The 72,089-nt window shown below is 45.9% G+C and overlaps 1 protein-coding gene across 1 annotated transcript; it reads right to left on the reverse strand.

The window, feature by feature from the left end:
- Positions 1–24,614: 24,614 nt before the first annotated feature.
- LOC142396294 (uncharacterized) lies at positions 24,615–32,434 on the reverse strand. Its single transcript, XM_075478853.1, has 4 exons — positions 32,263–32,434; positions 30,816–31,011; positions 30,058–30,462; positions 24,615–27,531 (listed from the first exon to the last, which is right to left on the reverse strand). Exons 1-4 carry the CDS (start codon positions 32,432–32,434, stop codon positions 24,615–24,617), a joined length of 3,690 nt encoding a protein of 1,229 aa, XP_075334968.1.
- Positions 32,435–72,089: the final 39,655 nt, after the last annotated feature.

A 72,089-nucleotide genomic window follows, 5' to 3' on the forward strand; every position in this document is an offset into this window, starting at 1 on the left:
GATGTGATTGTTCCCGGTTTTACGAACGCGCAGTGGATGTCCCAAGAAACATTCAACCATCTGTGCAACAAACTTCGTCCAGCTATGGAACTGAAAAACACAAACTTCCGTAGATGTGTGCCCTTCAAGAAGAGAGTGGCTATTGCACTCTGGAAGCTTGCTACTGGCTCTGAGTATAGGTCTATTGGACATCTTTTTGGAGTTAGCATCACATCTGTGTGTCGATGCGTGCAGGACTTTTGTACTGCGGCAGAGGCGTTGTTGGTGCCAGAACAAATCCAGTTTCCAAACCAGGAGAAGTTCGCTGAAATGTCTGCATATTATGAGAACAGGTGGGGCATCCCACACTGTGTTGGAGCAATTGATGGATCTCACATACCCATCATAGACCCACAAGAGTACCACTGCGATTATTTTAATTGTAAAGGATGGCACTCAATCATCCTGCAAGGTGTTGTTGATGGAAGGGGCCTGTTCTGGAATGTATTTGCTGGAATGCCAGGGAGCTTGCATGATGCCAGAGGTCTAAGATTGTCCACACTGTGGGAGCTTGCCACCCGGGGAAACCACTTTCCAGCTCAAACCAGGAACATTGGAGGCGTTAGTATGGGCTACTACATCTTAGGAGACTCAGCATACCCCTTGCAGAACTGGCTCCTGAACCCATTCCAGGACACAGGACGACTCACTGCAGAACAGCAGACATTCAACAGAAAGTTCAGCAGAGGACGCGTGGTTGTCGAAAATGCTTTTGGCAGACTGAAGGGAAGATGGCGTTGCCTCCTGTAAAGGAATGACAGTGATCTCCCACTGGTGAAGTCAATGGTGGTGACGTGTTGTGCTCTTCATAACCTTTGTGAAAGTCATGGTGAGATATATGAGAGAATGGGATGCAGCTGCAGCAACAGCAGTTGAACCAGGGGTGCCAGTGGCACAGGAGGCTGAAGAGGAGGGCAGTGATGTACGTGATGGTTTGATGCGTTACTTGTTGTCAAACGAGTAAATGTTTATGAGAGAGAGAGAAAGAGAATAAGTTGCGTCTGTGGGGCAATAAAAATCTTCAGGTGCTCATCGGTATCCAAAGTAGCATACTTGAGGTAAAAAGAGAAGGGGTCAAAAGGCACTCTGAAGTCCTTTAAAAGTCCTTTATTAAATCATGGACATCCAAACAAGCCGACGCGTTTCGGTCGCGTGCGACCTTCTTCAGGGCTAATTAAAAGTAAGGCATACAGGTGTGTTTTTTTAAAGTCACAGAGACATGTAAATCACATGACAGAAACTACACCATTTGACATACAATAACACAAAATGACACAATGAAGTACAACTAGAGAACTACACTCACTATCCATTTAAGACGATGTGTAGTTGAGACAGTAGAAATGTACAAAGCACCACCAATCAACATTAACACAGTAGAGCTTGGGACATATGCATAGTAAGACAACTCATGGGAATTCCTACGGATCTTGACTCATCACATCACATAGGACCAACAAGGAGCAAAATAAGATTACATTATAGTATACAGTAGTGTGTGTGTGTGTCATAGAAAAACAGAAAAGTCCAGTTCCTCGTTGAGTCCAGGAAATGTCACCGCCTGTAAAGTGTCAATCCAGAAGGATTCTCTCTGGGCCAATGTCCTTAGTCTATCACCCCCCCTGATGTTTTTTTGGATCACCTCAATGACCATTACTGTAAGGTGAGAGGGGTTGCAGTGTATGGAGGACTGAAAATGTTTGGCAATGGGGTAGTTTAAGTTCTTTGTTTTTATCGCATACTTATGTTCCCCAAACCTGTCCTTTAATCTCCTTTTTGTGAGGCCAATGTAAAAACAACCACACTTGCAGTCCAGACGATAGATAACATGAGTGGAGTTACAATTAGCAAAATGTTTGCACTGGAAGTATCTTGTACCTGTAGCATTCATGAACGTAGTGGACTTGTTAATGTGAGGACAGTGTCTACAGCCTCCGCACTGAAAGGTGCCTGTAGGTTTCACAAGGAAAGTTTTGGGTTTGGAAGCAGGGATGTAGTTTTTGACCAGCTTATCCTTGAGAGTGGGGGCCTTTTTCACAGCAAATTGAGGGGGTTCAGAGAAGACAGGGGCCAGAGTAGTGTCGCTCAGTAAGATGTCCCAGTTATTTTTAATGATTTGTTTGATTTTATTGGTTTGGTTGGTGTATTGTAGAGTGCAAAAAATTCTGTTACTCACAGGTCTTCTGGGTTTGGATTTGAAAAGGTTTGTTCGTTCAGTTGATCTTGTTTTTGACAGTGCACAATTTAGAGTTCTGTCCTTGTAGCCCCTTTGTTTGAAGCGCTCATACATTTCAGTTGACTGGGTCTCAAAGTCAGTGTCTGAGTCGCATATACGTCGAAGTCTCTGGAATTGGCCGTAAGGAATGTTCGAAATTAAACTGGTTGGGTGGAAACTGACTCAACGAGGAACTGGACTTTTCTGTTTTTCTATGACACACACACACACACTACTGTATACTATAATGTAATCTCATTTTGCTCCTTGTTGGTCCTATGTGATGTGATGAGTCAAGATCCGTAGGAATTCCCATGAGTTGTCTGACTATGCATATGTCCCAGGCTCTACTGTGTTAATGTTGACTTCAGTACAACTTCTATCAACTTTCTTGACCTGAAAATCTATGTGGACACAGACGGGACCCTTCACACCACCATTTACAGGAAGCCCACCGACAGGAACACCATTCTCAGAGCGGACAGTTTCCACCCAACCAGTTTAATTTCGAACATTCCTTACGGCCAATTCCAGAGACTTCGACGTATATGCGACTCAGACACTGACTTTGAGACCCAGTCAACTGAAATGTATGAGCGCTTCAGACAAAGGGGCTACAAGGACAGAACTCTAAATTGTGCACTGTCAAAAACAAGATCAACTGAACGAACAAACCTTTTCAAATCCAAACCCAGAAGACCTGTGAGTAACAGAATTTTTTGCACTCTACAATACACCAACCAAACCAATAAAATCAAACAAATCATTAAAAATAACTGGGACATCTTACTGAGCGACACTACTCTGGCCCCTGTCTTCTCTGAACCCCCTCAATTTGCTGTGAAAAAGGCCCCCACTCTCAAGGATAAGCTGGTCAAAAACTACATCCCTGCTTCCAAACCCAAAACTTTCCTTGTGAAACCTACAGGCACCTTTCAGTGCGGAGGCTGTAGACACTGTCCTCACATTAACAAGTCCACTACGTTCATGAATGCTACAGGTACAAGATACTTCCAGTGCAAACATTTTGCTAATTGTAACTCCACTCATGTTATCTATCGTCTGGACTGCAAGTGTGGTTGTTTTTACATTGGCCTCACAAAAAGGAGATTAAAGGACAGGTTTGGGGAACATAAGTATGCGATAAAAACAAAGAACTTAAACTACCCCATTGCCAAACATTTTCAGTCCTCCATACACTGCAACCCCTCTCACCTTACAGTAATGGTCATTGAGGTGATCCAAAAAAACATCAGGGGGGGTGATAGACTAAGGACATTGGCCCAGAGAGAATCCTTCTGGATTGACACTTTACAGGCGGTGACATTTCCTGGACTCAACGAGGAACTGGACTTTTCTGTTTTTCTATGACACACACACACACTACTGTATACTATAATGTAATCTTATTTTGCTCCTTGTTGGTCCTATGTGATGTGATGAGTCAAGATCCGTAGGAATTCCCATGAGTTGTCTTACTATGCATATGTCCCAAGCTCTACTGTGTTAATGTTGATTGGTGGTGCTTTGTACATTTCTACTGTCTCAACTACACATCGTCTTAAATGGATAGTGAGTGTAGTTCTCTAGTTGTACTTCATTGTGTCATTTTGTGTTATTGTATGTCAAATGGTGTAGTTTCTGTCATGTGATTTACATGTCTCTGTGACTTTAAAAAAACACACCTGTATGCCTTACTTTTAATTAGCCCTGAAGAAGGTCGCACGCGACCGAAACGCGTCGGCTTGTTTGGATGTCCATGATTTAATAAAGGACTTCAGAGTGCCTCGGACCCCTTCTCTTTTTACCTCGAGTAAATGTTTATGTTGACAATTACAATGCAGACATCCCCTTCTCCTTGTATCACTTAAGTTCTGAATAAAGCACTTGTGATGTATATTTTTCTGCATCTTTCTGACCCGGTATATTTTAAGCTTCCATTTACATCACATCTGGCTATTATGTAAACGTGGTACAGGTTAATAGCCCCCAGGACTTTGGCCACCTGGACTACATCTGGACACAATAGTTTGCATGTCAGTAGTTAATTGGTAATATTCAATTCTCCTATTGTCAAAGAAATTACACATGTAAGCACTCAGATGTTGCCCACCTGCACTTTGAATTTTGATATGGTCTACATTACAAACATTGTTTGTAGCTTACACTTAAAGGGGAAGTTCGCCATTTTGCACATTAAGCCCTGTTTTTAGGTAGTCTGGGGTGAATTATAGATGTTCTGATCACAATTTGGACATTTGGTGCTGAACGGAGCATTTAGGTATCCACTGCTGCAGCCCACCCACCTTTGCATTGAGTCAATGACCAAACAATCATAAAACGACATGAAACTCACCGTGTGGTCTGTAGTGGACAGCGATACGTTGGCTCGAAAATCACCGCGAAATACGCTTCCAGAGAAGTTATATTACCATTATTGTCCGTCTTCATTGATTTGTATTGTACACAAACAACGCACTATCGCCACCTAGTGGCTAGATGTCTTGCTGCTGCTATTCAACGGTGTCCGGAAAAATAGGTCCACCAAATGCTAAAACAACTGTTAGAAGGCACATTTCGCTGCGATTTTCGGGTCAATTTCGGGTCAATTTCGATAAATTTCAGGAATACCTTCTGAAATACCTCGCAAGTGTACTTCAGCTCTTGTGGGTAGCTTAGATTGAGGGCATAGATGAGGCCCATCAGCAAAGCACAGGCCCTAGGCACATCCAACCCTTGCAGGACTTCTGTGCCCTCTATGATGGTTGTGCTGGCTGGATCAGATGCTGTAGTACCTTTGGTGACTAGGATCTTCATCACCCAACTCTCAAGATCTCCAGTTTGGCTCTCAGAATCCTGAAAGCAAGAATATCAGAAACAAATATCAGTATTCATTGTTATTAAGCTGGCACACTCAATCCTCTACACAAAAAAAATAGTCAGAATGTCTTGGCAAACGTATAGAAGAGTATTAGGGCCACTGGAAAACAAAATTTAAGGAATAATTTCTGACTTTTTTCTGGAACTAATAAAAGAAAAAAATACTCCCAATTTTTATAATTCCAGTGGCTCTAATACTTTTCAGTATAAATGCTGTAAAGGTTCTTTGGAGAAAATAAAACAAAACAAGTTTTTACCACATTTCTGTTCAGGACATGTGCAAAAGTAAAACAAGTTAGTTTTTGTCCATTTTGATCACTAAATGCTGAGCAACAAGTACAGGGTAGGTACTGGTGAGAGATTCACAAAGATAGCATGAAAGGAAAGTTTCACTTCAACTTCAAGGTGTTGCACTTTCACCTACCACATATTCGAAAAGACTGTCCTCACTTTCCCCAAGGTAGACCACTAGGCAGCGAATGGCAACCTCTCTGCGTATTTCAACTGTGTTGATCTGATGGAGAATTCAAAGAAAAAAGGTCAAGTAGATGCTTTTTTTTAATTATTTTTTTTAACAGCAGTTAGTTTAGTTTCTCCTATTGTAAATACCATATCAGGCACCTTCAGAAGTTCCATGATTTTCTGGATCTAATATTTGGCAGCCCCTCCTCAACAATCTTGGTATGCAATGGTCCAGATTTGCCATAAAAGTTGACTCCAGATTGGCAGTGGTTATTCGTTTATATTCTTCCTTGATTTGTGTGACACAAAATAAAGCAACATGGTACAAGAGATATCAGAAGTCTTACTCCTGCCAAACTGCCAATTCCAAATACAACAAAATACAAAAACAGTAACGTGCTCGGGTAGAAATAGAGCAGGCCATCGTTCCTTCAAGTCACTGACAGGTGGAGCCAAGGTGACAATTTCTTGCCTCTGAGTGGAAAAGGTCCTTTCCATTTTCTCACTGATGATCTGGGAATTATTTTTCTTCTTTACCTCACTTAGAAGATCCAGTCTTTGTTGCTCAAGTTTTCTTTGGTTTCTCCTAGTGGATGAGTTGGCAGGTAGTTTGCCTCACCCTTCCAAGCTTTCTTCACGTTTTTTGCAGGCATCTTTTCATTGGCTAGCTTTTTTTGGAGGGAGTTAACATCAAGCTCAGGGAACCCGAGACCCCTAAGTTTCAATCTGTAATTGCCCATTTTAAATTTCAGTTTTTGTTGCCTTCCATAACATCCATTGTAGGACCCTGGTTCTTTCAGGCAAGGATGTTTTTGGATCAGTGCTTCTGCTACATCAGCAAATTGTGCACTTGTAGGATAAGCAACATATCCTTCAGAGGTTAGCTGAAAGCATCTATGAATGTCTGGTAGGATGGCAGTAAATTGATATTTTAGGAATTTACAACAGTGTTCTGTGTACATTCACAACACTTTACAACAAATTACTGACTATGAGAGAATATTCATGTTAATATGACTATCATTTTGTGAACCTCAAAGGTGCACTAACGAATTGACTAATTAAATAGTTTAAGACAAAGTAGTAGCAAGATTTTCAATAAAAGGCCCAATGTGAACAGAAAAAACTGGAAAATGACAGGAAACATAGAATATCTAATACAAATGCCATGGAATTGTGGACCATCTTTTCTTCAATGGATCACGAATTAATGAGGAAGTAAGGGTCCAGCCTTGATTGCCTTTCCTTTAAACCAGGGCCCTTCAACCTGGGGAGGTACTACAGGGGGGTCATAAGAGATCTGAATAATTAAACATTTTGATAATACTTTTATTTAAGTCTTTAAAAACATATTGACATGTATCCACCATTATTACTAATTAATACAAGAAGGAATAAACATTTAATTTCAGTCAGAAATGCGCAGTGTAGGTGAGTGTTTTATGTCGTAACTAAGACTTGTTGCTTTTAAAACATAGACACACACCCATCTCTTTCGCTCTCTGTGTGTGTGTATATATATATATATATATATATATATATAGAGAGAGAGAGAGAGTGTAGTAAACAGTAATTCTATATGAAATGATTTCAAAGAAGACATTGAAAATATAAATCCCATTAAACCACTACATTATAAAATTTTAATAATCCTAGTAAAGTTAACATTACATTTGAAAGCCGTACTTACTTTCAAGGCAAACACACCAAAGTGTCTTGTTGGATGGCATGTGGAACAGTGTTGCACGTCCACCTCGACACTCACTCCTTTCCTCCTCATAAATGCTCTTGGTGGGTGGTAACATTATTAAATTAACATTTCAGTGATCAAATAATTGTATTGGAACGTGGGTAAGTAGGACCCAAATGGAAGCAGGATACTCCTCGTTGTAAAAAAGTAGTGATGTTACCTCCAACACCGAAGCTCCGAAGCACGCTTCAAACTCGACAGGGTAGTTATGGTGAAGCAGTGGGCCGGAGCTTGCTTCATGTGACGTCACTGATGACGTTTGAACCACTTTACTGCTTCATTCAGACCGAGTCAGCTGACTGCTTCCAGTTGATGGGCGGAGCTTTGAACATTTGCGCGATTCAGTGTATTCAAGATGGCTGAAGCCCCGGTTCATGTCCCCGTTCTACACGTATTATACGTTATGAACAGCTCTCATTTTTTGATATTCGGAGTTTTGGATTATTCTCTCATGGAGAATAATCGAGGAAGCGTTCTAAAGTGTGGGAATATTTTGAGCCAAACAGTTCCTTGTCACACCAGCCTCCTCTGTTCCCTGTGACAGAGTATTTTCCAAAGCTGGAGAAATTGACAAAAAAAAAAAAAAGAAACCGTTTGAGTCCTTCTACTGTGCAAAAACTACTTTTCTTGAATTAAAACAACTGAAGTAACACAAGCACCCTCTTTATTACACCAAGCACACTCCCAAAGAAAATATGAATGACAAACCAAACATTTTCACATTGTTTTTAAATTATTATTCCATCCATCCATCCATCCATCCATCATCTTCCGCTGGTCCGGGGATCGGGTCGCGGGGGCAGCAGCTTAAGCAAAGAGACCCAGACGTCCCTGTCCCCGGCCACTTCCTCCAGCTCTTCTGGGGGGACCCCGAGGCGTTACCCCGACAGAGATCCAACGTGTCCGGGGTCTTCCCCGGGGCCTCCTCCCAGTGGGACGGGCCCGGAACACCTCACCAGGGAGGCATCCAGGAGGCATCCTAACCAGACTCCTCTCGATGCGGAGGAGCAGCGGTTCTAAAATTGAGAGCTTTGCCTTCTGGCTCAGCTCCTTCACCATGCCGGTGCATAGCCCGCAGCACTGCTGATGGCGCACCGATCCGCCCGTCAACCTCCCACTCCATTCGTCCCTCACTCGTGAACAAGACCCAGAGTTACTTAAACTCCTCCACTTGGGGAAGGATCTCATTCCCGACCCGGAGAGGGCAAATTATTATTTCATGGGTAAATTAATCAATCTTTAATGAGGTACTACAAACCTATGTACAAACCTACAAAATATATACAACACACATACATACATAAGTTTTATTATAATGTTATTATATGCATCACATTCGCAGGGCTTCATATGGTGCAACAATCGCTACGCCAGTAGATGTCACCCAAGGGAATTGAATGAAGCTTCGGGTAGTGAACCACTTTATGACACAATGGTTCAAAATGATTCAATGCTTCAAAAAGCCTCGTTTTGCCATCACTATAAAAAAGGTGAGTTTATTCTCAATAATCCAAACGCAGGTCATGAACAAACAGAGCAAACACATACAGGACTTAACACACAGGGAGACATACAAGACTCCAGCAGGGAACAAGGGACTGAACTTAATACACATGAGGGTAATCAGGGGAACTAGAAACATCTGGGGCAAATTAACAAGGGCGAAACCAAAAGCACGGGAGAGAACAGGGTAACCAAACACGGATCCTGACAATGACATTTTTTATCATTAACAAAACTGTATTTTATTGTTTTCCTCACCTTGTTGCCTCCAAGCACTTCAATTCTTTCTGGGACTCTCCTAGTTGGTCAAGGAAGAGGGTCCTTCTCTCAAGTGGATAAATGACCTAAGGATTTAAAGGTAATGCCCATACACTGTGTGCAGAATTATTAGGCAAATGAGTATTTCTTCTTCTTCTTCTTTGGTTTTTAATGGCAGCTGGCATCCTTGTAGTTGCATTTGCCGCCATCTACTGGACTCTACCTCTTACTCCTATCTAAATTCTTTTGGCTAAACCAGTCTTCACCAGGTACCTCATTAGCCGCTTTCGGGCAGACAGTTCTAAGAAAGTAGTTATCAGAACTACCCTCCTCGAATTTCGTTCTGATAACTGTCCTTCCCCAGCGGAACTGTTTCAGTCTGCATTCGCACATGAGTCGGGACCTGATAGGGACTGATGCGCCGCGCGCAGCCGTCTGCTTCAGTGACGTGTTAGCCGTTAGCCATTTAGCGCTACATTCAAACACAAAACAAAACGGTAAAAGTAAGGAGAGTAGAAAAAACACCACCAAGAAGCTAATATGGAGAGCGGGGAGCCCACTGTGTTTATGGTCTGCATGATGGTGATATTAATCATGGACGATCACATCAGGCGTCTAATATCGAGGCTGGAAGAGCTCACAGAGAGAGTCAGGAGATACTTTTTTATTTCATGAAGGAAGAAAGGAGAGCAGAGCGCTGCAGACAAATGAGACCAGTGTAAGTTAACTTATTAAACACCCGCTGGTTGTGTCTGTGTCATATGAGGAGACATTTCAGCCGTGATAGAATTACATGGGGCGTAGCTACCGACCACCAAACACCTCCGTTAGATTAGTTCTATAGAACCATGAAAAGACCCGACCTCGGAGAAGGAGCTAAATAGTTATAGGAACTAAGGGAGAAAGCCCCGAGTTCCTGTATGTCCGAACACGGGAGAAAACGGCCCCGCGGATTAAAAGGTTATTAGAACTGCCAAAGGTTCCTACAGTCCGAAAGCGGCTATTATGACCCTCCTCCCTTCCCTAGCCTTCCCATGCTCTACCAAGTTCTTTAAGCTCCCCCCTCCCTTACCTATTCCTTCCCTCAACCCTCTCCTCTCCCTCTTATACCTAGGACATTCTAATAGTACATGTTCTACTGTTTCTCTTCCCCCACAACTACACTGACCTGTTTCATGTTTGCCCATTATACTAAGAGTGCTATTTAACCCACTATTACCTATCCTAATTCTACTCATGATTACTTGTTCTGTCCTTGTTTTCCCATAACACCCTCCTTCCCCTACTGTACTCTGTAGTTTGTATAAATGTTTCTCCTTTTCCTGATTCTTCCAATACTGATTCCACTGTTTATTCATTTATTTCCTTATTAAACTTTTGCCCTCTGTTTTAGATAACTTTACTTTCATGGACACCTCTTCTCTCTTCACGGCTTCCTTAGCCAACTTATCTGCTAATTCATTCCCTCTGATTCCTACATGTGCCGGTACCCACATAAACACTACGACCCTCCCCTCTTCTATTAACCTAGATGTTTTTAACTGTATTTCATATAATATTTCCTGATGATTATCTGCTATCCCGTTTTTAATATTCAAGATCAATGAGAATGAATCACTACATATAATTATCTTTTTGTCCCTCACACTCTCCACCCATTCTACTGCTAATAGTATTGCAGCTCCACTGCATATATACTTAAATGGTCCGACATTCTTCTTGACACTGAGCTTTGGTGACTAGGGACAGCCACTGCTGCCCCCGTTGCCCCTACTTTCTGCTCTTTGGAGCCATCTGTATATATATGCACATAATCCCTGTATTTCTCATCTATGTAACTATAAATTTCCTGCACCAAATCCACAGTTTTAGTTCTTTCCTTAATATTTTGCATTTCTAAATCTACCTTGGCCTCCTGCAGCATCCACTTAGGTACCTCTGTCCACAGAACCGTCGGGCTCACCTCAAGATGATGTACGCTTAATTGTTCTGCTATTCCCCCACTGACCCATCCAAAACTTGTTTTATCCCCTTTCCCCTTTTCCCAGCACATTTCCAGAACTCTCTTTACTGGATGCTCTCTGCTGCAAATGAGTATTTTGATCACATCATCCTTTTTATACATGTTGTCCTACTCTATAGTTGTATAGGCTTGAAAGCCAACTACCAATTAAGTAAATCAGGTGATGTGCATCTCTTTAAGGGGTGTGGTCTAATGACATCAACACCCTATATAAGGTGTGCATAATTATTAGGCAACTTCCTTTCCTTTGGCAAAATGGGTCAGAAGAGGGATTTGACGGACTCTGAGAAGTCAAAAATTGTGAGATGTCTTGCAGAGGGATGCAGCAGTCTTGAAATTGCCAAACATTTGAAGCGTGATCACCAAACAATCAAGTGTTTCATGGCAAATAGGCAACAGGGTCGCAAGAAGCGTGTTGGAAAAAAAAAAGGCGCAAAATAACTGCCCATGAATTGAGGAAAATCAAGCGTGAAGATGCCATTTGCCACCAGTTTTGCCATATTTCAGAGCTGCAACGTTACTGGAGTGTCAAAAAGCACAAGGTGTGCGATAGTGATGGGATGATGATATCTCAAGGAGTGTATTGACGAACTACACAAACTGTGTCGGCACTGTATTGATACTGCGCCGGTCACCCAATAGTGCCCCCTGTAGTTGTTAGAAAATCATTGCAGGTAAAGAAATTCCTTGTTTGTGTAAGTGCTAAACTGAGTTGGTATGTAAAATATAGCAAATTTGAGTTACAATTCAGAGTTACAATTTGTGACTTATGTACACAATTTTGTTAACTTAACTGTTCAATCATATGAAATAAAATACTTGAGAAAATAAGTGATTTGTTTATGCATTTTTATTGAGGAGCAACAGTTTTTGAAGTGTCTTTGGGCGGAAGATGGCTCACAGACTGACAACCCGGTAACGAACACAGGAACGGAACAGACTATGAGAATGATGATCAGCATACCTGAGGCTCAGATAGGTACAGCAGGACGCAAACTTCAGAACTGCGTATGTGGCTGGACAAAGGTTACTACCACACGTGGCCTGCAAATACATCAGGGCAAGAGGAAGTGCCTAACTAAGGGGCAACAGGGAATCGATAACTACTTCTTGAGAAGCAGACCGAGTCAGTCGACTGAAGTACTGCAGCAGGATACACACCACAGTCAGCAGGACATCAACACCCCAGCCCCTGAGGAGGAAGAACAAGGCACAGCAGAGCAACCTGAAACCAGCACATCACGCCCCCCAACAGAGAAGAAGATCTTGGGGAGAAGGCCGTTAGTTAAGTGGCCAAAATGCTGTGGAGGGAGGTCAACACTGATCTCTGCAACATCCTACAAGCGGTCAGAGGCACCACCTTGAAGAAACTGGAAAGAATGGGCAACCTGATCTATGACTATGGATCAGAGCGATTCGGAGTGGTCGAAGGCAAACGATCTACTCCGACAATCTCCACCAAGTCCCGAAGGCAGACGGAGATAGACCGGCTAGTGAAGGAGAGGAGGCAGCTGAAGAAGCAGTGGAGGAAGGCCACAGAGGAGGAAAAGGAGGGAATAAACGTGCTGCAGGAAGAGATCAAGGGCAGGCTTGTAACTCTGAGAAGAGCAGAGAATCTCTTGAAGAAACGCAGAAGGAAAGAGCAAACAAGATCGTGCTTCTACAAAGACCCCTTCAAGTTTGTGAAGAGCCTCTTCACAAAGGAGAAGAGTAGAAGGCTGTCTGTGTCGAAGGCTGTCTTGGAAGAACACCTGAAATGAACTTGCACAGATGACCGACACCAGGAAAAGGTTACACTCCCACCTGACATGCCACCACTCAACACACCAGTGCACGAGCTGGATATCAGTCCCCCCAGGTGGAGTGAGGTAGACAAAACTGTTCGTAGAGCAAGGGGCGCGTCTGCGCCAGGCCCCAATGGAGTTCCATACAGACTCTACAAAAATGCACCAGGTGTCCTTCAATTCCTCTTGAAGCTGATTGTGTGGAAAAAGGAGACTCCAACATCCTGGCGGAGAGCTGGAGGGATCCTTATCCCCAAGGAAAAGGACTCCTCAGAAATTGGCCAGATCAGCCTTCTGAATGTCGAGGGGAAAATCTTCTTCAGCGTGGTTGCTCATCGGTTGGCAAGTTACCTGCAAAGAAACCATCTGATTGACACATCAATCCAGAAGGCAAGTATCTCAGGCTTCTCAGGATGTGTGGAGCACGCTAGCATAATCTGGCATCAAATCCAGCTCGCCAGGAAAGAGGGGACAGATCTCCACGTAGTATTCCTGGACCTTGCAAACGCTTTTGGCTCCGTCCCTCACGACCTCCTGTGGACAGCCTTTGATTACTTCAGAGTCCCATCAGCTCTTACAACCCTGGTCAAGGCCTACTTCCAAGACGTCCAGCTCTGTGTGACGACAGCAGAGTACACCACAACAAGGCAACATCTGGAAGTGGGAATCATGGCCGGTTGCACCATCTCCCCCCTGCCGTTCACCCTTGCCATGGAGATCATAATACGGGCATCTCGATGGCAAGGGTGAGGCGGACAGCAAATAAGACCTGGGCTGAGGCTGCCCCCAGTCAGGGCTTATATGGATGACCTCACCACTCTGACTGTGACCAAGGCTTGCACAGTATGGCTACTCGGAAAACTCCAAGAGAACATCGAGCGGGCTCGTATGCAGTTCAAGCCAAGCAAGTCCAGAAGCATCTCCATCGTCAAGGGGAGGCTGGCAGACCACTGCTTCCACATTGGCGATAAACCCATTCCAACGGTCTCCGAGAAGCCTGTGAAGAGCCTGGGGCGCTGGTATGATGCCTCCCTCAAAGACAAAGAGCAAGTAGAGCAGCTCAGGAAGGACATAGCCAGCGCCCTAGAGAACATCGACAGAACCTGGCTGCCTGGCAAGCTCAAGCTCTGGTGTATGCAGTATGGACTCCTGCCACGTCTCCTCTGGCCACTAAGCCTCCACTCTCAAAGGTGGAAAAACTGGAGAGGCTGGTCAACGCCTATGCCAGGAAGTGGCTTGGTCTTCTCAGGTGCTTCAGTAGCATTGGGCTTTATGGCAGAGGGATGCTGGAACTTCCCATCACTAGCCTGGCAGAGGAGTACAAGTGTGCTAAGGTCAGACTGGAGATGACACTCCAAGACTCCTGTGACCCACTTGTGTCCCAAGCAGCACCCATCTTGGCCACTGGGAGGAAATGGACCCCACTGGCTGCAACAGAGCAGGCAAAGACAGCACTAGGGCACCGGGACATCGTGGGACATGTTCAGGAGGGGAGGAGTGGTCTTGGCCTTGGGACTAGCAGACCAACTTGGAGAAAGGCCAATCCAGCTCAGAAGCACAAGCTGGTGGTCCAAGAGATATGGCGGGAAGAGGAAGCAGCAAGACGCACAAAAGCCGTGGCACAGGCGAAGCAAGGGCGGTGGATGGCATGGGAAGGAGTTGAGAAAAGAAAGCTCTCCTGGAAAGATCTATGGGAGATGGAGGCATTCAGGGCAAGCTTTACCATCAGAGCTGCTTATGATGTCTTACCTTCACCTGCAAACCTAAGCCAATGGTATGGCGACGACCCCACATGCTCCTTGTGCCCAAGCCCAGCCACACTAAAGCACATCTTAGTGGGATGCAAGACCAGCCTTACCCAAGGTCGCTACACCTGGCGACACAACCAGGTGCTCAGAAGTCTTGCAACAGTGCTGGAATGCCAGCGGCTGAGTGCAAATGCGCTCCCCCCTCCTCCATCCCACCGGCAGCCAACACTTTTTGTCCGAGAGGGTCAAGCCAGCTTCACCATCACCAGTAGGGCTGACATTGGGCAGTTGGGAAGAGCACAGGACTGGAAAATGCTGGCAGACCTGGACAAAAAGCTGTGCTTTCCACCGGAAATCGCATCCACCAACCTGCGTCCAGACCTTGTTCTGTGGTTCTCCTCACTCAAGCTGGTGTACATCATTGAGCTCACGGTACCCTGGGAGGATGCCGTAGAGGAAGCCTTTGAGCGGAAGAAGCTGAGATACACCGATTTTGCAGCAGACGCCCAACAACAAGGATGGAACATGAAGGTACGCCCGATGGAAGTAGGCTGCAGGGGATTCGTAGCCACCTAAACATCTAGGCTACTCAGGGAGATGGGGGTGCGAGGGAGGGCCCACAGACAGGCAATCAAGGACCTCTCTAAGGCCGCTGAAAAGGGGAGCCAGTGGCTGTGGACCAGGAGGAAGGACCTGGCCTGGGGCTCCAAGTGAGTGATGATTGATGGGAGTGAACCTGGGACTCTGGGATTCACTGCTGAACCCTCTGGAGGTGTCGTGGGCCTATCAGCGAAACACCCAAGAAGGAGGGCGCCCACTTGAGAACCCAAAGGATGCCATCACTCACTTGATGGCCACAGTGTCTCGTCGGTGCCTTACATATCTATCGGGATAACAACATCTTGTCCTATTCAACAGATCTGGGCCACAGAAATATACAAATAACACAGCTTCAGTTGCCTTCAGTGAGCTGACGAATCCAATTGTTTTGAACCTAGGATCCAAAAGTGTTGCCAGTGTCATCACACTGAGTGATTCCATGTTAGAGATGCATTCTGTTAGCCGCTTTCTCAGATTTTCTGCAAGCTGTTGAGCAGCTGTTTTTGTCACTGTTGAGGCTTGACGTTGAAGCTCAACATGGACCATTTTCAGCATGGGAATAACCTTTGACCCAGAGACTCTTTTTTTCCTCAGACAGTTCAGTTGTGGCTTGGTCAAAAGGAGCAAGCACCCTGGGCATCTCTTCAATGGTTTCACAGTCTTCCGTAGTCAGTGGAGTGATGGCCGTTTTTAATGAGGCCAGTGACACCCAGACTGCCTCCTTCTGCTCAGCCATTCTTTCAAACATGTGGTAGCTGCTGTTCCATCTTGTTGGCTCATTGATTAATTTATGGACCGGTGTTCCCAGCTGCTGCTGTATTTGAGTGAGCTTCTCTTTGGCAGTAATGCTCGATCGAAAGTACGTCACTATTTGTCGTGTTTTGTTGCGTATTTCTGTAAGTGTTTCGACCTGATCACATGATTTCCTCACAATTAAAATCATGACATGGGCTATACAAATGGTATGGCGTATTTGCAGCATCCGAGCACATGAAATCATGTTTGCTACTGCATCAGTGACAAGACACCTGACCTTTGCAGCTATGCCCCACTCCTCCATGAGGCTCTTTTTAACTGTGGCCATGTTTTCAGCAGTGTGTTTTTGAGGAAAATGCTGCACTCCCAAGACTGACGTATGAAGTTCATGGCTTTCTTTGTCCACATAGTGGCAAGTAACCGCTAGATATGCCTCCATATTCATGGATGTCCACATATCAGCTGTTAAACTAACAGCAATGGCGCTCTGGAGGTCCTTTTTTGTTTTCTCCTTTTCCTCCTCATAACTCTGGCTCACCAAATCCTTGATGAAAATAACCATACAAATATAGTTATATAGTACAAAAACATAATAATAACCTTTCTTAAACATACCTTCCTGCTTGGTAGAACATACGAGGGTATGATGAGCTTCAAGAGCTCCCTGAATCCCTCATTTTCAACCAAGCTGAGTGGCTGACAGTCTTTGATGATCATGTTGACCACTGCAAGCCAAAAGGAAATATTTCCTTAAAAGCTTATTTAAGGTCTGTATTTTATTTTTTTTTACAAACAATGTTACAGAGTCAAACAGAGAAGGAAGCTGGATAAATACTTTATTAATCTAGCAGAGAAATTCAATAGAGGAAATCTTCCCTGATCGGGAATTGAACCGAGGTCACTGGGGTGTGAGCTCTGAATCTTACCCACTGGACCACCAGGGCTGTAAAGTCAATAAGGAGAACATGTCAACATACCTGGGGTATTCTCACGGGTATCTACCGATTCTTCATCGCCACCATGCCGAGCTCTATAATGCCTCAGCATTGATGAAGTTCTCTTATTGATGTAAGATAGCTCTGTAGAACAGATCCGACACTTCACCTACAATGACATAAAAATTTAATTTATCTGAAAACAATTCAAACCACTTACCAGAACAGAGTAAAAACTAAGGTGGCGCACTGCATTCACTTGTCAAAGAAAAAATGACAATGACATAGGGTATCTATCAGGATCTCGTAATAACAAGATAATATGAATAAAGCAACTGTAAGGCTCTTTCACTGACTATCATATGTATTACAGGTGACATTGCATTCACTTGATAAAGTGAATGCAATGCGCCACCCAAAAAACATATGGTATATAATGGAAAAACTAACAGTAAACAGTGCTCAAAGGAGAAAAAGATTTACCTTGTTTGGCGTCAGAAGATCAAAATTATTCCACACTGGGGAAAACTTCCTTGAACGATCCATTATCCCGCAACAGCAAAACTCCATCCAACAAACCCACAACATGTTGATGCAGTTTGATTCCTTATAAACACATTTTGGCGCGACAAATTCAAACGATACACTTCCTGTATCGGTCACGTGATTAGTTCTTAAAGCAATACACGCACCAATACGGGGTTTCACTCTTGGGCTCTCGGCACAGTGCTGACGCACCAGTGTTGCTCGTCCCATCACTAGTGTGCGATACTCAGGGACATGGCCAAGGTAAGGAAGGCTGAAAAACGACCACCTTTGAACAAGAAACATAAAATAAAACGTCAAGACTGGGCCAAGAAATATTTTAAGACTGATTTTTCTAAGGTTTTATGGTCTGATGAAATGAGAGTGACTCTTGATGGGCCAGATGGATGGGCCCGAGGCTGGATCAGTAAGGGCAGAGAGCTCCACTCCGACTCAGACGCCAGCAAGGTGGAGGTGGGGTACTGGTATGGGCTGGTATCATCAAAGATGAACTTGTGGGACCTTTTCGGGTTGAGGATGGAGTGAAGCTCAACTCCCAGACCTACTGCCAGTTTCTGGAATACACCTTCTTCAAGCAGTGAAGTCAGTATCTTTCAAGAAAAATATGATTTTCATGCAGGACAATGCTCCATCACATGCATCCAAATACTCCACAGCGTGGCTGGCCAGTAAAGGTCTAAAAGAAGAAAAAATGATGACATGGCCCCCATGTTCACCTGATCTGAACCCCATAGAGAACCTGTGGTCCCTCGTAAAATGTGAGATCAAGAGGGAGGAAAAACAGTACACTTCTCTGAACAGTGTCTGGGAGGCTGTGGTGGCTGCTGCACACAATGTTGATCGTAAACAGATCAAGAAACTGACAGAATCTATGGATGGAAGGCTTTTGGTGTCATTGTAAAGAAAGGTGGCTGTAGCAGCCAATTTGCAACTGCCAAGGTGTAATGTTTGAACTTGTACACTGGGTGTCGCTATGGAGGTTCAGGTATAAAGGTAGGAGCATTGTTGTTGATATTAGGTGTTGACCCGGAAGGGCAAATGGCTTTTGACCGTTACCTGTCTGTGGTATTGCAGCCTGATTTTAATGGATAGCGTTTTAATGGAATAAACAAAACAACACTTTCGCATAGAAGATGCCTTTGTGGACTTCGTTATTAACGCGTCAGCCAGGTCATTCCTGGGTCACACAATAGCTCAAGGTGAGCTCCTATAACAGTGGCTTTATTGGTCACTGATTTGGTTTTGTTTTTGAATGTCAAATGTTTATTTCTAAATTTTGAGTTGTTATATTGGTTTACCTGGTGAAAATAAACAAGTGAGATGGGTATATATTTGTTTTTTATTAAGTTGCCTAATAATTCTGCACAGTAATAATAGTTACCTGCACAAACAGATATCCTCCTAAGATAGCCAAATGCAAAAAAAAAACACTCCAACTTCCAAAAATATTAAGCTTTGATATTTATGAGTCTTTTGGGTTGATTGAGAACATAGTTGTTGTTCAATAATAAAAAGAATCCTCTCAAATACAACTTGCCTAATAATTCTGCACACAGTGTATAAGTATTTTTCATTTATAAAACAAATTCACAAGTGCCAAAATTTATAAAAACCTTAATGAACAACAATCACTGGTTTTAATGGAAGATTTCTTTGCGTTATGCTTTTGTTGACAGCAATTCCATTGATGTCTTCATTATTATTTAGTTCATATTATTTAAGTTTTTTTTTTCTCACACAATTACATAGACAGACATGTCTTACCCTAAAACACAAAATAAAAATGTATATAAACAAAGCTTTTGCCTTCCTATCACTAGCATCCAGTGGTGACTTTCATTAACAATCCCCACAATTACCCTGTATTTCTCTGGATCAATCTGAAAAAAAAAAACCATGACAGTCAGGTTTGAAAATTAATTAAAACACAGCTGATGTAACGTCGAACATCATTTTAGTTTTACAAAGTCATCCAAACAAACCTGTAATCTAGAACTTTTTTTGGTCCAAATGCGTGACAGCTCAAAGCTGTCAATTAGGAAGACTTGGTCCTTATGCTTCTGGTTATAATTGCTGACCATCACATGAAGGTAGGCATTAGTTTCTCCAAGATGGCGGCGCGCACGGTCGCAGCGGCTTACGGCTCTCCATTTCAGTGCCCTTTCTTCTTATTTTTATTTTGTTTTTTCTTGCCTTGGTGCACTTTCTGTACTATGAATTTACAGTACACCCGCCAGTCGCTTTTGGATATCGGATTCCGGCATCAGATATCTGTTTCGAGCGACTTTCACCACAAACACAGCATTCCAGCCGACATGGCGAGACCGCCGGGCTCTCTGTGGATTGTTGTCGGGTCCTGGTGGCGGCGCAGACGGAGGAGGGAGAGGAAGCAGAAGCGGGGCGGCAGGGCCGGTGTTATGCTAAGGCTACGGAAGAAACCTCACAAGCCACCACTCCCGAGCCTCTATCTCTCCAATGCCAGATCCCTGGTGCACAAAACGGACGACTTAGATCTACAGCTCGCTGGAAACAAGTATGTTCGGGACTGCTGTGTGCTAATTATTACCGAAACCTGGCTCCACCCGGACATACCCGATGCTAGCGTGCAGCAAGCAGGCCCCACTCTGCTCCGCGGAGACAGAACAGAGGACTCCGGGAAGAGCAAAGGTGGGGGACTCTGTATTTATGTGCATGATGATTGGTGTAATAACGGGACTATCATAGACAGACACTGTTCCCCAGACGTCGAGTACATGTCTGTGAAGTGCCGGGCTTTTTTCCTCCTGAGAGAGCTAAAGGCTGATTTATGGTCGGAAACCAGGTCGTCTGCGTGTGTGTCGCAGTTAACGCAGACATGCCCCCGCCCCTTACGCAGACACTCTGGTGCACCTCCCCAAAATTGTAACTCACCGCTGACAGTGCCGCAGACATCGCCGCAGGGAGGAGAGAAAGGAGGTCAACTCTACATCCGCTCTACACCATGCGTATTTCCGGTTTGCTAACCGGCTAATGGTGACGCTAACCGTGCTAACCGTGACGATTCTTTCGCCTCTGCCAGCTGGTCCTTCGGCACATCATGGACTACCTCCCCCACCAGTTCGCATACCGGGTGAACAGATCCACAGAGGATGCCATCGCCGTAGCTCTCCCCTCTGCGCTAAACCACCTGGAGCAGCAGCAGAGCTATGTTCGGATGCTCTTTGTGGATTACAGTTCTGCCTTTAACACCATAATCCCGGACAGACTCACCACAAAACTGGAAACCCTTGGCCTCCCCCCTTTTACATGTGCCTGGATTAAGCACTTTTTGTCCGACCAACCCCAGACTGTGCGACTGGGGCCCCACCTCTCATCCACCCGCACGCTGAGCATTGGCTCCCCACAGGGCTGTGTGCTGAGCCCCCTCCTCTACTGCCTCTACACCCACGACTGCAGACCGGCCCACAAGGACAACCTTATCGTTAAGTTTGCTGACGATAATACGGTGGTCGATCTCATCTCCAGGGGTGATGAGGCTGCTTACAGGGAGGAGGTCCTGAAGCTGGCAGACTGGTGCTCAGAGAACAACCTTTCTCTGAACACCAAGAAATCCAGAGAGGTCATCATCGACTTCAGGAGGCACAGCACTGATACAGCCCCCCTTCACATCAATGGCGAGCGCGTGGAACAGGTCCACACGTTCAAATACCTCGGCGTCCTCATCTCTGACAACATTTCCTGGTCAGATAACATCACAGCCATCATCAAGAGGGCTCGGCAGCGGCTACACTTCCTGAGAGTTCTCAGGAAGCACAACCTCAACTCCAACCTGCTGCTGACCTTCTACCGCTCATCCATCGAGAGCCTGCTGACATACTGTATCACAGTATGGTTCAGCAGCTCCACCGCCGCTGACAGGGAGAGGCTGCAGAGAGTCGTCAAGGCAGCACAGAAGATCATCGGCTGCCCTCTCCCCTCCCTGATGGACATTTACACCTCCCGCTGCCTCAGCAGAGCCAAGGCAATCTCCAAAGACGGCTCCCACCCTGGCTCTGCCCTGTTTGACCTGTTGCCCTCAGGGCGGCGCTACAGGAACATCAGGACAAGGACAAGCAGATTCAAAAACAGCTTTTTCCCTAAAGCCATAACCAGTCTAAATTCTGAGACACACTGATCTTCCCTTTGGACAATCCCTATTCATGTGCAATATTCAAAAATTATGGCCAAACACTGTGTGCAATATATCCACATACTTGAATCTACTAACACCTTATTTTATCTATTACCACTAACACCATATTTTATTTATTTTATTACCGTAACAAAAAACTGTGCATCTTACACTCTTCCCTTTTTTATATTTTTTATATTTTTTATATTCGCACTCTCTTTGCACTGTTTTTGGTGGCTTTAAATTTTGTTGTACCATGTATAATGACAATAAAGGCATTCTGATTCTGATTAATCACCTAAAAAGAGTAATATTTTTAAAAAGGATATGTTTAATGACTAGCTTCTCTAAAGGATTATTTTAAGTGTTTTTTAAAAACTTGTCAGGCAGGAGAGATACAGTGACAGAACTACATTTCCATCCATCCATCCTCTTCTGCTTTATCCGGGGTCAGGTCCCAGGTCAGCTCCTCTGGGGGAATCCCAATGCATGAAAGAACCCGACTATTTCCTCTTTCAAAAAAATGTCATCCTTGCATGGTCATTGCAGGACTATTACCTATCTGGGGAGGATGAATCATGAAGTTGCCACAGAGACACACAGGACAAACAACCATTCACACACATACCCAAGAGAGAACAACTGACCTAATAGACATTTTTTTCACCACCGGAAACTTGAGTAACAATACATAAAACACAAATATACTGGAAGCACGTGAAATGCATGCAGAGAGGCTCTAACTGGGATTTGAACCCAGGACCTTCACACTTCACTGAAACACAACAGTGCAATTAACTTTACCTCTTTACAGGCTGGAAGTACAGTTCCTTGATTATTTTTTTTTTAAACTCAATTGTGACTGACTAAACAAAATCTTGCCCTCCATTTAACCATTTATCAACCCTAACATATTTTGATTAATTCTTCTGCAGCAATTGCTTACAATGATATATGTTTTGTTTGCATTTTGTCTTTATTTCAGTGTTAAATAGCTGTTTAAGCTATTGCCAACACAGCCATATTATCAAAAAAACAATACAAACAGTAATAACATAAAATAAGTTACCTCACTCTCAAGCTCTTGACCAGGACCAATTCTGGCAAAATCCCAACAGAACAATTTGTAGGGTCCAATCTTTGGCAGAATGATATGTATGTCTTTGTGTGTTCCACTCCAAACTTTGTGTAACACGAAGAAAGATTTCATAAATAAATGTTTTAGACATGAATTAAGAAATATATCTAAAATATGACGCTAATTTAGACATTTCATCAAAAAAATATAAAAGATCAAAACAAACATTCTAACACTTTGATGATGCAAGATAAAACTAAGTTCTTAACGAAATAGGACCTGTTGGGAGACTGGCAGACGAGACAATAGCAGCTGGAGGTGTGGTTGTAGGGGCTGGAGCTGAGGTAGTAGCGGCTGGAGCTGAGGAGGTTGTAGGGGCTGGAGCTAAGGTGGTTGTAGGGGCTGGAGTTGAGGTGGTTGTAGGGGCTGGAGGTGTGGTTGTAGCGGCTGGAGCTGAGGTGGTTGTAGCGGCTGGAGCTGAGGTTGTAGGGGCTGGAGCTGAGGTTGTAGGGACTGGAGCTGAGGTGGTTGGGGCTGGAGTTGAGGTGGTTGTAGGGGTTGGAGTTGAGGTGGTTGGGGCTGGAGTTGAAGTGGTTGTAGGGGCTGGAGTTGAGGTGGTGGTAGCGGCTGGAGCTGAGGTGGTTGTAGGGGCTGGAGTTGAGGTGGTTGTAGGGACTGGAGCTGAGGTGGTTGTAGGGGCTGGAGTTGAGGTGGTTGTAGGGACTGGAGCTGAGGTGGTTGGGGCTGGAGTTGAGGTGGTTGTAGGGGCTGGAGCTGAGGTGGTTGTAGGGGCTGGAGTTGAGGTGGTTGTAGGGGCTGGAGCTGAGGTGGTTGTAGGGGCTGGAGGTGTGGTTGTAGCGGCTGGAGCTGAGGTGGTTGTAGCGGCTGGAGCTGAGGTGGTTGTAGGGGCTGGAGCTGAGGTGGTTGTAGGGGCTGGAGGTGTGGTTGTAGCGGCTGGAGCTGAGGTGGTTGTAGCGGCTGGAGCTGAGGTGGTTGTAGGGGCTGGAGCTGAGGTGGTTGTAGGGGCTGGAGGTGAGGAGGTTGTAGCGGCTGGAGGTAGGGTGGTTGTTGTTTTATGTGGGACTCGTGGATTTTGTTCTTTGAAGTGTTTTAAGTGATCAGTACTGATATTTTTGTAAACTGTCCCATTCTCTTCAAGAAGGTCAGCACTCTTTCCTTGAATGGATATGATTGTAAGGGGTCCAAGAAAGTTTGGCTCCAGCTTTCCCCCTTTTCGCTGCTGACTCCTCACATTTTGTCTCAAAACTTTTTGGCCAACGCTAAATGAGATTTTTGTGCTGGCAGAACATAGCCTTTTTTCCGTCTACATTACATTACATTACATTACGGTCATTTTGCAGACGCTTTTAACCAAAGCGACTTACAATAAGTGCGTTCAACATCGGTAGGCAAAAGAACTTCAGGTCACAAGAAATCATAAGTACATTTCCTTCTAATACCAAACAGCTAAGAGCAAAACTAGTGCTAGAGTAAGTGCGATAACCAACCAGCCTCTCACCAACTGCACACCAGTCACAGCGGGGTGGGGATGCAAACCCTGGTTCAGGTAGGGGGAGAAATAAAAGAGGTAAGATAAGCGGGAATGGGATGCAAACCCTGGTTCGGGTAGGGGAAGAAATAAAAGAGGTAAGAAAAGCAGGAATGGGATGCAAACCCTGGTTCAGGTAGGGGAAGACATAAAAGAGGTAAGAAAAGCAGGAATGGGATGCAAACCCTGGTTCGGGTAGGGGAAGAAATAAAAGAGGTAAGAAAAGCAGGACTGGGATTCAAACCCTGGTTCGGGTAGGGGGTAATGAAAATATAGAGGGTGCCAGTGGTGGAGGAAACAATAAGTGCGTAAGGAACTAGGACGGCGCAGGTGCTGTCCTAAGAGGGCGGATCAGGGTAGTTTTTCTTGAAGAGGTGGGTTTTCAGCCTACGGCAAAAGATGGGCAGCGACTCAGCTGTCCTGATATCAGTCGGGAGATCGTTCCACCATCGGGGTGCCAGAACAGAGAAAAGCCGTGACCGTGTCGATCGTGCGCAGGGACCCCTGAGTGACGGGGCAGCCAGGCGCCTGGTGGCCGCAGAGCGAAGTGGTCGGGCCGGGGTGTAGGGCTTGACCATGGCCTGGAGGTATGAAGGAGCTGTTCCTTCCACTGCCCTGTAGGCCAGCACCAGAGTCTTAAACTGGATGCGAGCAGCTACAGGGAGCCAGTGTAGAGAGCGGAGAAGGGGAGTGGTGTGGGAGAACTTGGGGAGGTTGAACACCAGACGAGCAGCAGCTTTCTGAACCAGCTCCAGAGGTCTGATGGCAGAAGCCGGGGCGCCAGCAAGGAGGGAGTTGCAGTAGTCCAGGCGGGAGATGACCAGAGCCTGGATGAGCACCTGTGCTGCCTTGTCGGTGAGGAAGGGGCGAATCCTCCGGATGTTGTAGAGGAGGAATCGGCAGGAACGGGTCACTGATGCGATGTTTGGCGAGAACGACAGTTCGTCGTCCAGTGTCACACCCAGATTCCTCGCGGTCCGGGTTGATGTCACCACAGAGTCATCCATGGTGATGGCCAGGTCTCTGAACGGGCATCCCTTCCCCGGGAGAAACACCAGCTCAGTCTGGTCCAGGTTGAGCTTAAGGTGGTGCATCGACATCCACCCCGAGATGTCTGCCAGGCACGCAGCAATGCGTGCTTCCACTTGGGTGTCAGAAGGGGGAAAAGACAGAATCAGCTGGGTGTCGTCTGCATAGCAGTGGTAGGAAAAGTTATGGGAGTGGATGACAGAACCAAGAGATGATGTGTAGAGGGAGAAAAGAAGAGGACCCAGGACCGAACCTTGGGGAACCCCGGTGGTGAGCCTACGTGGCTTCGACACAGACCCTCGCAGTGTGACCTGGTAGAAGCGATCTGTCAGGTAGGATGAGAACATGGAGAGTGAAGAGCCAGAAACCCCCATTCCCTCCAGGGTAGAGAGAAGGATGTCGTGGTTCACTGTGTCAAATGCTGCAGACACGTCCAGGAGAATCAGGACAGAGGAGAGAGAGTTAGCTCGAGCAGTTTGGAGTGACTCAGTTACTGCTAGGAGGGCCGTCTCAGTTGAGTGGCCCACCTTGAACCCGGACTGGTAGGGATCCAAGAGGTTGTTCTGGTGGAGGTAAGAGGACAGTTGTTTGAAGACAGCACGTTCAAGAGTTTTGGACAGAAAGGGTAGAAGGGATACCGGTCTGTAGTTCTTGATCTCTGAAGGGTCTAGAGCTGGTTTCTTTAGAAGAGGAGTGACTCTGGCAGTCTTGAAAGCAGAAGGAAAAGAGCCTGATGTCAAAGATGTGTTAATGAGGTGGGTCAGGTAAGGAAGAAGATCAGGTGCAGCAGAATGAAGGAGAGGGGAAGGGACTGGGTCAAGGGAACATGTGGTGGGGCGGCTGGATGTTACAAGGTGGAGGACCTCATTTGCAGAGAGGGGAGAGAAGTGGGACAGAGAGGGAGGTGAGGGAGAAGGTGGTAGGGAGGGAGGAGTGGAAGGGCGACAGGTGTGGGTGGTGTGGACAGCTGGGAGGTGAGGGAAGGAAGATCGGATATCGTTAACCTTCTTGTCAAAGAAGTCGGCGAAATCGTCAGGGAGGAGGGAGGAGGAGGGGAGAGGGGATGGGGGTTGGAGGAGGGATGAGAAAGTTTGGAAGAGTTCTTTGGGGTTGGAAGCAGAAGTTTGAATTTTGTTACAGAAGAAGGCAGTTTTTGCAGCAGAGAGAGAGGAGGAAAAAGTGGAAAGCAATGACTGGAAGGCAAGAAGGTCTTCAGGAAGTTTACTTTTCCTCCATTTGCACTCGGCCGCCCTCACGCTCCGCCTCTCAGTACGCACTGAGTCCGACAGCCATGGGGCAGGTGGAGCTGAGTGTGCAGGCCTGGAGGTGAGGGGACAGAGTTTGTCCAGAGAGGAGGACAGGGTGGAGAGAAGAAGATCAGTAGAAGTGTCAGGGGAAAGAAGAGAAAAAGATTCAGGGGCAGGCAGAGCAGAGAGAACAGAAGAGAAGTCAGTGGGGGAGAGAGAGCGGAGATTGGGACGAGAAGATACCAAGTGGGTGGGGGAAGGTCGGGAGGGAGGAGAAGAGAGGGAGAGGGTGTAGGACATGAAGTAATGGTCAGAGAGATAAAGGGGAGTGACAGAGAGGTTGGCGCTAGAACAGTGCCTGGTGAAGATAAGGTCCAGTATGTTGCCAGCCTTGTGGGTAGGAGGAGATGGGGAGAGAGCTAGGTCGAAGGAGGAGAGAAGAGAAACAAGAGGGTGAAGCTTCTCTGTCTGGATGTTGAAATCACCGAGAAGGGTGAGGCCGGAGCCATCATCAGGGAAGTGAGAGACAAGAGTGTCCAGCTCTTCCAGGAAGTCCCCAATAGGGCCTGGTGGGCGATAAACTACAGCGATGGTGAGCTTGACTGGGTGAGAGACAGTGACAGCATGAAATTCAAAGGAGGAGGGAGAGAATTGCAAGATGGAACAAAGAGAGTATTTCCAGTCCTTGGAAATCAGCAGGCCAGTACCACCGCCCCGCCTCGCAGCTCTGGGAGTGTGAGAGAAAGAGTACACATCAGACAGAGCTGTGGGTGTGGCAGTGTTTTCTGGGGTGATCCAGGTCTCTGTAAGAGCAAGAAAGTTAAGGAAGAGCATGGATGCATAACCTGAGATAAACTCAGCCTTCTGCACAGCGGACTGGCAGTTCCACAGCCCCCCTGCCACCACTTGCTCAATATGAGTAGAGAGAGAAGGGTGGATGAAGTTAGTGGGGTCCCGGCCTCTGGGTCTGACCCTGTATCTGCGTGGGCGCCAAGACCGAGAGGAGAGAACGGGAATGAAGCACATGGTTTCTTGAAAAATGGTACTTTACACTTACAGGGACCGTCCAGACGAAGATCGTCCTTGAGGAAGTCGGACTTGAAAAAGTCAAGTGCCTTTGTACGACAGCCTTCCATTGAAGACTGACGCTTCCAACAACAGGAGTTGCTTTGTACTGATTCACTAATTGCTGATTGTCTGCAGGAGTGCAGACCCCTCCCACAGATTAAAAGACAAGTGGCCACTCAGGCCTGAAGCTAGTTTCAATGGGGCTGTTATCACACAGTGAAAAACAAGCCTACAGCAAATTTACTTTTTAGCAGTCAAAATCTAGCAAAGATTTAGCAAAGATTTAGCAAAGATTTAGCAAAAATCTAGCAAAAAGCTAAATGGTACACAAGATAAATGTAGCTTACGAATTCTGGATGAATCAAGAAGTCCACAGCTCCTCCAGAAGGTCAAACACATTCAAACAGTCACAATATGATCTGAGCTGACTAAATAGGGGCTAGGGTCATGCAAACCCCTCCCACAGATTAAAGCTTTAGCTTTGGGATTTTGACACATGTTCCTTTACTATGTCTTTGATGACATCAAGCTGCTTTATGCTTTCACTTACACTTTCTTCTTCCATTACTTCCTCCACGCTCTTGTCAATCTATAACAACATAAACTTCATACTTTAACTACATGGGAAAACCATATGTATTTTTAATAATCAGAATCAGAATTAGAATCAGAATTACTTTATTAATCCCTTGCGGGAAATTCCTTTTCTGCAGTGCACTCGTTTACAGAAAAAAAGATTAAGTCAGAAAATACAATCGAGCGAAATAAATATAATACAATAAGACTAAATAAGATAAAGTAAAGATAAAGCAAAATTACAACCCCATACAGTAAAATAAAATTATACCACTCCCATATTAACAGTGTATTTCAACCCTTCCCATATAAACAGTGTAAAAATAGGATATAAGAATAAGATAAGGAAAATCTCACTATATACAATAAACAGTATTTACAATGCTGCTCAGTACCTAATTATTATTATTATTGCACATGACCGGGTTATTGCACATATGGAAGTAATGAAATTAATAAATAATGAGATGAATAACTGTCAGACACTGGAATTATACAGTTTGATGGCCACAGGCAGGAATGACTACCTGTGGCGCTCTGTGGTGCAGCGTGGTGCAATAAGTCTCTGACTGAAGGTGCTTCTGTGGCTGACCAACACATCATGAAGAGGATGTGCAGAATTGTCCAGCATGGATTTTATCCTGGACAGCATCCTTCTGTCTGACACAGCTGTCAGAGAGTCCAGCTCCTCTCCGACAACGTGGCTGGCCTTGCGGATGAGTTTGTTCAGTCTGTTGGCGTCCTTCACCTTCAGTCTGCCGCCCCAGCATGCAACAGCTTAGAGGATGGCACTGGCCACCACAGACTCATAAAACATCCGCAGCATTGTCCAGCAGATGTTGAAGGACCTCAGCTGCCTCAGAAAAAAGAGACCGCTCTGGCCCTTCCTGTAGAGGGCGTTTTTGTTTTTAGTCCAGTCCAGTTTATAGTCCAAGTGCACCCCTAAGTATTTATAATCCTCCACCATGTCCACGTTGACCCCACAGATAGAGACAGGGGTCACTGGGGCCTTAAGGCTGAGTTATACTTCTTTTAACTGCCCTTGCGCTTTCTTCTTGCGCGTGTGTTAATGGCTCGAGACGTTTATACTTCATTTTGCTTTGCCGGCGGTTGCGTGTGCTGCGTGGCGATTCACTGCCAGGACAGTAGGTGGAGTAGCGGGTTTTTTCAATGACAAGCCTACTATGATGAAAGGAAATTCACCGCCAGGACCTCTTCGAGTGATTCATGCTTCTTCTTCTTGTAAATAGCCGGTATTTTGTCAGATTTTCAACACCTTGGGGGTCTAAACGACTACTTTCTCGCCTGAAAATGTTTCAAATGTTGCTAAAGTTATATATTTACAGAGTTTATAGCTTAAGCGAAATCAGCTTTTCAGGCTGGCTGATTTCGGCTCGGGCAGGAGTGAAGTGCACTGTGTGTAAACGCTCTGCATGCTGTCTGATCGATGAGTATGTCGTTTTCAAGTAGTAGGCTTGCGTCTTTTCTTGCGTGAAGTTTAGAAAATTGAGGTGACACACGCAAGCTCGCAATGGGGGGCTTGCAACCGCGCAAGGGCTTGCGTTTCTTCTTGCGTCTTGCTTTGCGTCTTGCGTTACCGACTATAAACCAGGCATTACTCCGTCTTTTTTTGGGGGGGGGGGGGGGGGGGGGGGGGGCTTTTTATGCCTTTAATGATAGGACAGTTGGAGAGAGACAGGAATGCAAAGGGCAGAGAGAGAGGCAAAGGACCACTCGGTGCGGGACTCGAACCGGGGCCAGCTGCAGCGAGGATTGTAGCCTCTGTACATGGGGCGGCTGCTTAACCCACTACGCCACCACCGGCCTGATGGTGTTGAATGCACCGGAGAAGTCAAAGAACGTGACTCTCACAGTGCTCCCTGGCTTGTCCAGGTGGGCGTAGACGCAGTTGAGCAGGTAGATGATGGCGTCCTCAACTCCTAGTCGGGGCTGGTATGCGAACGGGAGGGGGTCCAGAAGTGGTCTGACCATGGGCCGGAGCTGCTCCAGGATGAGTCTCTCCAGGGTCTTCATGATGTGTGATGTCAATGCCCCGGGTCTGTAGTCCTTATGGCCACTGGGGCGCGGCGTCTTCGGCACGGGAACGATGCATGACGTTTTCACGGGGACCTTGTGAAGACTCAGGCTCAGGCTGAAGATGTTGTGGAGGACTCCACATAGCTGGGGGGCACAGGCTTTGAGCACCCGGGGGCTCACAACATCCGGGCCTGCAGACTTGCCTGAGTGGAGTCTGCTCAGCTGTCTCCTGACATGATCAGGGGTGAAAGTCAGTGTAGAGGTGACAGGAGGGGAGGGGTGGAGGTGTTATGCCGGAGAGTGCAGTCAGCCTGGGAGCCGGGGGAGGAGGTGTGAGGGGGGCCATCACAGGAAGATGAGGGGCTGTGGGACGGGGGAGGGAGAGAGTGAGAGTGTGGGGTGGGTGCTGGCTGCAGGTGAGCTAGGTTCAGAGTCAAATCTGTTGAAAAACAGATTCATCTCGTTGGCCATGTCCACCCTCCCCTGTTGCTGGATGGTCTGAAGCCAGTGATGGTCCTCATTCCACTCCAGACCTCTATCATGTTGTTCTGCTGGAGTTTTCACTCCAGCTTCCTCCTGTACTTATCCTTGGCCTCTCTAATCTTCACTCTCAGCTCCCTCTGGATCGTTTGCACCTCCACCTTGTTGCCAGCTCTGAAAGCCATCTTCTTCTTGTTGAGGATGTTCTTTATGTCCTTTGTCACCCAAGGCTTGTTATTTGGATAACAAAGGACAGTCTTTGGTGGGACGATGGTGTCGACGCAGAAGTTGATGTAATCTGAAGCCCCTTTCACACTGAGGAATAACCCGCGTTTAATCCGCGAATTTAGCGTGTCCGCTGTTGCGTTCACACTGCCGACCCGGGCTGCCGCGTCAACTCGACTCACCTTTCGACCCGCGTCAGACCCTAGTCTTTTTGCCGAGCCGAGTTTGGTGTGAACGCAATCGACGCGGGTCGGACGTGGACGTGGCGTGACGTGAGGAGTTTAAAAGACAGAATGGACAGCTGATTCAGAACAACAGCGACAGGTGAGGACAAGTTTTACTCTGTTTTAGCCTACATCAAGTTTGAGACATTTTTTAATATGGCCAACTGGGGAGACAAGGAGGTCCGCGAGCTCCTCAGCCTCCGAGCAGAGGACGTTATTTACCACCACATTTCGGGGACTATAGTGCTCTTGTATTCTCCGCATATGTTCTTCGGCGGCATCCCACGTTGTAACCATCCACACCCCGTAAAATAACATCTCCATGAACTGCATATACAATTGCAAAAACGAGTCCTCAAGGTGTATTTAACCCTACCTCCGACGCATGGCTTGTGCCTACGTCATTGTACACGCCCAGCATTTTATGTGTTTCGTGTGACGCTCTGCCACTAGGCAACACCCCTGAACTCGGCTTCAGGCGACACGGGTCACCAACACGCCAAGCGTTCACATTGCTCGACGCGGGTCGAAGGTGCAATTTGGACCCGCTAAGGTAGCGGGTCGCAGTGTGAAAGGGGCTAGAGACACACTCTGTAGCTGTTTTCACACAGAGATCCGCTACCTTATCGGGTCCAAATTGCCACTTCATCCCGCGTCGAGCAATGTGAAAGCTTGGCATATTAGGGGATCCGTGCCGCCTGAAGCCGAGTCCCGGCGGCGTTGCCTAGTGGCAGAGCATCACACGAAACACATAAAATGCTGGGCGTGTACAATGACGTAGGCACAACCCATGCGTCGGAGGTAGGCCTAAATACACCTGTCTGCATCAAATTTTTCAAACCAACGATGGCGGGACACCTTGAGGACTTGTTTTTGTTGCTGGCTGTTTGTTCGGTCCCGCAAGTGTATATGCAGTTCATGGAGATGTTATTTTACGGGGTGTGGATGGTTACAACGTGGGATGCCGCCGAAGAACCGCTTCTTTGGTGGTGGCGCTTGTTCTAAAAAAGAAAATAATTCAAATTAGTCATGTTTGTCCTGGCAATGGAGCGGTCAATATAATATATATTTATATGTATATTTCATACACACGCAAATACTAAAGGTCCCGCTGGCTGATTCGTTTGCATCTTCGATCTCGGCGGAGCTGACAGATGCTGTGCTGGGGACAGGAGACAGTGGAGTGGGAAGAGGAGCGGGTGCGAGCTCCATGCTGCCCTGAATGGCAATGGGGTTGGCAGAGTGGCTTCCTCCCCAGATGGCGTGGCACATGCCGAAATATGGTCAGTCCAATCGCCCTCTGCCACTCCTGTCGTTGTTGTCATTAACCGCATGGAACTTCTTTCTCATGGCTTTCAGTTTGTTGGTCACCTGCACCTTGCTGCGTGGGAAACCGGCTCTGTCATCTTTCTCGCCAGCCCTTCCAGCAGAGGTCCATCTTTCACCGTCCCCGACATGTGGCGGTAAATGACGTCCTCTGCTCGGAGGATGAGGAGCTCGCGGACCTCCTCGTCTCCCCAGTTGGCCATCTTGCAAAATGTCTCGAACTTGCAGAGTACAACTTGAAGTGAAACTTGTCCTCACCTGTCGCTGTTGTTCTGATCAGCTGTCCATCCTGTCTTTTAAACTTTCCATCCCGCGTCAATTGCTTTCACATCAAATTCGGCTCGGCAAAAAGACTAGAGTCGGACACACAAAATTCGCAAATTAAACGTGGGTTCTTCCTCAGTGTGAAAGGGGCTTGTGAGCCCATCAATGTCCTCCCCATGCGGCTCACAGAGCGTCTTCCAGTTTGTGACTTCAAAGCAGCCCTGCAGGATCTCATTGGCCTCCTCAGTCCATCTCCTGTCTTAGTGGTTGCAGGCTGGCTCTTAACCACAGGCACATAGCAGGGGTCGAGGTGAATCAGGTTGTGATCTGACCTTCCAAGTCAGATCACAACGAAAGTTACGTATGTAACTACGGTTCTATGAATCCCGAATGACCGCCAGAGGCGGTGCTGAAAGCACTGAATGTCCCTTCGCGCATGCGCCGTTCGAGTAGTAATACCAACAGAGTCACACCTGTGACATGTCGGGTGATCAATCAGAGGCTATATAGCCCGGTGTCATCCGACACTCTGCTCCTACAGAATCTTCTCGCGGAATGCAAGGATTCTGAGTGACAGAGAAGCTCTGGCGGTCATTCGGGATTCATAGAACCGTAGTTACATACGTAACTTTCGTTCTATTTCATCCCTACTGACCGCCAGAGGCGGTGCTGAAAGCACTGAATGACCAATACCAGCGGCGTCACGAGGAATCCAGAGCAAAATACCTCATTGGGAAGGCTCAGAGGACCCTCGCCGCAGAACCTGATCCAGAGGATGAGGGGAGGCCACATTCACCCTGTAGAATCGGGTGAACGTGCTCGGGGAAGCCCATGATGCAGCAGCACATAGCACTTCCATTGGAACCCCCCTCAAGGCAGCCCAGGAAGCAGAGGCGCTCCTGGTAGAGTGCGCCTTCACACCAACGGGTGGGGAGCAGCGCCCCGTAGCGTAGGCGTGGCAGATGACATCCACGATCCAGTGGGAGAGGCGCTGTTTGGAAAGGGGACAACCCAACCTAGGGCCCCCATAACACAGGAATAGCTGGTCCGAGCGTCGAATAGCAGCAGTGGCTGCAATGTACGCCTCCAGTGCCCTCACTGGGCACAACGACCGGGACCCACCAGCAGTACCTTCCGACACGGGTTGAAATCGTGCCAACCTCAATGGCCGGTTGCAATGCGAACGAGGCAACACCTTAGGCAGAAATGCAGGGTTTGGCCACAAGGTAACCCCAGATTCATCAGCATCCCACCTGAGACAGGAAGGGCTGACCGACAGAGCATGTAGCTCGCTGACCCTCTTAGCCGAGACAATAGCCATCAGAAAGGCAGTTTTCCACGACAGCCACCTGAGGTCCGCCAGCTCCAAAGGTTCGAATGGGGGGTGGCACAGAGCTTCAAGCACCAAGGGCAGATCCCAAACAGGGGCCCGTGGGGCCATCGGTGGGTGCAACCGACGAGCGCCACGCATAAACAGGGAGATGAGTTCATGGCTCCCCACAGTACAGCCCGCAAAGCCAGCATGACCAGATGAAATGGCCGCGACATACACCTTAAGCGTTGAGGGAGTGCGGCCCCTGTCAAGAAGAGACTGGAGAAACTCCAGTACAGTGGACACTGCACAGGTGACTGGATCATCCTTGCGGGCAAAACACCACTGGGAAAACAGCCGCCACCTGTTCTCATATTGCTGGCGAGTAGAGGGTGCCCTGGCACTCAAAAGGGTGCGTCTGACGGGATCAGAATGACCGGTCAACAGCTGTTCAAGCCGTCCAGCGGCCATACCCACAGTCGGAGGCGGTGGGGATTGGGGTGCCACAATCGTCCCCCCAGCTGGGACAGCAAATCCCTCCTGGTCGGGAGACACCATGGGGCGCCGCGACACAGGCTCCGTAGAAGCGGGAACCATGGCCGTGCCGGCCAACACGGAGCCACCAGCAACAGTCTGTGTCCCTCCTCGGCAACTCTCCGAAGGGTAGGCCAAATCAGGGACAGGGGTGGGAATGCATACAGGAGGACCCTCGGCCAAGGATGAGCCAGTGCGTCCTGGCCCAGTGCGCCTGACGCCCCCGTAAGGGAATACCATCGAGGGCACCGAGTTGACTCCTCTGTGGCGAAGAGATCCACCTCCGCCTGACCAAAGAGGTCCCAGATCCTGAGCACCACGTCGCCGTGAAGGGACCACTCTCCCGGCGCAGTTGCCTGGCGGGAAAGAGTGTCCGCGACGTGGTTGTGCCGCCCAGGCAAGTACACTGCCCGCAGGGTGGACAGGCGAGGAGAGGCCCATTCTAGGAGGGCTGTGGCCACTTCCAGCAGCTGCGCTGATCTGGTGCCACCCTGATGGTTGACGTGGTAGACCGCGGAGGTGTTGTCCGACCGTATAAGGACATGTTTCCCTTCCAGATGGGGAATAAAGTGACTGAGTGCCAAATGCACCGCACGCAGCTCCAGTACATTTATGTGCCTGGAGCGATCCCGTCGGCCCCAGCGGCCCTGAGCCGCTCTGTGTTGCCATACCGCACCCCATCCAGTAGGGCTGGCATCCGTCGTGACCACCTCTCTCCGACACACAACTATCCCCATGGGGACACCCCTGGACAAATAGCTTCTGTCCCTCCATGGCCTCAGGACACGAAGACATGACCCTGTCACCAGGAGTTGGCGATGCCTGTGCCGCCTGGCGTCCAGGCGGAAGCTGTTGAGCCACCTCTGAAAGGGGCGCAGTGACAGCAGACCCAAGGGCACGACCCGGGTGACTGATGTCAGTTTGCCCAGCAGCCGCAGGAAGGTGACGTAGGACAACTGCCGGCCCAGCCTGAATCGACTGACCAACTGGAGTATGTCGGTCACCCGTTGAGCAGATGGGTAAGCCCGCATGGAGGGCGAATCCAGAAAAATACCCAGAAAAACGGTTGTCTGAGACGGGGTCAGGCAGCTCTTTTCCGAGTTGACCTGGAGGCCCAACCGGGACACGTGATCCAGCAGACGATTCGTATCGCGAAAGGCATGTGCTCGGGATGGAGCGCAAAGAAGCCAATCGTCGAGGTATGCAAGTACCTTCACTCCGCAGGCCTGCAGAGGAGAGAGGGCCGCTTTCACACACCGAGTGAACACCCTCGGGGAAAGAGAGAGGCCAAATGGGAGCACCCGGAACTGCCAATGGCGACCCTGATAGGCAAACCGGAGAAAACGGCGATGTTCTGCCGCAATAGGTACATGGAAGTACGCGTCCGTCAAGTCTATTGAGGTAAACCACTCGTTCCTCGCAACAGTCTGAAGGACCTCTGCTGTCGTGAGCATGTGAAAGGGCAGTACCTTGAGATATTGATTCAGTCCCCTGAGATCCAGAATGGGACGAAATCCGCCTGTCTTTTTGGGCACGAGGAAGTATGTGGAGTAGTAGCCCCTGGGTTGTTGCAGAGGATCCACTGCCTCGATCGCGCCTTTGGCCAGGAGGGCGGAAAGCTCCTGATCCAATGCATGGGCTTTTACCGGGTCGGTGATCACGGTCACCCTGACCCGGCGTGAAATGTGAGGCCGCCGTCGGAATTGTAACCGGTAACCATGGGTCAGAGTTGCAACCACCCATGGATCCCGAGTATGAGCAGCCCAATAACGGAGCTGCTGATGGGAATAAAATCCGACGGTCGGCCTGGTGGCATCACCGTCTGCCCCCACGGCCCCTAGGGGCCCTGGTGGGGCGGCGGCCAGAGTGTGGGTCACGGGCCTGCCTGGCTGGTTGGCGGGCTGGCACACGAAAGGCCCTGCTGGGCCCCTGTCGTTCGGCCGGGGGAACCCGAGCACGACCCCGAGGTGGCGGCCAATCACTGCGGCCAGCCTGCGGGTGCCGTGTACGCCGAGGTGGGGGCATACCCCTGCTCAGGCCTGAAAGCTGCCGCCTGGTGTTCCGCGCCTGAACAGTCCGTTCCAGCGCTTCCAAGGCAGCCGAGCCAAACAATTCCCCTGGCACCACAGGCACCCCACGGAGGGTCCGACGACCTGCTTCAGTCAACGGAGACTGTGCCAGCCAGACCTGTCGACGAGCCTGAATCAAGAAAGACATCACGCGCCCAAGCTCCCTAGTCATCAGTGCAAAAGCCTGAAGCGCAGCATCACTAAAGCCAATCGCAGTAGTGGCCCCACCAGAGTCCTGTAGGGATGAAGAAAGGGCGAACATGAGGTGCGCCAAGGAATTGCCAAGGCGGCCAGCACGCGTCCCGGCGTTATAGGCTCTACAGAGGAAGTCGTCTGTAACACGGCATTGAGCCCGTGGGCACCGAACATCACGGCGAAGAGCCTCATCCGGCGCCACAATGAGTGAGGCCACAGCGGGCTCAACCGCAGGCATGCAATCCAAGCCTGCTTTAGCCGACTCATGCATAGCCTCTAACACGCGACCATCTGGGGAGAGGCGCGAAAAGGCTTTGGGGTCCCGCCAACAGGCGTGTAGCTCCTTTAGGTACTCCTCGGATGGAGGGACAAAGAATGGAGCAGGGGCCTGTCCGCGCCTGAAAAAGGCGCTTCCGGGAGCCGACTCTTGTGCCTGTGGGACGGTCAGCTGCAGCTGCCCCAAAGCCATCTGCATGACGTCCCGCATAGAGCCGTCGCTCGCCCCACTAGCTGCCCCCTGTGAAGAGGGCGAGCCAGACCCTGTACGAGACGACTGCGCCCCCACCTCACTCCTAAAGTGAGAGGCGGAGGCAGCCAAAGACAACGTGTCCTCCTCGGGTGCCAACTCAGGCATGGGGGGAGACGCAGGATCCAACTGGTGTGCCTGGAAAAGGGATTTCATTTCCGCTAGTTCTGCAGACAAACGCTCCACCACTGTGGAAAGGCCCTGATCAGCCTTGGCTCGACCCTCTTAGGAGGAGCCACAGAGGCCGCAGCCTCACTCCGGCGCTTCGAGCGCCTAGGGAGGGTCACCTGCCCAGAAAGAGGAATGTCATTGCCAACCTCGGGGCGCAATTGGGCCAGCCGAGTCACCCTCACGGCATGGGGCATGTAACTGCAGTCCATGCAGGGGTTTTCCGAGAGGGCCTCCACCAGGTGATCATGCCCAAGGCAGGCAGGGCACAGATCGTGGCCATCATCTGCCTGAAGCACGGTCCCGCAATCCGTACAACCGTGGGAGCCATCCATGTTTGAAGCTGACCTGAGCTCAACCGCAGGCCGAAAGAACGGGGGAGCTGACACCGGCAGCCACGTCCAGAACACCGGACGACAATCCAAACTCCAAGACTGGGAGAGGGGGCGAAAACGCAGCCGTCACCAATCAGGGCAGTCAACACCGAATAGGCGGCTAGCTAAAACTGGGAGAGGGGGCGCAAACGCTGCCTTCACCAGTTAAAGCGACCAACACTGAGTCAGCGGCTGGCTAGAACGGGGAGAGGGGAGGCGGAAACGCTGCCTCCACCAGTTAAGCTCAGCGCAAAACAGAGTGAGCCGTCCGCGAAAGTTGGGAGAGGGGGCGACCACGCAGCCTTCACCAACTAACGCTCCGTGCAAATCAAGCAGCCAGAACTGAAGAAGCGGCTAGCCAAGACTGGGAGAGGGGGCGAAAACGCAGCCGTCACCAACCAGGGCAGTCAAGCCGAATAGGCGGCTAGCTAAAGACTGGGAGAGGGGGCGAAAACGCTGCCTTCACCAGCTAAAGCAACCAAAACTGAGTAAGCAGCTGGCTAGAACGGGGAGAGGGGGCGGAAACGCTGCCTTCACCAGTTAAAGCTCAGTGCAAAACAGAGTGAGCCGTCCGCGAAAGTTGGGAGAGGGGGCGACCACGCAGCCTTCACCAAATAACGCTCAATGCCAATCAAGGCAGCCAGAACTGAATAAGCGGCCAGCCAAAACTGGGAGAGGGGGCGAAAACGCTGCCTTCACCAGTTAAAGCAACGGAAACTGAGTAAGTGGCTGGCTACCACCGGGAGAGGGGGCGAAAACGCTGCCTTCACCGATTAAATCTTAGCGCAAAACAGGGTGAGCCGTCCGCGAAAGTTGGGAGAGGGGGCGACCACGCAGCCTTCACCAAATAACGCTCAATGCCAATCAAGGCAGCCAGAACTGAATAAGCAGCTAGCCAAAGCTGGGAGAGGGGGCGAAAACGCTGCCTTCACCAGTTAAAGCAACGAAAACTGAGTAAGTGGCTGGCTACCACCGGGAGAGGGGGCGAAAACGCTGCCTTCACCGATTAAATCTCAGCGCAAAACAAAGTGAGACGTCCGCCAAAGTTGGGAGAGGGGGCGAAAACGCAGCCTTCACCAAATAAGTTTCAACGAAAAAACAGGCAGACGGACTCAGAAGCCACCACTGGTAGCCCAGTTCAAAACCGGAAATCAGCTGGTTATGGGAGAGGGGGGCGGAACGCCACCGTCACCAACCAAGCAACAAAAACACAGATGCCACCGCAGGCAGCTCAGCAAACAGACTCAGAAGCTACCGCAGGCAGCTCAGGTCCAAACTTAAATAGCCGTTTACTATCGGGAGAGGGGGCGAAAACGCTGCCGTCACCAATTACAGCAAACAAAAACACAGCTGCAACAGAACTCAGAGGCTACCGCCGGTAGCTTAGTTCAGGAAGTCAAACAATCAGCTGTGTAACCTCGGGGGAGAGGGGGCGACGCCACCGCAACCGAGTAAGCAACAAAACTCAGAAGCTACCGCCGGTAGCTTAGTTTAGGAAGCCAAACAATCAGCTGTGCCACAAACAATCAGCTGTGTAACCTCGGGAGAAAGGGCTGAGACGCCACCTCAACCGAGTAAAGCAACAAAACACAGAGGCTACCGCCGGCAGCTTAGTTTAGGAAGCCAAACAATCAGCTGTGCAACCTCGGGGGAGAGGGGGCGAGACGCCACCGCCACCGAGTAAGTAACAAACTCAGAGGCTACCGTAGGTAGCTTAGTTTAGGAAGCCAACAATCAGCTGTGTAACCTCGAGAGAGAGGGGGCGAGACGCCACCTCAACCGAGTAAAGCAACAAAACTCAGAGGCTACCGCCGGTAGCTTAGTTTAGGAAGCCAAACAATCGGCTGTGTGAGCTAACAATCAGCCGTTTATCAGGGGGCGAGACGCCACCCCAGATGCTACCGTCGGTAGCTCAGTTCAGAACGAAGCACTCAGCTGTTAACTGAACAAGCGGTAGCCAAGGCGCTACCGTCCCAATTTTAAAGCGCAGTAACAACGCACCACGACACCAACCTGTGAGTCGGTCCAAAAGTAACTCGTCGCAGCCCCTAGGAGGGCGAAATATCGCTGCTCCAGCCACAGGCAAATGGGGCGTCAAACGACGGTGAAATGACCAAGAAGGCAGGTTGATGCTGTGCAAGCGAACCGCACGCGAGAAGAAAAAGGAGCAGAGTGTCGGATGACACCGGGCTATATAGCCTCTGATTGATCACCCGACATGTCACAGGTGTGACTCTGTTGGTATTACTACTCGAACGGCGCATGCGCGAAGGGACATTCAGTGCTTTCAGCACCGCCTCTGGCGGTCAGTAGGGATGAAATAGAACCAACATTAGCATACAGCAGGTCGATGGTTCTCTCCTCTCTGGTGGGACAGTTCACATACTATGTGAATGTGGGGAGTGTTGTGTCCATGGTGATGTGGTTGAAGTCACCCGAGATAGCCATAGCCCGGCTACAGGCTCAACACCCGAGTGCATTCATTGCTGAGTGGATAGAGTCACTTGCCGACGTCGGGTTTGCAGAGAGGGGACATAAACAGCCACCATGATGACCTGTGTGAAATCCCTGGGCAGATAATATGGTCATAGTACAACAGTACAAAGTTCAATATTCGGGTCACAAAGACGCTCCTTGATGGTGATGTGAGCGGGGTTGCACCATCGGTTGTTTACTAGAACGGCGAGCCCCCCTCCTTTGCTCTTGCCACCCCTGGTGTGGTCTCTGACTGCCCGAACGGTGTTAAAGCCCTCGATGGAAACGTTGTCATCGGGAATATCCTGGTGCAGCCATGTCTCCGTGAAACACATTAAACTGCATTCCAGGTACTCCCTCTGACTCCGGGCCAGCGCTGTCAGCTCGTCCATCTTATTCTCCAGGGACCGCACATTTCCCATGATGAGTGAGGGGAGACACAGCTTGAATTGCTTTTCTGTGATCCTCCGTTGTCTCAACCCGTCCCTTTTCCTACGTTTCTTCTTTCCTCCTCTGCACCCCCGATGTGTTTTCCTCCGTAGCGCCGCTGGGATATCAGCTGGTCTTTCCGTTAAGCGGGCCGGCCTCAGGTCGATCAGCTGTTCTCCAGAGTAAACAATGGACTCGTTTCGCTGCGATACCTGAGTGAAGTAATATCACAGCGAACAGAACAGCAAAAACTTGCACTATCCTCATGGTAAGAGTTTGAGGTTTTAGTTAAATAAATAGCGTAAAATAAAAGTTTAAAAAGACACGAAAAGTAACAAAAGTAGTAAAATACGAGAAAAGTAAACGGGAGCGACTGCAACAGGCTGCACACGAGTTGACGCATGCACATAGATACAATGTAAATCATACTTTTTTATGTTTCAAACCTGGTATTTTTCTGGGATCTCCATTGGGTAGCGGGCTTCCCTTCCCAACATCAAAAAGAATGGTGAAAACTTTGTTGTCATCTGTTTTTTTTGTTCGAAGTCCAAACATTACCGCATCACGATATTCGTCCCATGTCTCAGGTTTAGAACCTACCAGTTTGCAAAGAGATCTGACAAAAACATGTTAATATTGACATTATGATATGATTTAGCTTGTGAAATTGGGACTATAATTGTAGATCAATAGCTAAATCCTGTCACTGTTACCTTTGGATAGTCCCATTCATTCTTTCAACCATTAGTCTGGGGATGGTAGGGTGCACACAAACTTCTCTTTATGCCAAGTTTTTCACAGACATTCTTGTTTATCTGTCACAACCATACACAATTCAGAAGTCAAAGAACTGCATGCCAAATTTGGAAAAAAAAAAAAAAAAAGATAAAACATAATTTTACCGCATTCACGAACTCTGTGCCTTGGTCAGTCAGAATTCTTTTTGGTGCCTCAAATTGATAGACAAACTTAAGAATCTGGTTTGTGACCTCCTCGGCATTTTTTTTAAGTTAAAGAGTACGCCTGTGTCCACTTTGTGTAATAGTCTATCACAGGGGTGGCCAACCCGCGGCTCCCAAGCCGCATGCGGCTCTTTGTCTGGTTTCATGCGGCTCTTACGTTCATTTCAAAATTTGTTTTTGTGTTGTTTTTTTTATGTGCGTGTTCGCTTCGTTTGAGTTCAATACGGCAGCAGTCTCCAACCTTTTTTGCTCCATGGACCGGTTTAATGTCAGACAATATTTTCACGGACCGGCCTTTCAGGTGTGGCGGATAAATACTAAAAAATAAAATGATACAACCAACACAGACTCTGTGGTATTTAGTAAATATAATAATAAACTTGAATCCACTGTGTACTTATATGTAACTTTATTAGCAGCGTCCTCCTGACATAACATCCTCTCTGGTCGCTATGGTAACACTTAAACATGTCTTCAAAATGCAGCTTTCTTTTTCTTAGTGGTCACAGCCTCTTCTTCTATCTCCTCATGGGAAGAAGCTTTCCAAACACGTCTGTTTTTGACTCATTTTGCTCGTTTCGTGGGTTTAATATATGTTTGATGCGTCACGTGACCGAGATGAGAGCGAATCAAGAACAGACGGATGTAACGGAGAAATTCTGTCATTTTTCTTAATAATGTGGCTCTTTGTGGTAACACAGTAAAAAATGCGGCTCTTAGTCTCTGACCGATTGGCCACCCCTGGTCTATCATTACACAGATATATTGGTTTCCATTTGTTGTTGTTTTTAGTTTCCCTATTAAGTCCATTCCTATCAGTTCAAAAGGTTGTGACACCTAAATCGAAAGAGACAAAATAAAGTATACACTATTTAGGTTATAAAAGTAGAGTAAAAGATTATAGTCCATTAACCATTTCGCAGCAAAAATCTTTGTTAATAAGACTTCACCATTACCTTTATTGGGATGTGCTCTGGAGTCTCTTTTAATTGATGCTCAGCTGACTGGCAAACAGCACATTCATATACCTGCATAGGTGATAGGTGTCGCAATAATTTTACATATTTCTTGTGTGTGTGTGTGTATATATATATATACACACACACACACACATCTCAAATCAAATTTATTTGTATAGCACATTTCATGTACAAACAATTCAAAGTGCTTTACATAAAATAAAAGCATTGCAGCAGGGAGTGGAAGAAGCATTAAAATACATAAAAGAATATAAAGAGAAACAAATAAAATCATTTAAATGAATTTAAAAACAAGCAACAGTCAATATACACAAACAGAGGATTGTACTTCCATTAATGATTGTTTACTTTTTCTTCACCTGACCTCCAAATGATCATTAAATAAAAACACAATTTTAACCATACAGCTTGTGTTTAAATGAAAACACAAATGAAAAAACAGATAAATTCTAAGGGTAGGTCTGTGCGTTTTGTTAAAAGAATGCAATTTTTTCCTTCAGTAAAGATGGGTCAGCCATAAGTTGCACTCATATAAATAAGCATGAACTCTAAATACTATTGCTACAAATTTATCAGAGATGAAAAAGTGTGGTGCGGTGTCAGTACTCATTGAAGTAGACACCACATTTAAAAACCAAAAAGATTTAATGTAACTAAATCTAATGTAACTAAGTTAAAAGTTTCTAATATCTTCACGATACCTGTAAGAAAAAAAATACATGATGACATAAAAACATTAATTTATAGAATATTGTATATGATCAGATCTGCCCATCTCATGTGCACCTCACACCTGTACAGGACTTTACAAAGCTATTTGTAGGCAATCGTTTTGTAGAAGAGATGAGAATTCTACAGATATGAAATATGAAATGTGTTTTTACCTATTTATCGATGTCACGAGTCATTCCAGGCAAATAAAAACGCAGAGAAATGGCATCTTGCGTTTTTTTCTGGCCAGTGTGACCTGAGGCGCTTGCGTGGAAATCCAAGAAAACTGCATTGGGTTCTTCGGCACCACAGACTACTTTTATTTTAGTATTTTTTTCCTGGTCCTTTCAAGTAGAACAGGCTTTCTCCTAGAAAAAATTGTCATAAGATGAAAACACTTACTTTTGAGCAATGGTAGACAGTAATAAGTTGTTTCAAGAAGTTGTTGAAAGAAGAATATTTTATGTCTACTGCTCACAAAATTAAACGGAACACAAAAATAACACAATGCTAGATCTCAATTAACTAAATCACCTCAATCACAAAGGTGTGACTGATTTCAAGTTACATTGTTTTATTTAGGTGTTCCCTTTATTTTTTGGAGCAGTGTATATAAATAAATATTTATAACAGTTCAATATCCACTTGAACATTTCCATCTATTTAGAGAGTTCAGATAATGTCAATTTATAAGTTTCATTTGATGTATTAGATCAAAACTAATGAGTGATGTGATTAAGTCTCGTCTCCCCTTGCCAGCAAATTATTTGAGTAGCTTTCAAAACAAAGAAATGGCTTTATTTATTTAGACTGTTCTTGTGACATTCATTGAACATAACCAAAACACTGAGTGTCCTTAAAAAATATGTAATTGTTAGAAAAAGAAGAATACTAAGAATACTAACCTTCAACTTGATAATTTAAAGCTTTTCGACGAAGTTCATTCTTTTGAGGTTTCGACAAACCACTGTCATATGAACCATGGACTTTGTATTCAATTCAATTCAATTCATTTTTATTTATATAGCGCCAAATACAACAAATGTCATCTCAAGGCACTTAGATAGTAAGTCCAATTCAAGCCAATTGGAATTCAATTAATTAATAATAATCATAATTCATAAAATAATCCAATTCGTTCATATAGAGCCAATTCAAAAACAATTTCCTAGCTAAGAAAACCAACAGATTGCACTGAAAACTTTTTGTTTTTTCGGTCCAATCTCCCGGCCTGAGCGGCGTGCCTGAGGCGACTGTGGAGAGAAACGACTCCCTTTTAACAAGAAGAAACCTCTGGCAGAACCAGACTCAGGAAGGGTGGCCATCCGCCTCGACCAGCTGGGGTTTGTGAGCTAACAATCAGCCGTTTATCAGGGGGCGAGACGCCACCCCAGATGCTACCGTCGGATGCTACAAGACAGAAAGGGGGGGGGGGGGGGCGCGGCGGCGGCGGCGGCACTGTAACACCATTCAAAGGATATCTGTTGGAACAGGGAAACACGAGTTAATGACCACAATAATGTCACATATACATAAAGAGAGTAAAGTGAGGAAAGGTGTGACAGATGAGGCCCCCCAGCAGTCTAGGCCTATAGCAGCTTAACTATGGGATGTTTCAGGATCACCTGAGCCATCCCTATTCAAGGTAAACACAAGAAACTTGTGCTAACGAAAATAAATAAATAAATAAAGGACCAGACTCAGTGAGTAATTCCCTATACTCCCTATATAGATCCATATATAGAACCATCTTTTACAGCCACAAGCTACCTCAGCCTCTCACCAACTGCACACCAGTCACAGCGGGGTGGGGATGCAAACCCTGGTTCGGGTAGGGGGAGAAATAAAAGAGGTAAGATAGGCAGGAATGGGATTCAAACCCTGGTTCGGGTAGGGGGTAATGAAAGTATAGAGGGTGCCAGAGGTGGAGGCAGAACAAGACACACTAGCAGACACACTATCAGATTCAACAGACCTAACTATAAGCTTTATAAAAAAGGAAAGTTTTAAGCCTGGTCTTAAAAGTGGAAAGGGTGTCTGCTTCCCGGACATTTACTGGCAGCTTATTCCACAAGAGAGGGGCCTGATAACTGAAGGCTCTGCCTCCCATTCTACTTTTAGAAACTCTGGGAACCTCAAGTAAACCTGCAGTTTGGGAACAAAGTGCTCTGTTAGGAAAATATCTTACAATGAGATCTTTAAGATATGATGGAGCTCGGTCATTAAGAGCTTTATATGTAAGGAGAAGAATCTTAAATTCTATTCTGAATTTAACAGGGAGCCAATGAAGAGAAGCTAAAACTGGAGAAATATGATCTCTCCTGTTAGTTCTCATCAGAACTCTGGCTGCAGCATTTTGGATCAGCTGAAGGCTTTTCAGAGAATATGTGGGACAGCCCAATAATAAAGAATTACAGTAGTCCAATCTTGAAGTAACAAATGCATGGACTAGTTTTTCTGCATCACTCTGAGACAAGATGTTCCTGATTTTAACAATATTACGAAGATGAAAGAAGGCAGTCCTAGAAACCTGTTTTATATGCGAGTCAAATGATAAATTCTGGTCAAAAATAACTCCAAGGTTCCTCACTGTAGAACTAGAAGCCAAGGAAATACCATCTAGAGTAACTATATAGCTAGACAATTTCTCCCTGAAACGCTCAGGTCCAAAGATAACGACTTCAGTTTTGTCTGAATTTAGAAGCAGACAGTTCTGAGTCATCCAGGTCTTTATGTCTTTAAGACATGCTTGTAGTCTGACCAACCTATTGGGTTCATCTGGTTTTATAGATAAGTACAGCTGAGTATCATCAGCATAGCAATGGAAATTTATGCCATGCTGTCTAATAATGTTACCTGATGGAAGCATGTATAAAGTGAAAAGAATCGGTCCAAGCACAGAACCCTGAGGAACTCCATGACTTACTCTGGTGTGTGAGGAAGATTCTTCATTTACAAGAACAAACTGAAATCTATCAGATAAATATGATTTAAACCAGCCTAATGCAGTTCCTTTAATCCCAATAACATGTTCAAGTCTGTGTAATAAGATACTGTGATCGACCGTATCAAATGCAGCACTGAGATCCAACAGGACAAGCACAGACACAAGTCCGCTATCAGAGGCTAAGAGGAGATCATTGGTAACTTTCAGCAGTGCAGTTTCTGTGCTATGATGCACTCTGAATCCTGACTGAAACTCTTCAAACAGATTATTTCTGTGTAAGTGATCACAAAGCTGAGCTGCAACTATTTTTTCAAGAACTTTAGACATAAAAGGGAGATTGGATATAGGTCTATAATGAGCCAACACTTCTGAATCAAGAGTAGGTTTTTTAAGTAAAGGTTTAATTACAGCAACCTTAAAAGTCTGAGGTACATATCCTGTCAACAAAGACAGATTGATCAAATCCAATATGGAAGTGTCAATTAATGGGAAAACCTCCTTGAACAGTCTGGTTGGGATTGGGTCTAAAACACAAGTTGATGGTTTAGAAGAGACTATTGCTGTTGTTAGTTCAGAGAGATCAACTGGGCAGAAGCCGTCTAAATATAAATCAGGTTCTAAAGATACTTCTAAAGCTGCTGTACTTGATAATACATCAGTGATAATAGTGGGAAGGACTCCATCAATCTTCTCTCTGATAGAAACAATTTTATTAATAAAGAAGCTCATGAAATCATCACTGCTGAGAGTTAAAGGAATACCTGGCTCAGCAGAGCTCGGACTCTTAGTCAGACTGGCTACAGTGCTGAAAAGAAACCTGGGATTATTCTTATTCTCTTCTATCAATGATGAATAATAAGCAGTTCTAGCTTTACGAAGGGCTTTCTTATACGTTATTAAACTATCTTTCCAGACTAACTGAGACTCTTCTAAATTAGAGGAACGCCACTGTCTCTCCAGCTTTTTTGCAGTCTGCTTTAAAGCACGCAGCTGTGAATTATACCAAGGAGCCAACCTCTTCTGACTGATTACCTTCCTTTTCAGAGGGGCAACATTGTCCAGTGCTGTACGCATTGAAACTATAGTGCTGTCAACAAGAGAGTCAAGAGTCACTTTGTATTGAAAAATACTACGGAAAAGCTGAGGATCCATCTTTTACTGTGTTGATAAGAACACTGACCACAACCAGGATGAAAAGCCACCACTTTGGCTAATTATGCCCTGTATTGGTTAGTTTTCTTTATGCCCCGCCTCCTTCGTGTTCCCGAATACCATTCATGCTTCACTTTGTATTTGTACTGTGTTTATAATTTGTGTATTTCGAATTTAAATTTAAAATCTTGTATGACAGAAGAAGCAGTCAATTGTGTCAAAAATATTACACACTCAAGCAATGTGTATCTTTGTTGAAGATATATATATATATATATATAATTTATTTAGTAGAAAAATACACATCATAATAAATGCAATTATAGCCCCACAAACACAAATACAGCTGTTAAACAAAATATCAATGTCTAATATGCTTCTTTAGGACAGCAGTCACATAAAAAAGTGTATCATTTGTATCATTAAACTGTACACACGAACCACATTTAATAGTATTTTCATGTATTCATGTTTATTGATCCTCACATTGGACTAATAAAGGAAAAATTAGTGAAATTAACAGTCTAGCAGTAAATAAACTCTGCTAAACATTGTTCATTAGAATTTATCATGGCATCAATAAATCTGAATTCTAAACAAAAGAAATTTATCAAAATAAATTATAAACAATATAATAAAAAAACCACCACTACCTCACAATCCTATTGCCAAAATATGCACCCCCTGCTAACTCAGAGAAGTAGAGATTTAAGAAAGATCATTTGGAGCAGTGTTTCCCAACCCTGGTCCTCAAGGCACACTGCCCTGCATGTTTTCCATGTTTCCCTGCTCCAGCACACCTGTTTCAAATGAATGGGTCGTCCTCAGCCTTCTGGAGAGCTTTAAGACCTGACCCAATTATTTGAATCAGGATCTGTGGCGATGTCTGGTGGCGTGTCTGCGCTGGGACCTGGACCTGTATTGGGAGACTTTGTTGCGTTGATTGTTGGATCAACCACTGGAAGTAGTTCTATTCAAATTTTAATCACTCTGTAATTTTATAACTGACATAATATACCGTGCCATGCCTTATCTTGTTTCTTTACCTAGAGCGATAGACATCAATGACATGACCTCTGGCTGAACGTCGAGCTCCTGAAAAATACAAAGAATGTTCTTCATAAGGCCTGATAAAATAGCAAAGTGAGAGCCTAAAAAAGACGAATGTTCAGAGATGGAAAATTATCGAAACGTAAACAAAGGTGAGTGTAGGAGCTATTTGTAGAGTTAGCTTTTGTTTTTTGGTTCTAGTTGTAAATTTAATTTACTAATTATGAGTAACTTTATTTGATTCATTTCAGTGCTTTATTTAGATTAGATTTGTCTTGCTAATATTCTTTGTTAGTTATTTGTTTTGAATATTTTGTTAATTGGGTCACACTGGGCACCTGAGTCTATTTATGTAGGTAGGCACCTGGAGTACCAGCATGCACTGGGGTGGGCCAATGGTTTTTACCAGGGAAAAGGAGAGAGCAGCAGGTTTTCTTTGTTCTTTTGTTTGTTTTATTGTTTTGGAAATAAATCATCAGAAAAACGCAAGAATTCATTTTTGGACATTCATCTTCTTTTGCCTGCGTTAAACCACATCCCCATGGTGCATCAGTGGCCTTTTGATTTTGTTTGCTTTAAGTTTAATTTGTTTTTTATGGACAAATGGCCACTACAGTGAGCATTACTTCTGATATTTACCCAGTGTTGACGTTTCCCATTCCCCAGATCCACTAGCACGCTGTAAAGTGAATATTGCAAAGGGAGAAGTAAATACCCACAAGGACTGGACATTTCCCTGCCCCGAGAGTTGTCTGCACACCGCTTGTACGGACACGTTTTCATCTCCAGAGGCTGAAACACATCCAAATCAGCCTGTAACTATCATGTTGTCAATACAACCCATTACCATACTGCATAAGTTGTCATCAGTACTCACAAGCATTGTCCAGGATAGCTGTGTCCTGAATGGGCTGCAGCTCGACACCTAGAGGTTAGTAGAACAAAAAAAATAAGCACGCTCATCTCCAACATTTTTATCAAATTTAAGAGTTTTGAAATTCATTGTAGAAAAATATTACCTCAGACACTTTGCCCTTCCTCATCTGAATCTGTTAATACTGCAAAAAATGGTTAGAAACATTGATGTGTGAAATTAGAGGCCAAATTTATCTTAACAGATTTTATATTAATGTATTAATTACTTGAAAAGAGAAAACATACCATTTGTTATGAAACCATCTGGAAGTGTTTTTTTTATGCGGTTCCTCGATCTCATCACCCCACCCACATCCTCCTCCTCATCATCCTCTGCCTGACTGGTCATGTTGTAGTTCTCACATTCTCTACGGACAGCTAGAAGTAAGTCAATTAAACTTAATAAATAAATATATATATATATATATATATATATATAATGTTTCAACCTTCAAGTATATTTTGACTTGGACATACAAGTCATTTTCTATTCATCAAAATAGTACTTGCCTGATGTCATTTTTATCTTTATTAGAGGAAATGTCTAGCCAGCCGAACTTAGCCCCGCCCATAAATTTTTTGGTCGGGAAGTTCGGTCTGGCTCTGCTCAGTTGGGAAATCATTATGCCCGACATGGAATCAGTCGACCCAATCAGATTGCCAGGGCGGGCTTTATACGATGATGGACAGATGATCAACAGGGACATTATCGACTACGTCACTAAAGAGCGCTTGGTTTGAATTCTGATTCGTTGTAGGTCTATCCAATTGAGCGAAGAGGCATTTTTTCTCCTGGTTTGGTTGAAACACGCCCCATACTCAAAACTCTATTGAGCGGTATCAGACTCACATTCTGACGAGAATCGTGAGTATGACGTAGTCAGGCTAGGGAATGTCATCCTTGGGGTTAATTTTTCCCTCTATAACCTTTTCTGTTTTGGTGGTGCTCATTCGTGGCCATCTAACAATACTTTTGGTCCCGTCGATCCGGTTCTTTGGAACTACACCCTCCTCCTCGAGTTCACCCTCCTTCCAAACTGCCCTCACATACATGACCTGTAAAAGACAGCATACGCATGTTAATTTAAGCTACACATTTTTATTTAGTCTAAGCATTGAGTAGACAAGGGGTTTTCAAACTTTTAAATTTTTTAATATTTGATGAAACAGTTACAGACCTGTGAAAATTAAACTTTGAAGCTCGGGGCTTTGGGAACCATCCAAGAAATCCAAGTCTCCATTATCCATTTAAGGTGTTTATTGTAACAAAAATCCAAACTGTGGTCAACGAGCAGATGAAGCAAAGGGAAAAAATGATATCTTTCAATAAATAATAATGATCATAATAATGGCGAGATTATAAAGTAGAGTGACGTTTAATGACGGTCAACAAACAATAATTGAGCTTCTAGTTCTTTGTGTCTCGAAACTCCCGCCACCACACACAATAGGTAACATAAAATAACCACACCCCTGGCTGTGTCACGCAATGACGTCATCAAGGCAATGACGTAAAACCTATAGAAGCAAAGGTATACTTTGGCTCCTACAATTCCGGCCCCTAATTATTATACTTCAATCAATAATAATTACATAATAAATAATAACCACACACATAAGTACATTTCAATATTATAGAGTCCATTATGAAGATCTTGAAAAAAGAGTGATCTTTACTGTCACTCTGGATCAGTCCATAGTCCATAGTGTATGTACTGTAGTGTGCAAGGGGCAAAGGTCAAAGTCCAAAACAAAATAAAACAAAGTCCGTTTGGGCTTTTCAAAGCCCTTCTGCCTCCAATAGAAGGCAGATTTTGTTGATTGGTCTGTTCAGAAGTGAACATGACGAACGAGTCCCCTTTTGTCCAGAATGGTCTTTACAATTTTTCCAGTGAGCCAGGTGTTTCGAGGTGCTGACTCGTCCATGATGATCACGATGTCTCCTGGTGTGAAGTTGCGTCTGATTTTAGACCATTTCTGTCTTTCCTCTTCTGGCATTGCTGCTCTGCTTAAGCCTGATTCTTACTCAGCGCAACCCCATTCTTACTAGCTGGTCGCAAATGGCGCAAACGGTCACGTGACCCAAAATTCCGCCACGCCCCCCGTCGCAAGCTAGAAAATCCTCGCGCGGCGCAAGGGCGCGCACACAACTTTTTTTCTGACTTCGCTCGAGCTCAACCAAAGTTCGTCTTGTTGCAAAGGACGAACATTCCACCTTCTCTTCTGTTTTTGCCGCAGCCGCTTAGCTCTGAGATACATATACAGTTCTACACCCAGAGTAAATTCATTCCGCATCAGATGTGCCAGCCTCTGCTGACGTGACACTACAGGTGGCATTGTGTATGCTTTCTTCGTATTCTTTTCTTCGTCCGGTTCTTCAGCTTGTTTCCTCAACAGTGACGCCCGCTGGTCTGGAGAGAACTGCAAATGTGACGCATACTCGGCGCAAACTGCGCTTATGAGCTGAAGGAACTGTGAAGGGGCTGGCGCTTTCGATGACGTCATTAATGGTTCTCGAGCCAGAACAGTTGCGCGGTTGCGCCGAGTAAGAATCAGGCTTTAGTTGGCCTCCAACTCGCAGCACATCACTGTCCAAGATGGGATCGAGTTTATGAATGTGGCTGGTTTGCTTGACATTCATTCCTTTCCTTAGACTTGCAATTTCATGTGCAAACCTCCTCTTCTGACAAAAGCAGATTATCTCCATTTCAGCAGCAGCCAGTTCCTCCATGGTGAGATGAGGGTTTTCCAGGGTCTGAAGATTTCCTGTGTTGTTTTGTGGTGAGTTTCTGTCAAGTCAAAGTTTATTTATATAGCACATTTCATATTGTTACATAGACTCAATGCGCTTTAGTAAAGGAACGAACAGTTAAAACATTTTAAAAAAACACTTAAATATACTTAAAACCCAATAAAATAAAATAGTACAATACAAAAATCAGTTAAAAATCGAAGTAAAAAAAAGAAGTCATTAATCATAAGCTGAAGAAAATAAAAATGTTTTAAGACCCTTTTCAAAAGATATCAGAGATTGAAGTGACCTAAGTTCCAACGGTAATTTGTTCCAGAGAACTGGTTCACAATAGCTAAATGCGCCATGACCTGTTTGCGTGTGAATTCTGGGAACTGTGAGAAGATATTACACTGTTGACGCTGTGACGCTTTGCGGTAAGACGTGTTGCATCACTTCCTGTTACCGTGCTTGTGCACTGTGGAATTTCTTGCTCCGCTTGGAGTACTGATAATCACTTTATTTCTATCTATAACTTACACAATTTTACGTAGTTAAACTCTACAGCTTACCGTTCTGTTCTAACACACTCCTACAGATCTTTAATCTTTATTCTCACTTTTTAACGGTGTGTCTGGTTCTCTAGCGTAGCATGGCTACCAGTTCTCTCCCTCCTTCTCCTGCTTTCACCTGCTCCGTGTGTCAGATGTTTAGTTACTCCTCTGCCTCCTTTAGCGATAATGGTACATGTAACAAATGTAGTCTTTTTGTAGTTTTGGAGGCGAGGTTATCTGAATTGGAAGCTCAGCTCTGCACTGTTGAAAATCAACCGATAGCGAGTCAGGTCCCTTTAGCCAGTGTGGAGCCACCTAGCGTAGCTAGCTCAATTAGCCTCCCCCTAGCAGAACCTGAGCAGCCAGGATTACAACGTGGCTGGGTGACTGTCAGGAAGAGGCATAGCTCTAAAGTCAAGCCCGTTGTTCACCATCGACCTGTCCACGCTTCAAACAGATTTTCCCCACTCAGCGACACACCCGCTGAGGACAAAACCCTGGTAATTGGCAGCTCCATAGTCAGAAACGTGGCATTAGAGACACCAGCGGCCATAGTCAAATGCATTCCAGGGGCCAGAGCGGGAGACATAGAATCCTATTTAAAACTGCTGGCTAAGGATAAACGTAAATATGGTAAAATAGTTATTCACGTCGGCGTTAATGACACCCGGTTACGCCAATCGGAGGTCACTAAAATTAATGTTGCATCGGTGTGTAATTTTGCCAAAACAATGTCGGACTCCGTAGTTTTCTCTGGACCCCTGCCAAATCTGACCAGTGATGACATGTTTAGCCGCATGTCGTCCTATAATCGCTGGTTGTCTAGATGGTGTCCAGCAAACAACGTGGGCTACAGAGATAATTGGCAATCTTTCTGGAGAAAACCTGGTCTGATGAGGAGAGACGGCATCCATCCCACTTTGGAAGGAGCAGCTCTCATTTCTAGAAATATGGATGAATTTATTTGCCACCCTAAAACATGACAACCCAGGGCTCAGACCAGGATGCAGAGTTGTAGTCTTACACACTTCTCTGCAGCTTCCCACCTGCTGCTACCCACCCAATCAATTAACACAAAAGGAGCAAATCCTCTTGTGCAAAAAGAAATTATTAAAACAAAAACTTTAACTGAACAAAAACATCAAACTATTAAATGTGGTTTGCTGAATATCAGATCTCTCCTTTCCAAGTCTCTGTTAGTGAATGAGTTGATTTGTGATCATCATATTGATATATTTAGTCTTACAGAAACCTGGCTGCAGCAGGAGGATCATGTTAGCATCATGTTAGCATCATGTTAGCATTAATGAAGCAACTCCCTCTGACTGTTTAAATGTTCACGTTCCTGGAACCACAGGCAGAGGAGGAGGAGTGGCAGCTATCTTCAGATCAGGGTTACTCATCAGTCCCAGACCCAAGATTAGTTTGAGCTCTTTTGAATCTGTGATTCTCAGTTTTTCCCACGCAAAGTGGAAATCCCAGAAACCTCTTGTGTTTGTTGTTGTGTATCGTCCACCTGGCCCTTATTCTGAGTTTCTGTCTGAATTCTCAGAGTTTTTATCCCAGTTAGTGCTGAGTGCAGATAAAGTCATTGTAGTGGGTGACTTTAATATTCATGTAGATGTTGAAAATGACAGCCTGAATATGAACTTTAATTCTATATTGGACTCTATTGGATTTTATCAGAGTGTTCACAGACCGACTCACTGCCTTAATCACACCCTTGATCTTGTGCTGACTTATGGCATTGAGAGTGAACAGTTAACAGTGTTCCCTCAAAACCCTGTCTTATCTGACCATTTTCTGATTACCTTTGAGTTTACATTACTTGACTATACAGTTTCTGAGAAGAAATTTACGTATAGAAGGTGTCTATCAGAGGATGCTGTAACCAGATTTAAAGAATTAATTCCATCATCCTTTTCTTCACTGGCATGTGCAGATATGACAGAGGACGACTACCTAAACTTTACTCCAGCAGCACTTGACTCTCTTGTTGACAGCACTATAGTTTCAATGCGTACAGCACTGGACAATGTTGCCCCTCTGAAAAGGAAGGTAATCAGTCAGAAGAGGCTGGCTCCTTGGTATAATTCACAGCTGCGTGCTTTAAAGCAGACTGCAAGAAAGCTGGAGAGACAGTGGCGTTCCTCTAATTTAGAAGAGTCTCAGTTAGTCTGGAAAGATAGTTTAACAATGTATAAGAAAGCCCTTCGTAAAGCTAGAACTGCTTATTATTCATCATTGATAGAAGAGAATAAGAACTAGAAAGCTGCAAGCAGCTGTGAGCGGGACCGAGGTGTGCGTACGTTGGGATGTGCGTACGTTGGGCATACGCTGGACGTTGGAGCTGAAGCTCTGCCCACACGCACGATACCCTCTGCGTACGTATGAGCACATACTAACCCCAATGCGGAGGGTTTTTTGAAAATTTCTAGGGGGCGCCACTGAGCCATTTTGCTCCACCCACACACGATACCCTTTACATACGTACGAGGTCGTCAGGATGGACCTGTGTGCCAAGTTTCATGACTTTGCGATGATGATAAGGCTTTCAAATCATAAACGCCATCACACGATTTTCACCGCCTGGCCACGCCCACACCGTTCAGAGTTTGGAAAAGTTTCTCCATGAATTTTCGCCCCCATGTCTTAAGAGTAACCTGGCCAAGTTTGAAGCTTGTAGCATTAAATCTGTAGGAGGAGTTTGAGGTGCGGAAAAAAAAGACGTTTCCAACCACCAGCAGGTGGCGCTATAGGTGTTTATCACTATGATAATATGTACGCGTTCAGGCTGGGTCCAGCAATAACCGTATGAAGTTTGGGACAGATAGGATAATGTATGTGGAAGTTATAAGCGACTTAATTTTTAATGGCGAGTCATAAATTTGAGGCGTCGCCACGGCCACGCCCTTTGAGGTTTGAAAAAGTTTCTCCATGAATTTTTTCCCCCATGTCTTAAGAGTAACCTGGCCAAGTTTGAAGTCTGTAGCATCAAATCTGTAGGACGAGTTCGATCAAATGCGAGGTGTAGGAAAAAAAAGAAGTTTCCGACCACCAGCAGGTGGCGCTATAGGTGGATGTCACTATGATAATATTTGCGCGTTCAGGCTGGGTCCAGCATTCACCGTATGAAGTTTGGGACAGATTGGATAATGTATGTGGAATTTATAAGCGACTTCAATTTTTGTGGCGAGTGATGGCGAGTCATCGAACTTTGAGGCGTCGCCACGGCCACGCCCTTTAAGTTTTGAAAAAGTTTCTCCATGAATTCCCCCCCCCATGTCTTAAGAGTAACCTGGCCAAGTTTCAAGTCTGTAGCATGAAATCTGTAGGACAAGTTCGATCTTATGCAAGGTGTGGAATCGGTCAAAAATGGCACGAAAACGCACTTTCCATCCAAAATGGCCGCCTTCCTGTGTACGTGGGACCATGGCGGCAAGAGACCTTTTTGTGCGTCTGGGCATGATGAATGAGTGTACCGAATTTCGTCGTCCCACGCGAAACTAATCCTATTGCGGGGACAATTTTTAAGCATCGTAGTGGGCGCTACAGAGCCAATGAGCGACTCCCAAAAACATAAAGTTTAGATTCTTCCATGTCGTCGACCGGCACGTGGCGCTCGCAAAATTTCCTGAGTTTTCGCATACCTTTTGCAAAGAATAAGAAAGAAAGAATAACTAGAAAGCTGCAAGCAGCTGTGAGCGGGACCGAGGTGTGCGTACGTTGGGATATGCGTACGTTGGGGAATGCGCTGGACGCCGTAGTCGCGCAGCTCTGCCCACACGCAGGATACCCTCTGCGTTAGTACGAGTACATAATAACCCCAATGCGGAGGGGTTGTTGAAAATTTCTAGGGGGCGACACTGAGTCATTTTGCTCCGCCCACACACGATACCCTTTACATACGTACGAGGTCGACAGGGTGGACGTGTGTGCCAAGCTTAATGACTTTGCGATGATGATAAGGCTTTCAAATCAGAAACGCCATTACAAGATTTTCACCGCCTTGCTACGGCCACGCCCTTTGAGATTTGAAAAAGTTTCTCCATGAATTTTTCCCCTCATGTCTTAAGAGTAACCTGGCCAAGTTTCAAGTCTGTAGCATTAAATCTGTAGGACGAGTTCGATCAAATGCGAGGTGTGGAAAAAAAGAGATGTTTCCAACCCCCAGCAGGTGGCGCTATAGGTGGATGTCGCTATGATAATATGTACACATTCAGGCTGGTTCCAGCATTCACCGAATGAAGTTTGGGACAGATTAAATAATGTATGTGGGAGTTATAAGCGACTTCATTTTTTGTGGCGAGTGATGGCGAGTCATCGAACTTTGAGGCGTCGCCACGGCCACGCCCTTTGAGGTTTGAAAAGGTTTCTCCATGAATCTTTCCCCCCATGTCTTAAGAGTAACCTGGCCAAGTTTGAAGTCTGAAGCATGAAATCTGTAGGATAAGTTCGATCTTATGCATGGCGTGGAATCGGCCAAAAATGGCACGAAAACGCACTTTCCATCCTAAATGGCCGCCTTCCTGTGTACGTGGGACCATGGCGGCATTAGACTTTTTTTTGCGTCTTGGCATGATGAATGAGTATACCGAATTTCGTTGTCCCACGTGAAACTAATCCTATTGTGGGGACAATTTTTAAGCATCGTAGGGGGCGCTACAGAGCCAATGAGCGACTCCCAAAAATATAAAGTTTAGATTCTTTCATGTCGTCGACCGGCACATGGCGCTCGCAAAATTTCCTGAGTTTTCGCATACCTTTTGCAAAGAATAAGAAAGAAAGAAAGAACTAGAAAGCTGCAAGCAGCTGTGAGCGGGACCGAGTGTGCGTACGTTGGGATGTGCGCACGTTGGGATGTGCGCACGTTGGGCATGCGCTGGACGCCGTAGTCGCGCAGCTCTACCCACACGCACGATTCCCATTGCGTACGTACGAGCACACAATAACCCCAATGCATAGGGGTTTTTGAAAATTTCTAGGGGGCGCCACTGAGCCATTTTGCTCCGCCCACACACAATACCCTTTACATACGTACGAGGTCGTCACGGTGGACGTGAGTACCAAGTTTCATGACTTTGCGATGATGATAAGGCTTTCATATTGCAAATGCCATCACAAGATTTTCACCTCTGGCCACGCCCACACCGTTCAGAGTTTGGAAAAGTTTCTCCATGAAGTTTTGCCCTCATGTCTTAAGAGTAACCTGGCCAAATTTGAAGATTTTAGCATGAAATATGTAGGAGGAGTTTGATCAAATAAGAGGTGTGGAAAAAAATGAAGTTTCCGACTACCATTAGGTGGCGCTGTAGGTGGATATCACTTTTTTATATGTGCACGTTCAGGCTGGGTCCAGCATTCACCGTATGAAGTTTGGGACAGATTGGATAATGTAAGTGGGAGTTATAAGCGACTTAATTTTTTATGGCGCATCATAAATTTGAGGCGTCGCCACGGCCACGCCCTTTAAGTTTTGAAAAAGTTGGCCTATGATTTTTTCGGCCCATGTCCTAAGAGTAGCCTGGCCAAGTTTGAAGCGTTTAGCATTAAATATGTAGGAGGAGTTCGATCAAATGCGAGGTGTGGAAAAAAAAGAGACATTTCCAACCACCAGCAGGTCGCGCTATAGGTGGATGTCACTATTTTATAGGTGCGCGTTCAGGCTGGGTCCAGCAATCACCGGTTGAACTTTGGGTAAGATTGGATTATGTATGTGGAAGTTATAAGCGACTTAATTTTTCGTGGCGAGTAATGGCGAGTCATCAAACTTTGAGGCGTCGCCACGGCCACGCCCTTTAAGTTTTGAAAAAGTTGGCCAATGAATTTTTCCCTCCATGTCTTAAGAGTAACCTGGCCAAGTTTCAAGTCTGTGGCATTAACTCTGTAGGACAAGTTCGATCTTATGCAAGGCGTGGAATCGGTCAAAAATGGCACGAAAACGAACTTTCCATCCAAAATGGCCGCCTTCCTGTGCACGTGGGACCATGGCGGCAAGAGACCTTTTTGTGCGTCTGGGCATGATGAATGAGTGTACCAAATTTCGTCGTCCCACGCGAAACTAATCCTATTGCGGGGACCATTTTTAAGCATCATAGGGGGCGCTACAGAGTCAATGAGCGACTCCCAAAAATATAAAGTTTAGATTCTTTCATGTCGTCGACTGGCAGGTGGCGCTCGCAAAATTTCCTGAGTTTTCGCATTCCTTTTGCAAAGAATAAGAAAGAACGAGGTGTGCGTACGTTGGGATGTGCGTACGTTGGGCATGCGCTGGACGCTGGAGCCGCAGCTCTGCCCACACGCACGATACCCGCTGTGTACTTACGAGCACAGCATAACCCCAATGCGGAGGGGTTTTTGAAAATTTCTAGGGGGCGCCACTGAGACATTTTTCTCCGCCCACACACGATACCCTTTACATACGTACGAGGTCGTCAGGGTGGACGTGTGTACCAAGTTTCATTACCTTGAGATGATGATAAGGCTTTCAAATCACAAACGCCATCACACGATTTTCACCGCATGGCCACGCCCACACCGTTCAGAGTTTGGAAAAGTTTCTCCATGAATTATTGCCTCCATGTCTTAAGAGTAACTTGGCTAAGTTTGAAGCTTGTAGCATTAAATCTGTGGGAGGAGTTTGATAAAATGTGAGGTATGGAAAAAAAAGACATTTCTGACCACCAGCAGGTGGCGCTGTTGGTGGATGTCACTATTTTATCTATGCGCGTTCAGGCTGGGTCCAGATATCACCGTATGAAGTTTGGGACAGATTGGATAATGTATGTGGAAGTTATAAGCGACTTAATTTTTCATGGCGAGTCATAACTTCAAGGCGTCACCACGGCCACGCCCTTTGAGGTTTGAAAAAGTTTCTCCATGACTCTTTCCCCCCATGTCTTAAGAGTAATCTGGCCAAGTTTGAAGCTTGTAGTATTAAATCTGTAGGACGAGTTCGATCAAATGCGAGATGTGGAAAAAAAGAGATGTTTCCGACCACCAGCAGGTGGCGCTATAGGTAGATGTCACTACGATAATATGTACGCGTTCAGGCTGGGTCCAGCATTCACCGTATGAAGTTTGGGACAGATTGGATAATGTATGTGGAAGTTATAAGCGACTTCAATTTTTGTGGCGAGTGATGGCGAGTCATCGAACTTTGAGGCGTCGCTACGGCCACGCCCTTTAAGTTTTGAAAAAGTTTCCCCATGAATCTCTCCCCCCATGTCTTAAGAGTAACCTGGCCAAGTTTGAAGTCTGTAGCATGAAATCTGTGGGACAAGTTCGATCTTATGCAAGGCGTGGAATCGGTCAAAAATGGCACGAAAACGCACTTTCCATCCAAAATGGCTGCCTTCCTGTGTACGTGGGACCATGGCGGCGGAGACTTTTTTGTGCGTCTGGGCAAGATGAATAAGTGTACCGAATTTCGTTGTCCTATGCAAAACTAATCCTATTAAGGGGACCATTTTTAAGCATTGTAGGGGGCGCTACAGAGTCAATGAGCGACTCCCAAAAATATAAAGTTTAGATTCTTTCATGTCGTCGACTGGCAGGTGGCGCTCGCAAAATTTCCTGAGTTTTCGCATACCTTTTGCAAAGAATAAGAAAGAATAACGGAGGAGAAAAATAACTAGAAAGCTGCAAGCAGCTGTGAGCGGGACCGAGGTGTGCGTACGTTGGGATGTGCGCACGTTGGGGCATGCGCTGGACGCTGGAGCCGCAGCTCTGCCCACACACACGATACCCTCTGCGTACGTACGAGCACATAATAACTCCAATGCGGAGGGGTTTTTGAAAATTTCTAGGGGGCGCCACTGAGCCATTTTGCTCAGCCCACACACGATACCCTTCACATACGAACGAGGTCATCAGGGTGGACATGTGTGCCAAGTTTCATTAAGTTGCGATGATGATAAGGCTTTCAAATCACAAACGCCATCACACGATTGTCACCGCCTGGCCACGCCCACACCGTTCAGAGTTTGGAAAAGCTTCTCAAGAGTTTTCTTCCCCCCTAGCTTAAGAGTAACCTGGCCAAGTTTGAAGATTTTAGCATGAAATATGTAGGAGGAGTTTGATCAAATGCGAGGTGTGAAAAAAAAAGATGTTTCCAACCACCAGCAGGTGGCGCTATGGGTGGATGTCACTATGATAATATGTACGCGTTCAGGCTGGGTCCAGCATTCACCGTATGAAGTTTGGGACAGATTGGATAATGTATGTGGGAGTTATAAGCAACTTAATTTGTTGTGGCGAGTGATGGCGAGTCATCAAACTTTGAGGCGTCGCCACGCCCACGCCCTTTGAGGTTTGAAAAAGTTTCTCCATGAATTTTTCCCCCCATGTCTTAAGAGTAACCTGGCCAAGTTTGAAGTCTGTAGCATTAAATCTGTAGGACAAGTTCGATCTTATACAAGGTGTAGAATCGGTCAAAAATGGCACGAAAACGCACTTTCCATCCAAAATGGCCGACTTCCTGTGGACGTGGGACCATGGCGGCATGAGACTTTTTTGTGCGTCTGGGCATGATGAATGAGTGTACCGAATTTCGTCGTCCCACGCAAAACTAACCCCAATGTGTGGACCATTTTTAAGTACCCTAGGGGGCGCCACTGAGCCACTTTGCTCCTTCCACACACGATACCCTTCACATACGTACGAGGTGTTCAGGATGGACGTGTGTGCCAAGTTTCATGACGTTGTGATGATGATAAGGCTTTCAAATCACAAACACCATCACACGATTTTCACCGCCTGACCACGCCCGAATTGTTCAGAGTTTGGAAAAGTTTCTCCATGAATTTTTGCCCCCATGTCTTAAGAGTAACCTGGCTAAGTTTGAAGCTTGTAGCATTAAATCTGTAGGAGGAGTTTTATAAAATGTGAGGTGTGGCAAAAAATGACATTTCCGACCACCAGCAGGTGGCGCTATAGGAGGATGTCACTATGATAATATGTACGCGTTCAGGCTTGGTCCAGCATTCACCGTATGAAGTTTGGGACAGATTGGATAATGAGTGTGGAAGTTATAAGCGACTTAATTCTTCATGGAGAGTCATAACTTTGAGGCGTCGCCACGGCCACGCCCTTTGAGGTTTGAAAAAGTTTCTCCATGACTCTTTCCCCCCATGTCTTAAGAGTAATCTGGCCAAGTTTGAAGCTTGTAGCATTAAATCTGTAGGACGAGTTCGATCAAATGCGAGATGTGGAAAAAAAGAGATGTTTCCAACCCCCAGCAGGTGGCGCTATAGGTGGATGTCGTTATGATAATATGTACGCGTTCAGGCTGGGTCCAGCATTCACCGTATGAAGTTTGGGACAGATTGGATAATGTATGTGGGAGTTATAAGCGACTTCATTTTTTGTGGCGAGTGATGGCGAGTCATCGAAATTTGAGGAGTTGCCACGCCCACGCCCTTTAAGTTTTGAAAAAGTTTCTCCATGAATTCCCCCCCCCCATGTCTTAAGAGTAACCTGGCCAAGTTTGAAGTCTGTAGCATTAAATCTGTAGGACAAGTTCGATCTTAAGCAAGGCGTGGAATCGGCCAAAAATGGCACGAAAACGCACTTTCCATCCAAAATGGCCGCCTTCCTGTGTACGTGGGACCATGGCGGCAAGAGACTTTTTTGTGCATCTGGGCATGGTGAATGAGTGTACCGAATTTCATTGTCCTACGCGAAACTAACCCCATTGCGGGCACCATTTTTAAGCATCGTAGGGGGCGCTACAGAGCCAATGAGCAACTCCCAAAGATATAATGTTTAGATTCTTTCATGTCGTCGACTAGCACGTGGCGCTCGCAAAATTTCGGGAGTTTTCGCATACCTTTTGCAAAGAATAAGAAAGAAAGAAAGAAAGAAAGAAAGAAAGAATAATAATAACTAGAAAGCTGCAAGCAGCTGTGAGTGGGACCGAGTGTGCGTACGTTGGGATGTGCGCACGTTGGGCATGCGCTGGACGCCGTAGTCGCGCAGCTCTACCCACACGCACGATTCCCATTGCGTACGTACGAGCACACAATAACCCCAATGCATAGGGGTTTTTGAAAATTTCTAGGGGGCGCCACTGAGCCATTTTGCTCCGCCCACACACAATATCCTTTACATACGTACGAGGTCGTCAGGGTGGACGTGAGTACCAAGTTTCATGACTTTGCGATGATGATAAGGCTTTCATATTGCAAACGCCATCACACGATTTTCACCTCTGGCCACTCCCACACCGTTCAGAGTTTGGAAAAGTTTCTCCATGAAGTTTTGCCCTCATGTCTTAAGAGTAACCTGGCCAAGTTTGAAGATTTTAGCATGAAATATGTAGTAGGAGTTTGATCAAATAAGAGGTGTGGAAAAAAATGAAGCTTCCAACCACCATTAGGTGGCGCTGTAGGTGGATATCACTTTTTTATATGTGCACGTTCAGGCTGGGTCCAGCATTCACCGTATGAAGTTTGGGACAGATTGGATAATGTATGTGGGAGTTATAAGCGACTTAATTTTTTATGGCGCGTCATAAATTTGAGGCGTCGCCACGGCCACGCCCTTTGAGGTTTGAAAAAGTTGGCCAATGATTTTTTCCCCCCATGTCTTAAGAGTAACCTGGCCAAGTTTGAAGCTTGTAGCATGAAATCTGTAGGAGGAGTTTGATCAAATAAGAGGTGTGGAAAAAAAAAGAAATTTCCAACCACCAGCAGGTGGCGCTGTAGGTGGATATCACTTTTTTGTATATACACATTCAGGCTGGGTCCAGCAGTTACCGTATGAAGTTTGGGACAGATTGGATAATGTTTGTGGGAGTTATAAGCGACTTGATTTTTTATGGCGAGTCATGAATTTGAGGTGTCGCCACGGCCACGCCCTTTAAGTTTTGAAAAAGTTGGCCAATGATTTTTTCGGCCCATGTCTTAAGAGCAACCTGGCCAAGTTTGAAGGTTTTTGCATTAAATTTGTAGGAGGAGTTCGATCAAATGCGAGGTGTGGAAAAAAAAAGACATTTCCATCCACCAGCAGGTGGCGCTATAGGTGGATGTCACTATTTTATATGTGAGCTTTCAGTCTGGGTCCAGCATTCACCGTATGACGTTTGGAACAGATTGGATAATGTATGTGGGAGTTATAAGCGACTTCATTTTTCGTGGCGAGTGATGGCGAGTCATCAAACTTTGAGGCGTCGCCACGGCCACGCCCTTTAAGTTTTGAAAAAGTTGGCCAATGAATTTTTCACCCAATGTCTTAAGAGTAACCTGGCCAAGTTTGAAGTCTGTAGCATTAAATCTGTAGGACAAGTTCGATCTTATACAAGGTGTGGAATCGGTCAAAAATGGCACGAAAACGCACTTTCCATCCAAAATGGCCGACTTCCTGTGGACGTGGGACCATGGCGGCCTGAGACTTTTTTGTGCGTCTTGGCATGATGAATGAGTGTACCGAATTTCGTCGTCCCACGCGAAACTAATCCTATTGCGGGGACAATTTTTAAGCATCGTAGGGGGCGCTACAGAGCCAATGAGCGACTCCCAAAAATATAAAGTTTAGATTCTTTCATGTCGTCGACTGGCAGGTGGTGCTCGCAAAATTTCCTGAGTTTTCGCATACCTTTTGCAAAGAATAAGAAAGAATAATAATAATAAACCTTACAGATACAATAGGGTCCTTGCAGTTTCACTGCTCGGTCCCTAATAACAATAATAAACCTTACAGATACAATAGGGTCCTTGCAGTTTCACTGCTCGGTCCCTAATAAACCTTACAGATACAATAGGGTCCTTGCAGTTTCACTGCTCGGTCCCTAATAATAATAACTAGAAAGCTGCAAGCAGCTGTGAGCGGGACCGAGTGTGCGTACGTTGGGATGTGCGCACGTTGGGCATGCGCTGGACGCCGTAGTCGCGCAGCTCTACCCACACGCACGATTCCCATTGCGTACGTACGAGCACACAATAACCCCAATGCATAGGGGTTTTTGAAAATTTCTAGGGGGCGCCACTGAGCCATTTTGCTCCGCCCACACACAATACCCTTTACATACGTACGAGGTCGTCAGGGTGGACGTGAGTACCAAGTTTCATGACTTTGCGATGATGATAAGGCTTTCATATTGCAAACGCCATCACACGATTTTCACCTCTGGCCACTCCCACACCGTTCAGAGTTTGGAAAAGTTTCTCCATGAAGTTTTGCCCTCATGTCTTAAGAGTAACCTGGTCAAGTTTGAAGATTTTAGCATGAAATATGTAGTAGGAGTTTGATCAAATAAGAGGTGTGGAAAAAAATGAAGCTTCCAACCACCATTAGGTGGCGCTGTAGGTGGATATAACTTTTTTATATGTGCACGTTCAGGCTGGGTCCAGCATTCACCGTATGAAGTTTGGGACAGATTGGATAATGTATGTGGGAGTTATAAGCGACTTAATTTTTTATGGCGCGTCATAAATTTGAGGCGTCGCCACGGCCACGCCCTTTGAGGTTTGAAAAAGTTGGCCAATGATTTTTTCCCCCCATGTCTTAAGAGTAACCTGGCCAAGTTTGAAGCTTGTAGCATGAAATCTGTAGGAGGAGTTTGATCAAATAAGAGGTGTGGAAAAAAAAAGAAATTTCCAACCACCAGCAGGTGGCGCTGTAGGTGGATATCACTTTTTTGTATATACACATTCAGGCTGGGTCCAGCAGTTACCGTATGAAGTTTGGGACAGATTGGATAATGTTTGTGGGAGTTATAAGCGACTTGATTTTTTATGGCGAGTCATGAATTTGAGGTGTCGCCACGGCCACGCCCTTTAAGTTTTGAAAAAGTTGGCCAATGATTTTTTCGGCCCATGTCTTAAGAGCAACCTGGCCAAGTTTGAAGGTTTTTGCATTAAATTTGTAGGAGGAGTTCGATCAAATGCGAGGTGTGGAAAAAAAAAGACATTTCCATCCACCAGCAGGTGGCGCTATAGGTGGATGTCACTATTTTATATGTGAGCTTTCAGTCTGGGTCCAGCATTCACCGTATGACGTTTGGAACAGATTGGATAATGTATGTGGGAGTTATAAGCGACTTCATTTTTCGTGGCGAGTGATGGCGAGTCATCAAACTTTGAGGCGTCGCCACGGCCACGCCCTTTAAGTTTTGAAAAAGTTGGCCAATGAATTTTTCACCCAATGTCTTAAGAGTAACCTGGCCAAGTTTGAAGTCTGTAGCATTAAATCTGTAGGACAAGTTCGATCTTATACAAGGTGTGGAATCGGTCAAAAATGGCACGAAAACGCACTTTCCATCCAAAATGGCCGACTTCCTGTGGACGTGGGACCATGGCGGCCTGAGACTTTTTTGTGCGTCTTGGCATGATGAATGAGTGTACCGAATTTCGTCGTCCCACGCGAAACTAATCCTATTGCGGGGACAATTTTTAAGCATCGTAGGGGGCGCTACAGAGCCAATGAGCGACTCCCAAAAATATAAAGTTTAGATTCTTTCATGTCGTCGACTGGCAGGTGGTGCTCGCAAAATTTCCTGAGTTTTCGCATACCTTTTGCAAAGAATAAGAAAGAATAATAATAATAAACCTTACAGATACAATAGGGTCCTTGCAGTTTCACTGCTCGGTCCCTAATAATAATAATAAACCTTACAGATACAATAGGGTCCTTGCAGTTTCACTGCTCGGTCCCTAATAAACCTTACAGATACAATAGGGTCCTTGCAGTTTCACTGCTCGGTCCCTAATAATAATAACTAGAAAGCTGCAAGCAGCTGTGAGCGGGACCGAGTGTGCGTACGTTGGGATGTGCGTACGTTGGGGCATGCGCTGGACGCTGGGGCTGTAGCTCTGCCCACACGCACGATATCCTCTGCGTACATACGAGCACATAATAACCCCAATGCGGAGGGGTTTTATGAAAATTTCTAGGGGGCGCCACTGAGCCATTTTGCACCGCCCACACACAATACTCTTTACATACGTACGAGGTCGACAAGGCGGACGTGTGTACCAAGTTTCATGACTTTGCGATGATGATAAGGCTTTCAAATCACAAACGCCATCACACGATTTTCACCGCCTGAACACGCCCACACCGTTCAGCTAAAGAGTAATCTGGCCAAGTTTGGAGCTGTTACCATAAAATCTGTAGGAGGAGTTCGATCAAATGCGAGTTGTTGAAAAAAAAGACGTTTCCGATCACCAGTAGGTGGCGCTGTAGGTGTATATCACTATCTTATATGTGCGCGTTCAGGTTGGGTCCAGCATTCACCGTATGACGTTTGGGACAGATTGGACAATGTGTGTGGGAGTTGTAGGCGACTTAATTTTTTATGGCGAGTCATAAATTTGAGGCGTCGCCACGGCCACGCCCTTTGAGGTTTGAAAAAGTTGGCCAATGATTTTTTCCCCCCATGTCTTAAGAGTAACCTGGCCAAGTTTGAAGCTTGTAGCATGAAATCTGTAGGAGGAGTTTGATCAAATGCGAGGTGTGGAAAAAAAAAGACATTTCCAACCACCAGCAGGTGGCGCTATAGGTGGATGTCACTATTTTACATGTGCGCGTTCAGGCTGGGTCCAGCAATCACCGGTTGAACTTTGGGAAAGATTGGATTATGTATGTGGAAGTTATAAGCGACTTAATTTTTCGTGGCGAGTGATGGCGAGTCATCAAACTTTGAGGCGTCGCCACGGCCACGCCCTTTAAGTTTTGAAAAAGTTGGCCAATGAATTTTTCCCTCCATGTCTTAAGAGTAACCTGGCCAAGTTTGAAGTCTGTAGCATTAAATCTGTAGGACAAGTTCGATCTTAAGCAAGGCGTGGAATCGGTCAAAAATGGCACGAAAACGCACTTTCCATCCAAAATGGCCGCCTTCCTGTGTACGTGGCACATTGGCGGCATGAGACTTTTTTGTGCGTCTGGGCATGATGGATGAGTGTACCGAATTTCGTCGTCCCACGCGAAACTAATCCTATTAAGGGGACCATTTTTAAGCATCGTAGGGGGCGCTACAGAGCCAATGAGCGACTCCCAAAGATATAATGTTTAGATTCTTTCATGTCGTCGACTAGCACGTGGCGCTCGCAAAATTTCCTGAGTTTTCGCATACCTTTTGCAAAGAATAAGAAAGAAAGAATAATAACTAGAAAGCTGCAAGCAGCTGTGAGCGGGACCGAGTGTGCGTACGTTGGGATGTGCGCACGTTTGGCATGCGCTGGACGCCGTAGTCGCGCAGCTCTGCCCACACGCACGATTTCCATTGCGTACGTACGAGCACGCAATAACCCCAATGCATAGGGGTTTTTGAAAATTTCTAGGGGGCGCCACTGAGCCATTTTGCTCCGCCCACATACAATACCCTTTACATACGCACGAGGTCGTCAGGGTTGACGTGTGTACCAAGTTTCATGACTTTACGATGATGATAAGGCTTTCATATTACAAACGCCATCACACGATTTTCACCTCTGGCCACGCCCACACCGTTCAGAGTTTGGAAACGTTTCTCCATTAAGTTTTGCCCTCATGTCTTAAGAGTAACCTGGCCAAGTTTGAAGATTTTAGCATGAAATATGTAGGAGGAGTTTGATCAAATAAGAGGTGTGGAAAAAAACTGAAGTTTCCGACCACCATTAGGTGGCGCTATAGGTGGATATCACTTTTTTGTATGTGCACGTTCAGGCTGGGTCCAGCATTCACCGTATGAAGTTTGGGACAGATTGGATAATGTATGTGGGAGTTATAAGCGACTTAATTTTTTTATGGCGCGTCATAAATTTGAGGTGTCGCCACGGCCACGCCCTTTAAGTTTTGAAAAAGTTGGCCAATGATTTTTTCGGCCCATGTCTTAAGAGCAACCTGGCCAAGTTTGAAGGTTTTTGCATTAAATATGTAGGAGGAGTTCGATCAAATGCGAGGTGTGGAAAAAAAAAGACATTTCCAACCACCAGCAGGTGGCGCTATAAGTGGATGTCACTATTTTATATGTGAGCTTTTAGTCTGGGTCCAGCATTCACCGTATGAAGTTTGGGACAGATTGGATAATATATGTGGGAGTTATAAGCGACTTCATTTTTCGTGGCGAGTGATGGCGAGTCATCAAACTTTGAGGCGTCGCCACGGCAACGCCCTTTAAGTTTTGAAAAAGTTGGCCAATGAATTTTTCCCTCCATGTCTTAAGAGTAACCTGGCCAAGTTTGAAGTCTGTAGCATTAAATCTGTAGGACAAGTTCGATCTTATACAAGGTGTGGAATCGGTCAAAAATGGCACGAAAACGCACTTTCCATCCAAAATGGCCGACTTCCTGTGAACGTGGGACCATGGCGGCCTGAGACTTTTTTGTGCGTCTTGGCATGATGAATGAGTGTACCGAATTTCGTCGTCCCACGCGAAACTAATCCTATTGCGGGCACCATTTTTAAGCATCATAGGGGGCGCTACAGAGTCAATGAGTGACTCCCAAAAATATAAAGTTTAGATTCTTTCATGTCGTCGACTGGCAGGTGGCGATCGCAAAATTTCCTGAGTTTTCGCATACCTTTTGCAAAGAATAAGAAAGAATAATAATAACTAGAAAGCTGCAAGCAGCTGTGAGCGGGACCGAGTGTGCGTACGTTGGGATGTGCAAACGTTGGCTATGCGCTGGACGCCGTAGTTGCGCAGCTCTGCCCACACGCATGATTCCCATTGCGTACGTACGAGCACACAATAACCCCAATGCATAGGGGTTTTTGAAAATTTCTAGGGGGCGCCACTGAGCCATTTTGGTCCGCCCACACACAATACCCTTTACATACGTACGAGGTCGTCAGGGTGGACGTGTGTACAAGTTTCATGACTTTGCGATGATGATAAGGCTTTCATATCACAAAAGCCATCACACGATTTTCACCTCTGGCCACGCCCACACCGTTCAGAGTTTGGAAAAGTTTCTCCATGAATTTTTGCCCCCATGTCTTAAGAGTAACATGGCCAAGTTTGAAGCTTGTAGCATTAAATCTGTAGGAGGAGTTTGAGGTGTGGAAAAAAAAGACTTTTCCGACCACCAGCAGGTGGCGCTCTAGGTGGATGTCAGTATTTTATATGTGCGCGTTCAGGCTGGGTCAAGCAATCACCGTATGAAGTTTGGGAAAGATTGGATAATGTATGTGGGAGTTATAAGTGACTTAATTTTTCATGGCGAGTCATAAATTTGAGGCGTCGCCACGGCCACGCCCTTTGAGGTTTGAAAAAGTTGGCCAATGATTTTTTCATCCCATGTCTTAAGAGTAACCTGGCCAAGTTTGAAGCTTGTAGCATGAAATCTGTAGGAGGAGTTTGATCAAATGTGAGGTGTGAAAACAAAAAGACATTTCCAACCACCAGCAGGTGGCGCTGTAGGTGGATGTCTCTATTTTATATGTACACATTCAGGCTGGGTCCAGCATTCACCGTATGAAGTTTGGGACAGATTGGATAATGTTTGTGGGAGTTATAAGCGACTTAATTTTTTATGGCGAGTCATAAATTTGAGGCGTCGCCACGGCCACGCCCTTTGAGGTTTGAAAAAGTTGGCCAATGATTTTTTCCCCCCATGTCTTAAGAGTAACCTGGCCAAGTTTGAAGCTTGTAGCATGAAATCTGTAGGAGGAGTGTGATGAAATGCGAGGTGTGGAAAAAAAAAGACATTTCCAACCACCAGCAGGTGGCGCTATAGGTGGATGTCACTATTTTATATGTGAGCTTTCAGTCTGGGTCCAGCATTCACCGTATGAAGTTTGGGACAGATTGGATAATATATGTGGGAGTTATAAGCGACTTCATTTTTCGTGGCGAGTGATGGCGAGTCATCAAACTTTGAGGCGTCGCCACGGCCACGCCCTTTAAGTTTTGAAAAAGTTGGCCAATGAATTTTTCCCTCCATGTCTTAAGAGTAACCTGGCCAAGTTTGAAGTCTGTAGCATTAAATCTGTAGGACAAGTTCGATCTTATACAAGGTGTGGAATCGGTCAAAAATGGTACGAAAACGCACTTTCCATCCAAAATGGCCGACTTCCTGTGGACGTGGGACCATGGCGGCCTGTGACTTTTTTGTGCGTCTTGGCATGATGAATGAGTGTACCGAATTTCGTCGTCCCACGCGAAACTAATCCTATTGCGGAGACCATTTTTAAGCATTATAGGGGGCGCTACAGAGCCAATGAGCGACTCCCAAAAATATAAAGTTTAGATTCTTTCATGTCGTCGACTGGCAGGTGGCGCTCGCAAAATTTCCTGAGTTTTCGCATACCTTTTGCAAAGAATAAGAAAGAAAGAATAATAACTAGAAAGCTGCAAGCAGCTGTGAGCGGGACCGAGTGTGCGTGCGTTGGGATGTGCGCACGTTGGGCATGCGCTGGACGCCGTAGTCGCGCAGCTCTGCCCACACGCACGATTCCCATTGCGTACGTACGAGCACACAATAACCCCAATGCATAGAGGTTTTTGAAAATTTCTAGGGGGCGCCACTGAGCCATTTTTCTCCGCCCACACACAATACCCTTTACATACGTACGAGGTCGTCAGGGTGGACGTGTGTACCAAGTTTCATGACTTTGCGATGATGATAAGGCTTTCATATTACAAACGCCATCACACGATTTTCACCTCTGGCCACGCCCACACCGTTCAGAGTTTGGAAAAGTTTCTCCATGAAGTTTTGCCCTCATGTCTTAAGAGTAACCTGGCCAAGTTTTAGATTTTAGCATGAAATATGTAGGAGGAGTTTGATCAAATAAGAGGTGTGGAAAAAAATGAAGTTTCCGACCACCATTAGGTGGCGCTGTAGGTGGATATCACTTTTTTATATGTGCACGTTCATGCTGGGTCCAGCATTCACCGTATGAAGTTTGGGACAGATTGGATAATGTATGTGGGAGTTATAAGCAACTTAATTTTTTATGGCGCGTCATAAATTTGAGGTGTCGCCACGGCCACGCCCTTTAAGTTTTGAAAAAGTTGGCCAATGATTTTTTCGGCCCATGTCTTAAGAGCAACCTGGCCAAGTTTGAAGGTTTTTGCATTAAATATGTAGGAGGAGTTCGATCAAATGCGAGGTGTGGAAAAAAAAAGACATTTCCAACCACCAGCAGGTGGCGCTATAGGTGGATGTCACTATTTTATATGTGAGCTTTCAGTCTGGGTCCAGCATTCACCGTATGAAGTTTGGGACAGATTGGATAATGTATGTGGAAGTTATAAGCGACTTAATTTTTTATGGCGCGTCATAAATTTGAGGCGTTGCCACGGCCACGCCCTTTATGTTTTGAAA

The sequence above is a fragment of the Odontesthes bonariensis genome, chromosome 12 (assembly GCF_027942865.1).
Source record: "Odontesthes bonariensis isolate fOdoBon6 chromosome 12, fOdoBon6.hap1, whole genome shotgun sequence".
NCBI lineage: Eukaryota > Metazoa > Chordata > Actinopteri > Atheriniformes > Atherinopsidae > Odontesthes > Odontesthes bonariensis.

Coding starts and splice junctions, on each gene's coding strand:
- LOC142396294 (XM_075478853.1), bottom strand. CDS start 32,434: ATGTGCCACGCCATCTGGGGAGGAAGCCACTCTGCCAACCCCATTGCC. Junction 31,012..32,262: donor ATCAGCCAGCGGGACCTTTA/GTATTTGCGTGT, acceptor AAGGGGCTTCAG/ATTACATCAACTTCTGCGTC. Junction 30,463..30,815: donor ATTAGAGAGGCCAAGGATAA/GTACAGGAGGAA, acceptor TGATCATGTCAG/GAGACAGCTGAGCAGACTCC.